Source organism: Apaloderma vittatum, unplaced genomic scaffold, assembly GCF_000703405.1.
Source record: "Apaloderma vittatum isolate BGI_N311 unplaced genomic scaffold, ASM70340v1 scaffold3640, whole genome shotgun sequence".
NCBI lineage: Eukaryota > Metazoa > Chordata > Aves > Trogoniformes > Trogonidae > Apaloderma > Apaloderma vittatum.
Genome location: NW_009693816.1, coordinates 1 through 52435, shown reverse-complemented (window position 1 = coordinate 52435; position 52435 = coordinate 1). Strand labels below are relative to the sequence as shown.

The following is a 52435-nucleotide window of genomic DNA, read 5'->3' as shown; positions in this document are numbered from 1 at the left end:
ACGGAAACAACCATGCGGGCATCCTCTGGGGTTGCCTTTCACAGCGCTTCCGTCCTTTACCCTCGAAACATTCCCGGTGTTCTCTGCACGTAAAGCACCCACAAAACTTGCAGTTCTCCCGCACAAGGAGTGCTGCGCCTGCAGCCGTTTGTCAGCGAGCACTGCTGGCCTGCTGGCCCTTGGCTCGAGTTGAGGGTCTGCAAATGTCTGCTCTGCTGCCGGCTCAGCAAGAAACGCCTCTGACTGGAGAAACCACTCCCTGTAACCATAGAACTGTCAGGGCTGGAAGAGACTTAAAGCCCATCTAGTTCCAACCTCCTGCCATGGGCAGGGACATCCCCCACTAGATCAGGCTTCTCAGAGCCCCATCCAGCCTGGCCTTAAAAACTCCCAGGGATGGGGCTGCCACCCCCTCTCTGGGCAACCTGTGCCAGGGTCTCACCGCCCACCGGGTAAAGAACTTCCTAACATCCAATCTGAACCAATCCATCTCCAGCTTCAATCCATTCCCTCTAGTCCTACCATTCCCGACACCCTAAAAAACCCCTCATCAGCTTTCTTGTAGCCCCCTTGAGATACTGGAAGGCCACAGTAAGGTCTCCTCGGAGCCTTCTTTTCTCCAGACTGATCAGCCCCATCTCTCTCAGTCTGTCTTCACAGGAGAGGTGCTCCAGCCCTCTGATCATCCTCACTGCCCTTCTCTGGACACGTTCCAGCACGTCCGTATCTTTCTTGAAGTAGGAAGTAGTAATGGGAGCATACAGCAGTGACATTACCCTGTAATAAGACTTGGTTGTCAAACGTCACTGACACGACTTCGCTAATGTCTGTAGGTGAGTTTTTCAACTCACTCTAGCTTATGCTTGGAAGTACTGAAGTTAGTGTTTTATATGTCGGTATCATCTTTACAGCTCTAGAAATTAACCTAACTGAAGGACCTATATTACCTGGGACGCTTACTGAAGGCCTGTGCATTGGGAACTGCACAGGTGGGGTTTTGTCTGTGCTGAAAAGCAAGGCTGCAGTGAAGCTGTGAAATACAGGACCCTTCGGCCACTTTTCCAAGCTAGCGAACAGGAGAAACGTAGCCCAAAGCTGACTACCACGAAATACCCAACAACCGTAGTATCACAAAGGGTCAGTGGAATTACTGTTTCATTCATACCCTGAAGGGAGCTTACAGGCTCAAAGAAGTGCAAAGGATTTAAGAAGCTGAACAGGGAGTAAGCAGCCCCTACAAAAGCAACTCAGAGCTGCAGTGAGCAGCTAACTGAACAGGGAGAGAAGAAATGGAGGAAGAGCTCCTCCTAGTGTACTTGGCCTTTAAAAGTTGGCTTGAAAAATATGTCACAACTGAGGAAAGCTGCCTAACAGAGGGCACAGGGTGTCTGTTGTCGTGGTTTAGTTTCACTGGAAACAGGAGAGCCTGATCATAGGTTAACTGTCATGGACTGTTATTAACTGCTTGGTACCGGGGTCACAGGAGCGACCAGAGATGCAGGAAAAAGTAACGTTGCCTTGGTGACCTTTTTCCCCTCCCACAAACACAGCAGAGCTTCCCCTTCATCTCCAGGCCAACATGCTTTCTTCCCATCCACTACAAAAACAGAATACCTGTATTAAATGGGAGAAGTGCTTGGGGATGTTGAGTGAGGCAAGCAAACTTTACCAGTTGGTAATTTTAGAAGATTTGTAAGCAAAACCAGTATAACCCAATGCCTCTCCTATAAGGTCTTTGCATCTCATTTCTCAGTGGAGTTGTGGCTGTCGCACTCTCTACTTCTCTGATATGCAGATGCACCTTTAAACCTACAGGCAAGTAGTCATGCATCATCTTCTCTGTATAAGCTAAGAAAGCTGATACTATATATCCAGAGGATAATCAGAGAAGTGTTCCCATACGCCCAGTTACCATCAGCGTTCTCAAGCAGCGACACGGCAGGCAGCTCCACAGCTTCCTTATGTTTAACCAAGACTGTAGTCACTCAGGAGTCTGAGCACTCTGCAAACAGCTCTGCTCTGTGACCTCGGTCAAGCCCTTAATTACAGGGTGTCCACTTTCCATCTCAGTTTCGGTTTTACCTGTTCAGACTGCAAACAGAGTAAGAAGTGGAAGCCTAACAGACTTATGTGTTGGACATGATACTGCAGAGAGCTGGTCTAGTCTAAGCATTTAGCTGCCCCTGGAACTCATAATAAGAAGGGATTAATAAAGCTAAGAGATTATTATAAGAAGAGAGCTTGACTACATTAATGTAAGAAGGTCCTTTAAACTGGTAGCACTTGAGCAAGACTTACAGAAAGGCAACGCATAACAGCAACAACAAAGGAAGTCTCGTGGAAGCAGTGTGCTCTAACATCAAATACACCAATTAAAATAAAAAAGCGAATGGTGATTAGCTTGCTATGAAGCAAATCAAAAGGGACGGAGTCTGATTTGAAGGGCACAGGATGAAATACTTATCAGTTCTTAGCCAAATAAAAACTCAGCAGTTAAGAAATTCAGCAAGCCTCTAGAATTATAAAGTTAATGGCAATTTTTTTCCTTTCTGGAACAGAATCAACAGAAAAATTTCTTCTTCAAACCCAAGACAGCCTTTTGTGAGCATCTTCAGATAATAGTTTAACATTCTGAAACATTTCAAATTATTCACTTAATTACTAACATAGCATCAGCTCACTGATACTGACTGCAGTCCCCAGGTTTCTTACTATTTTCCAACCATCAATTCTTTCCTTAAAATTAGCAGTGTTCTCCTACCCTTGCAAAACGAAAGCGTCTCCCCAGAAGAGTTCTTCACTCTGTGAGAACAACTCTTGACTCACAAGGGTAATCCAGATATTCAGAGCACCTTATGCTTGCTGACTACTGTCTCATTAGTCCAATATATTCTTATTCCTTGGGGTTATTTACTTGATATCTACCACATTTTTAAAACAAACAAACAAAACAAAACAAAACAAAAAAATTCCCAACAACACTCATGTGCTCCTGAGAATGGAAAGTGCTTATAGACCAGCCCATGTTTTCCTGGAATGAAGGTCCCAAGTTAGTCAGTAACACAAAGGATCTTCCAGTAAGGTATTATTTCCACTGCTATGTGCCCAGGGGAGATGGAGATTTACTTCCAACCCCTTGAGATTCTCCCATCTCAAAAAAAAAAAAATAAAATTCAAAGGATTTCACAAGGAGAAATTTAACCTTGGTTAAAAATGCTTTCTTTTCCAGGCCGTCCATACCAGCACAGCTTTAACAAAGCCACTTGAGCCTTTCCCAGCTGCATCTGCTCCAGGAGTGGCGTAGAGGGAAAGCAAACCATTTTTCTGTTGTTTCTACAGGCTGCTCAGCACAACCTCACTGTTATCATTGGCTACAGTAAACAGATTGAGAACAACAGACCTGTGAAAAATTATCCCATCTTCTCATTCTGACTGACTGTGCCCCTCCCCCAGTCCTCTGAACAGTCTGTGGACAGAATAAATGCTTCTCCCCCAGCAATTAGCCTTTTTTCCTCCTGCTCAGGAAGGATTAAACCCAATTATAATCCTTCTCAGGTATTAGCAAGGACCTGTCTGACCACACACATTTACACCCAGGAAGAAGCTTTTTTCTCAGGACAGACAGAAGGCATTTCTATGATTTCTACCTCTTCATGCACGCCACTGTGGATTCAGAACTATCCATCACCCCCCAAACCACTTCAGAAATACTCAGCAGCAATGTAGAGTTTTTGAAAAAGAGCATCTGTACCTCCTACTGTTTTTCCAGAAAAGCTGACAGAAGGACAGACCCACCTGCACATTACAGCTTTGAAAAATTGATCTGCATTTTCTTTCTGCCCAAACTACAGCAAACAAAATTAGAGACTTCAGGGATTATTCCACTTTTAGCCTGTACTCATCTAAGCAGATTGCCCTCCAAGATCAGCTTCCTACTTCATTTAGGGGTTTTTTTTCTGGTTAAAGGGACAGCAGGAGTCATTTGAGTCTTTGGGCTTTTTATATTTCCTTGTTAAGTTTCTGTTAGATGAGAAGGCCATGAACTGGTAGAGCAGCAGCGTAGTAACCAATGTGGAGTTGTTTTTACCAGAGCAGATCTTTACCTGAACATGCTAAACCAAATTTAGTCTACATAAACCAAATCTGACCTCCTACTGCCTTTCAAGTCTGCCCTTTTTTACCACCTGGACTTGAGTTTCTGTTTACTGAGGTGCTGGGGTTGTGCAGGCAGCGATGTCCGCGATCACCAGGCCTTGCCACTCTTGCCACAAAATTTCCTGCAGCTTTCCCTGGGATGCTGAGGTAGACCAAGAAATGACAAATACCAGACCAGCAGGTCTTTAGGAGCATTGCACAGAGCAGATAATATCTGACTGAGGTAATCCTTAGGTCCCCGCTGCAGCTTTTTTTGTTGCTAAAGCATGGAAAAACTGCAACATACCCTGTTACCCAGAAACTTGAGCTACGTTTAGGCTTTTGTCCTATGAAACACATCTGTTTCACCGTGACAAGCTATGGAAGCAAACACAGCAGTTCAGTGGTTCCCCTTTGATCACACCAGTTCTCTGTGCACGTGCACATCTAGTGTGTCACCCTGTGATCCTTCACAGCAGCCAACCTCTTCTGAAAAGCCGCAATTGCACTAGAAAAATCCAAGCACCTTGCAGTGACCATTAGAGGAGGCACACTGTGTACCCCTTGTCAGCACACACAAAGTCAGACCCCATGAAATTAGTACTGATAATATCCAGTTCTAGCAGTTACATGAGGACATCTGTTGCTCTGAGGCACAGCCCTCACTCCATCTGCATTCTTCAGTGGAGAAAAAAGCAATGGGTGCCAGTGCACTTCACCAAGAGATGAGCTTTTTTTGCTTGGACAACACCAACAGAGAAGAGTAGCGCCTAGACACTCATGTCTCTGCAGTTGCCAGAAGTAGGGGTGCCCCTGAAAAGAAGACAGACTCATTCATGTACAATGTCCCAAAAAAACCACACCAGCTCTGATGTGACCATTTCTGATCAGCTCACCACCTGACGAGCATGTTCCAAATCAGCAATGGCAGTGAAAGAGCTTTGGTTTTTGGAAAAGAAGTCTTCACTTTGTGATGTTACAGATTAATCACTCTGATCACCCAGCAGCTGAACTGAGCCCAATAGCTCTTATTTCAAACAACAAACACCAACCAATAAGCAAACAAAGCCTGGAACATTTAATTCTATTAATCTTTTCAGTCTGAGGCCTTTGGCTCTTGCATGTTTTTCATTCTGCTCCTTTTTAAAGCAATGAATGAGATCCTTAAGGCTGGGACTACAAAGGAAACTGCTCCAGACATCCTCACCATCCTCCCCATCCTCCTCAGATGTTGCTGAACTGTTTCCAAAAGTGGCCGAGTGGCATGGAAGAGAAAAGAAAATACCGAACCTGAGCAGAGGAAGGGCTGCACTCCCAGTGTTTGTGCCTTAAGGTTTTCAGCCGGGCCCTGAAAGAATGAGACATTTTCATGACCTGCAATTGAATGTTACTCACTCTCACACACCACTCTCAAAGAACTCAGCGGTCTCCAACAAGATCAAACCAGAGACCCAGTGTCCTGTGTCTTACCAGTGTTAGCAAACAGATGCAAGAGATCTTGTAGTGGGTAATTATAGGAGAATTTATCCACAGAGGAAAGAAGTCATTAAATGAATCCTGTGGTAATTATTTTTACCTTGAAGGATGGTGCTTCTCATTTATTTTACTGGGATAAGCACACAGCAGTAATATATTCAAATATCACCCCAGGACTCCACTGCTGCAAACCTCTGTTACTATAGAAAGCATCGAGGCAGGCGTGTTTGCCATTCACTGTTTGGGCCTGATGCTGCAGCTGTGATCACATTATCCTCACCCTGCACTGACTACCCATGACAAAATGATTTTACAGAGTCATAGCTATTTTTTTAAATCACCACAGCAAATTATATTAAATGAATTATGCAGCAAATGAAGCCTATACTTAATTGAAGTAAAATAGGACATTTGTACAGCAAGAAGCTGAATGCATGATTAGCTGTTATGCTGAACCAGGGCCCTATTAATATCCCATAACTAAACTTTTGATTCAGTGGTCTTTAGGCTTATAAATCTGCAGAAAGCATCACAGTCCATCCAATCCAGTCACTGAAGGCACATTTTCCCAAACCTCAGCAGTTTTCACATCTGAGAAGGAAAGGCCATGAAACGAGAACACTCGCAGCCTTACAAAATGAAGCGCACCCTGAGGAAAGGTGCCTCTGAGCTGACAGAAGGTAGAGCCACCTTGCATTCATCACTGACCTTCATCATAGCTGTGCTGTCTTGGCATCAGGCGGGACAGGTATATCCTGGGCCGTGTGACTCAACAGCCTTACGCTACCCAAGGTTTCATTCAACTGCTTCTCACTCAGCTTCCTCTGGGAGCTGCATGCTTCCATCACCTCTCTGCAGGGACTCACCAATTTACATACAAAGGCCAAATGATTTTTAGAAGTCTCTGATGTGAGCTGGCTTGATTTTAGGGCTTCCAGCTTGAAATACTTACAGCCCCAGTAGTGCACAGCTGCCATGCTTTTAACTGGAGTCACCTGAAGAAAATCAGGATTGAGATATCCCAAACTGGTAAAACTTAGGTCACTCTAAATCTGTGGTCACTTTTCAAATATCTGCACTGGAATGATAAGACCAGGAATGTAGACAAGTCATCAGGGCTGGGAAATGGGTGGATGTGCATGAGACTTGTTTGTCTTAACTCTCAATGCTATGTTTAAAACAAATACTGTTCAGATATTTCACCCAACTCCTTTCTTACATTGGTGAGATCCAGAATAAGGTCAGTGAAATTAATAAAGTTACACAAAGCAAGACTAAGAACAGAATCAAGTTTGGGAGTATTAAAAATATTGACCATAACCACACAGTTTTGGCTGTTTCTTTCTCTCTTTTTCTCTTAAATCTGACAGGGAAAAAAGAGGCTGGAAAGATGAATGAATATCAGATGTGAAGAAAATCTTTGGGCTTTCAATTTCCTATTATAAACCAGGACTAGAATAGTAAAAGAGCAGCAGAGGTCAGGAATGAGATACAGTGAGGGGAAAAAAAAAAAAAAAGCAGTGTGCACACTCTTATTCCAGGGATAATGGTCTCAATCTGCTGTGTATGAAAAGAGACACTGGGAGAGAAGGGCCAGAAATAGCAGAAGGGCAAGGGAGGGACACTGTTATTTGTACTAGATCGGCGTATGGTCCAGTCTGAGGTTTTGTAGCTGTAATTCTGAGAGCCCAGCATCTGCCACCCCACGCTGCAGTCCCTTACCTAAACCACAGAGCGAGTGCACACACCCTGCTTTGCCGTCTGGGAGGAGTCAGAAAACGAAGAACAATTCTGGAGTGATCTCAGAAGCCAAGACCTCTGTCTCCATCTCAGAGTGCCCGAGAAGGGCAGATGTTTGGTTTCTGTTGGATTAAGCTTTTGGCAGGAGATTAAGCTTTGTTGTGGGTTAGCTGCTGATCTTAACTGGATAGCTTTCCTTCCTATCTGCCAAAAATGCCTAGGGTGACACATTGGCTCTTTTCACACAGACTGTCAACGACTGAAGTCAACACATAACATCAAAACTACGTATTTTAAAAGAAATGGAAAAAATAGGTTGGGACGGTCATGAATTCCCTCAGTCTCTCCTCACCACTGCTATCTTCCCCTGCTTCAGTGCCTCTGTTCTTCCTTCTGCCTGTTCAAAACACAGGGGAAAAAAGAAATTGCTACCACCACTTCAGCCACAACACTGTGGATATTGAGGAGATCCAAGAAGAGCAAGACACTGTTCATATACATCAGGGTGGGAGGACTGATGACTTGAGTAAAATGAAATCAGGGCTATTTGTGACATCTGTTTAAGGACTCTTTTGTATTGTGATCACTGCTTTAGCTAGCCGTAGTTTCTACGTCCCACCACACAAACGCTTCCTGACATGTACCGTTTCTGACGTTAAACTCTGGCGAGGCAGGTCGTAGCTGAAAGCCAGCCTCATGGCAAAGCCAAACCAGTGCCCCTTATTGAAGGGCAACTGCTAAAACCAGCTCCTTTCTCTCATGCAGGTTTCAGCACTGAGAGCAAATCCTGGTTTCCTTAGTTAACATTTGCTCCTTCCTTAGGACAAGACTCATGGAAATTTGAAGCAGCTTTGTCCAAGGTAGGATTTAGTAATGTGAGGTCTGTGTTCCCCTTGGTTCTCATCCAGTGCTGTTACTTATTTCAGCATCCCACGGGAATAAAACATTCCCATTGTGATGCAGTAGCATTTTACACAGAGCCTGTGAGCTATAAGTGACTGCGTGAGACACAAAACAACAAAGAAATGAGTCCAAACCAAGGACACTGCCCATTTCCTTTCTTTCAAGAACTGGTGTCTGTGCTGGTGTATGTTTTTGCTGTGGAAGTAGCTGGGCTGCACAGGTACTCCCGGTTGGGATAGTCCAGCCTCACCCCTCGCCGGAGCCTGGGGGAGCACCAGCTGCCAGCACTGGGCTAGGCTGGTGGCAGAGGGGGCTCTGATGGCTTCTGAGCACCAAGGCTGTGAGCTGGCACCCTGGAGTGCCTCTATCTGTACTTGAATTTTAGGCACTGATATTCTCAGGACTGCATTTTGGAGGGGCTGGTTTCTTAAGTTTTGTGAAATTGGAAATTCCCATTCTAGCAGGGCTTGCTCGGTCTTTATCCTTCAACATATAAAGCAGATAAATTAATGGTCATGCAGGACTGGGAGGAGGAGGAGGCAGCTTCTTTGTAAAACCTCATTAAAACTTAGATCATTCTAGGCTTGTCAGTATGTACAGTGGGGATCCCCTGAGGGCTTTTATTGCATCTTTGGACATAATTCTCTCCCTTGCAAGGTCTTTTGTGCTGGCCAGCTGACGATTGCCTTGGCCAAGATATCTGCATTTCAAAAACGCCATAGTGTTACAAAGTGCCCATTTCTGCCCGCTTTTACTGAGGCAGTTTTCCCCCAGGTGAATAAACTTTTTACAGTCCAACAAGTAAGTGCTGCTTCCCTGCTCCGGCTCAGCCCTGATACTCAGCCCGCAAGGTGTTGAGGCACTGGGGGCTATTTGATCAACTGCTATTATTATAATAAAAGCTATCCCTGACAGAGCCATAAGTAAAATCTCTCTTGGGAGAAGCATTTCCTGCTAACTCCATACAGAAGGTTTGGCAGAATGCCCTGTGCTTTACAGATATTTTTTTGCTGGAAACAGAAAAATCCTCCTACGAGGCCGTAGAGCCAGCCCCCTAAAGCCCTTGACCCTGAGTGTATAATCTCCCTGGAGACCCAATGTACATGAAGAAATATAATCTTCTTGAAGCATCTGCTGTCTGCGTTGTGTTAAAATATGACTGGGATGCAACTGTCAAATCTCCAGCTCGTTGCAGAATCCTTTACAGGGCAATAAAAAACCCCGACCCGGTCTGAAAGGAGCTCTTGCACGCAAAAAGCTCTCTCTCTCTCTCTTGCTTTAAGGGGGTTATTTTACCAGCCTGAGAGCTTTCCGTGACATCCAACAGACACTTCATCTGCTTTTGTGTCCTGGGAAAGTAATAGCGCACAACAGATGGGAAACGGAGCCGCATTTCGGGAGGTCGCTCTAACAGCATCACATGCAAATCTTTTGCCCACTGGGATGTGCCCAGCACGAGAGCTGTGCTGGGGAAGCCAGGAAGAGCTTTCCTGCTTGCGTGGGGGCAGGAGCTCGGACGGAGCGTTCAGCGAGGAGGAGGCCTGGGAGGACTGGCTTCCAAACGGATCGGTCTGACAGATCAGCTTTCCCACTGGAGTGAAAAGGAAGGAGAGGTGTCTGTTATCACAGAAGACACAGAGAAAAGGCGTTGTCTGCTGATGTTTTAATTTCTTTTTATATTTTTTTGAGCCAGCTGGAGGACTTGCTCTCTGGTCTGAAGACATAGGTGTGGGGAGCAAGAAAAAGTGAGAGCTTACATGCAGAACTAGCAAGGAAAGAGCATAGCTGAGGCTTGTCAGTGATACTCTGATCTGCTGTTGATTTCCACGCTGTAAACTCTCCTCCTTGACATCTGCCCTGTCGTTCCTCTGCCCCGCTTCTTCCTTTAATGCCCGTGTCCTCATTTCCCCTCTTGTACATATGACCCTTTCACTATGCAGGGATTAGTATCTCCCTCATAAATATGTGAAATAGATACGGAGATGATTTAATTCACTGCGGTTTCTCAGGCTGCCGAGACAGACTGGCATGGAGAGAAGGGTATGTTCTAGCAGGTCAGCTGAAGGAAGTATCTTGTGTACGGGATGAGTAACGGAAAACAGGCAACCGGAACACTAGCACCAGCCCAGCCTCGGGGGATGGGGACAAGGTGGTCAGACATAAAGGCCAGGCAAATAAGGAGGAGGAGAAAGGAAGGTCAAAGGTGTACCTGCCTCCCCCATTTGTGATGTGTTTGTCACAGAGAAAGGAGGAGAGTGAGGCATGTAAGAAGCAAAAGGGAAGCAGAAGTCCACTCTCTCTACAGGCGGTTTGAGTTGCTGGTAACTCCTTCAGGAATAGATGCCAGGGGAGCCAAGAAAAACATGAGTGGGGAGGGATGGTGACAAGGCTAGGAGGGAGACAGAGGTCTGGGACATGAAGACGAGATGGTGGTAAAAGATGTGTAACTGGATGGGAGCACTCAGCAGGGAATCCCAAGGAGAAGGAGAGACAACAGAGAGGCTGCGAGAAGGTGACAATGACAAGCTGGAGGTGACAGTGCTGTGGAGCCCCTGACAAGGAAAAGTTGTCAAGTTCTCAAGTGGCAAGGATTGTCACCAGATCCAAACCAGGAAGTTGAGTTGAACACTAGAACCCTGACATGCAACAACACCTTGCCAGGAGGCGGTTGGTGAGGCAAAGAAGGAGGACAGGACCGAGGTGATGGAAGGTAAAGCAGGGAAATAGTGTTTGATGGACCATACACGGCTGTTGCCAAGGCCAGGCTTCCACCTCGCTGTGCGGGAAGCCGTAAGGTCACAGGCAGCCTTGCTGGGATGCAGTGTAGTGGCAACATCACTTTCATCTCCAGCATCATGCTGGGTGCGTGCCTGGCTCTTGTCCTGAGACCAGTGGCCAGGACAACCGTAGCCTCTGCTGCCGTTTGGAGACATTCACGCTGCTTTCAGCCGTCAGGCAGCACCAAGCCCCGCTATGAGGAGGCTGCTGGGAGCTGCACTGCCTCTACTGCGAGATCAAAGGGCAGCTGTGCTTTGTCAGCACAATCGTCAACCAAAATATAATTACCATGGCAACTCCAATCAGCCTCTGCTGAAGAGCCAGACGACTCTCCAATAACTTTAAAAATCTGTTTTGCTAGAGCATGCCAGCCTCCAGCTAATGGGGATGCCTGTGCATCACCTGCAGGGGAGTCCCAGGGAGGAGGTTCCTGGTGTGCCACCAGCTGTGCTCCCTTCCACCAGTGCAGCTGGTGTGCTCGGGCCAGGATTTGGCAGGGATTTGCCTTCCTGTGTGATGCTGGGATGCAAAGTTGTGTGGAAAGAGGCAACAGAGATGACTTGTGGACATTTTGGCCAAGCTGGGATGCTTACCTTTATCCTTAAAGACTCCAAGAGACTTGTGATAATGCTTACTATGGTATCATTGCACTTAGAGATCCTGTTGGCAATCACACCAATGTTACAACTAAAAGAGAAGTCCTTGCCTGGAGAATTTTCAATGTGACTTGAGATCCGAGATGGCAGACAGGCACGAGTGGCCAACAGATGGAGCAGCAGAAGAAGAGAAGAGCACCTAGGATGGGCATGGCAGCCTGGGTGGGAGGGAGCACTTTCCGTGGATGCCTCAGCTGAGGAAAAGGAGTGGCTGAGTCTGACTCAGGCTGGGTACACACTGCTCTGTTAGCAATCAGCTAGTGTGCACACAGGGGAAGACAAACCCTAGCAAAGGCATCAGAAGGTCTCTAAAGTGCTAACTCCTCTTCTTTTTAGAGGGAGGAGGATAGCATGGCATGCTTGCCTTACACAGTAATCTGATTTTAAAACCTTATGTAAAACATATTTGAAGACCAGGGGCCCAACTCCCGTCTCTGAGCTGAGCGCTCATCGGCAAGAGGCGTTAACCAACCCCCTACCAGATCTAAGTGAGGCCTTGCCATGTACCAAAGCAGCAGGCACGCAGCTGGCAAGTCAAGAGCAGCCAGCTCAGATCTTAACCCGCTTTGTGTGGATGTGGAGCTTCGTTTTGGATCTTCTCTGGATCTCGTGAGCTCAGGAAAGTGGCAGTGAGTGGGCCCAGCTGCTCTCGGCAGCTAAGCAGGCAATGGCTCTTTGCCAGGAGAAGTTACAGCCAGCAGAAGTGCAGCCAGCGGTGCAGCATGGAGGCCACCAGCTACATTTCTGCATCTGAACACAGGCACTCACTATGTGTATACGCACTTTTATGAAGGATCAGCTGAAATTATGTATTATTCCACACACGCTGAAACTCAGAGAGATTGACCTGAGAAGCTTTTTGCTGAATTTAGTCCTAAAAGCCTATTATGTACCATTGTGTGGATGTTACAGCAAAGGCACTGAACAATAATTGCAAACTCGCTACTCTACTTGTGCCTGAAGGCAAGTGTGTAAAATGTTTTCTGCCTTCCAAAGCACTGACAACTGCAGCTGTTGTGGACTTTAATGGAAGCTACAGCTCGTCAGCAAACAGCCCATTGGTGTTAATTTGCCAAAGCTGGGGCTCAGGCAGGCGGCTCAGGGTAACTGTGACCGAAGCATGGGCTTGCAGTGGAGCTAAAGCACAGAACGGCTTACCAAAGGAGCTGCTGGAGAAACAGGAGCAATAGGAAGAACTGTGCTATCAGATGAGTGGTCTGACAACAGAAACCACAACACAGATAAGGTCTGCAGTAACTGCAGCAACACGAGCTGACAGAGCAGATGGTCACCTCAGTTTGGCCTCTGACAGGGCTTGTTGCCCCTAGCAATATTTACCCAAAAGTACTCTACTGATGGAGATGGGATTATGTAGCAAACAGAGGGTTATCAGTCCTGTTTTGTACAAGACAGAATCATGCTGCCTATCAGCTCTGACAGTCCCTTCATGTGCCAGCTTTGACTCGGGCAGATGGAGTGATGTGATGATGTACAAACAATTTCTGGGTTGGCTTCAGACAGTGGAAACCGGGTAGCATTTCACCAGTTCCCCAACTTCCTTGGAACTTTAACTTACTCCTCAGATATGGAAAACTGGGAAGCAGGTAAAATGTTAAACTTCCCATGTCTGAAATGACCTTCTGGGAGCTGTCAGGACATTTTCATCAGCTCCTCACCAGTGCTATTTGGGGTTAATCCTGACCAAATTCAAGGCCTGAAGTGAGAATTATTTCACTAGCTTGTGAAAAGCACTTAGAGAACATTCAGTGAAAAACAAAGACAAAACTATTCTCATTCCCAAAATAGTAGGTAAATAACCATAATGAAGTAGCAATATAGATACGTTGCAAAGGAGATTAACCACAAAGGAGGGAGAAATTCTGCATGGGGAAGTGTTCCATATTTGAAAGGCCAGCACTATACATATCTCAGCTCACATATTTAATAAATATTCTCTCAACTGCATATATTTACTTATTTTTATTAAAGAGCAAATTGCTTGTGTTTCCTTCTCTTCCTTCTCCATTATAACATCAAAGCAGGACAGCATGCCACACAACAGTACAAACAAACAGCACCACCAGATACTTAAGGGTCTTAAGCTCCTAAATTGACTAAAGCATAAATACAAACTGACGTCAAGCATTTGGGATTACTATTTTAAAATCGCTATTTTCTGAGTCACTAATGAAGGCCATTCACATCACAAGATCCAGTGGCTACAAAAGCAGGAGTAATCTGCCCAGACTCCAGAGTAAGGAGTCAAGGAAATGGTCTCCTTCTTAGAATAAAACAAAACCTGCTAGTTTGCTTTAGACCTGTGAGAAGTCCCAAATACAGAGAACATGGAAGAGCTGCTTCCAACCTGCCCAGCTCTTGAAAATTTGGGAATGTAGATGTCACCACCAGCCCTCGCTCTGACACCGTTACCAGCAGTGCTCGTATCACCCCCTCTGCTCATCACAGTCCTTGCAGTGTGGGAGCTCGTCCTGGCTGCACACTGGAGCTGCACATCACGTGTGTGATGCCTGCTCCGAGGCTGTGACGTGTCACCTTCCACATCTGGTTACTCTGGGGTCTCAGTTAAGTAGCTGAAACTTTAAACAAGATGCTCTTGAGTCAGATCATAAGCAGTGATGAAGCTTATGTTGGATCTCAGCCCTTTCTCCCTCTTAAGCATGACCGACATTTCCACTGGAACCCACGGAATTACGAGTACATTTTATAAGGCAAAACGCATTCCTGAGTAGGCGCTTGTACTAATTCAGGTGCTGAAGTGGCAGAGCTACATGACAGCGTGCTTTGTGGGCCAAGGTGTGCTGCTTCTCAGCATGATTAACTTAAGAGGAGGGAGCACAGCACTCTATGGCTTTTGGTACCTATACTGGCTTAACGAGCACTAGATTGCATATCTCTAGGTGATGTACACTTCCACAAAGATGTAAGTCAGGTATACCCTAGAGAAAAAGAGGGCTAGAGATTTTAAACGTACCTTCTACTTCAGAGTAAGTTCAGGCAGTCATAGACTTCGGGGCAAGTGGACGGCTTTTCTGTTGCTGCAGGTAGTAGAGATCTCAGTGGGAAAGCACAGCCTCATATTTGAAGAAGCGGCGCCTTTCGACACATCTACCCAAGCGCATCCCCACCCCTCCCCAGGACTTCTGTCAAGACAAGGCTTTTTCTTTCTGTGTCTGTGCCAGCTGCCCAGGGGCCAAAAGCAGAGCAGGTACTGGGGGCACCACCTGCTTCTGTAACTTTCCTCTTGTCCACAGAGCAGTGAACCAAGCGGCCAAACCCTCCATGGAGCAAACCTTTGCCATCCTAGAAGAAACGAGCCATTCCATGTGGTACCAATTCACTGTCATGCCTGTGGATGACTTGCTAGGAATGAGCCTGAAGCCCAGAGCCGCCCAGCTGTTAAAGTTCCCCCACCCAAGTGGAGATTGACCTCTGTCAGCTTAAAATCTCAAGTGGCTGCTCTATTCCCTGGGGCAGGAGATGGCACAAAGGGAAGCTTCCATCGCCAGGGGCTGGCTCAGGACACTCCAAGGGGAGTAAGGGAAGTCAGGTGCAAGTGGAGGTCGTTTGCCAAGCAAGGACAACCCTCCCAAGGTCTCACCAGCTCTGTGACCCTATCTGGTCATTAGGTGCCAAAGCAGCTGGGTGACAGAATGCACAGTGGGAACAGCTTCTGGCTCAGCAAGGGCTGCACCAGAGGAGAGGTTTCCTTCTACAACAGAGGATGGATCGCAGACGGACGTGGTAGCTGCTGATGTGCAGGAAGGAAGGGGAAGAGACTACTCTCTTCCTCATGCAGCTTGCAGGCACAACTGAAGCAAAGAACTCATGTCTGCAAGCCTCCTCTTGAATACCAGGCATACAGCATGTATTCAGAGCCCAGGATAAACTAAAATAGAAAAACATTTGGTTTCACTTCACATCTTAGTGGTGTCTCATGTTACATTCGTAGTAAAGGACAGAAGTTCCTGTGAAGAAAGAAAACCCCTTTCTTTCCATGCAGGTTTCAAAAAACGAGTCGGCAGCAGAGCAATGCTGTTGCACTCGGGAGGACTTCAGTCACATGCTTCTTAATTCTCAGACCAGTTAAAGCCCTGCAGATTTTTTTTTGGGGGGCGTTACCTTTTATAGTCACAGGACTAGTCAAGCAAAACCTTGATTGAATTATTCTGCTTTAATTACAAAACGCACTCAGACCAAAGGCACAGTAGTACCTGGTATGTATGCACACAGTTCTCTCAGTTACAACACCAACGACTGAAACGCAGTGTGGTCCTGCTGTAAATCAACCATCTCCCTCTGGCAAGATCTTTGGAGTATGAACAGATGTCTGTATTTCATCGTGTACTTTGAGATCCCTTAGGGTGGACCGTACAAGAGACAAGCAAGAGAAGGGAAGCAAAACTGCAGCCTCGAGGTAAGTGGAGTCCATATCCCAACACCCACCACCCCCTGGAAAAGAAAAGCAGCAATGGGCTCTCCCTCCCTGCTGCAGTTAGGACAAAGTAGATAAATCACAAGTTGTTTTTTTTTATTGCTGGTGAACTCAAAACAGGCAACTTTAATCTACTAAGGAAGATACACGTACAAACAAATGTTAGGCCTTGTGCGTTTTTTTTCTTCTTAATGCAAATGTCTCTGCAACTTCAGTCCAGCTCCCGAGTTCTCGCTGAGCTGCCACCGAGATCCCAGTAATGTGCTCTGGGCACTTCTGTAAGACGTTCGAAGAAGCATCACATGTATTAAAAAGGGAGATTTTGCAGAAAAGACAAAGCTCTGACTGCAGCCATGTTGCTCAGAAAAGGAGAAGTCTGGCTAATCCTGCTGCATTAGGTACACAGTATTATGTATAATTATTTTAATTTATTTAAGAATTTTCCGGGTCCCTTCCTGTTTCTGGTGTGCGAGCTGCAAGTAAAGTGCACTTCTGGGAGTAAATTACCACTCTTTGAGGATGCAGTAGCTGGGAGGTACATGTCAGACATCAATGGAAAGCAAATTACAATAGCTGTTACATCGGCACAGGCAATAAGGATAATGGAGTAAGATACTAGATGCTGCAGGGAAACCCCTTCATAGTTTGAGCATCTAAATATTACAGCACTGAGTAAAACCTGTGTCATGGAGCAGGGACCTTCTAAAGTCAAGACACACGACTGCTACTGTGCACCAGGTTAGCTCTGTGGACAGCCACTCCTCTTCCTCCTCCCCCAGTCCCAGCTGCAGCTGGAGGTCACCAAACCATGTGGCTACCTCCTTTTAACCTTTTTTTAAAGAGTTTTATAACAGCTAAGTGGAGAGCAGGAATCCTAAGGATGTTTCTGTGAAGCTGAGGGTTTCAGGTGATGCAGGGGTGGTGCAGGAGGCAGCACGACACCACGCCTAAACTGCACTGTGAGAGGACAACCCAGCTTTAGACACTGCATTTAGTGACCCTGACAGAACCAGGGCCAGAATGAGGAGAACCCAACTCTCACTTGCACCTTGCAATTCTTGTTCTGGTCCAGTAGAGCTCATCTACGTTATCCCACGTAAAAATCTCATCTCTTTTCTTCCCTTGTATACACTGTCAGGTGACTATTTTGCCTGGGTCTACATGCCCAAGACTAACAAAGTTGATAACTCCATACTGTTCCTCTGGTTTCATAACACTGGCATCACAGCATGGAAAAAAAATAATCTGTTCAATGTTTGTTCTCTTTTAATTTAATGAACTATAAAAATGTAACTCTAAATACCCACCTAAGTATTCTGGGTGCTACAGGAGACACCACATACCCCAGGCCTGATCTGATTAAGTCCTTGCCACCAGCGTTTCCGTGTGTTCATTGCCAGCAACGGATGCCATGTGAGAAGGGGGAAGGGAGGAATAAAATGATTGCACCCTGTGTGATACAAAAAAGGATTAACACTGCCTTCGTAAGAGCAGAACCAAAAAACGATTCCTAATAGCAGGTTCACAGCTGACCAGTCCCTACCAGAGACAGGGGACCCACTCCGAAGCAGCCTGGCCTTCTCCAACACAAGAGTGGAATCCTACAACAGGTTTGCATTTCATGGTGCAGCTCTGCTGACTATGGTGGAAGAACACATAAAATTAATTTGGCTTTACCAGGCCACTACAGCAAACCTTCTCCATAACTCAGTCAGGAGCATGATACACCTGACAGCTGGAAGTTCCATGTCTGTTGCTAACTCACACCATCAAGCACTTGCCCTGCACTGCAACTCTCTCTGTGCACCTCAAACGTCCCCAAGAGGTTACATTTCTAACTGCCCCCGGTGTGAGTAGTTCTATGACGGAGCCACAGCGCTTCCTCCCGCTCCACTTCGCAACTGCAACTCTTGCACCCTAACTCGAAGCCTCACTCAAGCAGAGTGTGAAGAAGTGCTCTTCAGAAAGGGATTTTTTTTTCCTTTTTTCCTTTTTTTTTTTTAATAACATATCAGGCAGCATGGCATGTCTTCTGCTGCCTCCGATTATCATCATGACAATATGGTTGTGGTTATTTAAAGCAGAATTTGGGAAGAAAAAAGCAAATCCTCTGGACACACTGAGGAGAACACTGGACAGAACCGAGCCAAGACCTGCCAGTGCTGAAGGAAGGTGAGAGTCAGTGTCAGAGGCCCAAATCCCAGATGCCACATTAGCCACATGAAGGTTTTGTTCTTCAAATACAATGGGCTGCAGCCAGACTAAGTCCTCGACATCACCAGGAACAGAAGAATCCCTGGCAAGGAAGGCAGAAAATTTTTGTGGCCTGTACAGACTCAACAAGGTGTGCATGGCTGAGATGGGAGCTGGAATCTGCAGCAGACCCTCAGGCAAGGTCTGCTTTAGGGGGACACAGGAGATGGGAAGACTTATGCTATTTCTTGAGCCTTTTGCCAAGATTCAGATTGCACAGGTTATGGTAAAATTCACTTGGCAAAAAAGGCCTTTATTAAGCAAGAAACAAAAAGAAAAAGAAAAAAAGAAAGAAGAAAAAAGAAAAAAATTTCTAATGAGTATCAGGACTCAGATTTCAAAAAGTACAAGATCTGTATAAATTCAGCAAGATGTCCAGCACCAGATTATTCTGTGGTGCAAAAGAGAACCTGGGGAGAGGCCAATGGGACCTCGCGAGGGGAACACCATCTACCTCCCCAGCAGACTGCCAGTCTTAGGTTCTTCAACAGCAGATGGATTTTCCTTGTTCCTGCAGCATCTCAGGTCCCACAGGAGGTATTGGTTGCAAGCAAGCACCTGAATATTGCCTAATGGAGTAAGCCAATCACTAACTTATAGCTGGCGTATCCATGCCCATCCACTAATTAGGACTTTTTCTTTTTGGATGCATTTCCACCACTCTTATTCTTCTTTCTCCACAAAGAAGTGTAAGCAAAAGGACTGCTTTTATCCGTAATAAGTTAAAATCAGAAATGACCTAACTAACAGGTAACTGATATTGGTCCATGGAGCCCAAAGAGTAAAATCCATAGAAAAATCTATTGGTTCAATTTTTTTTTTTCTGGTATATCCCATGCACACCCCCATTAGAAAAATGGGGTTTATGAATCTTATCATACAGCAAGGAGCACTACCTCAGAGCCAGAGCTGACAGTCTGCAGTAGAGGTCTGGGCTCTCTCGGATTGCTAAGGGTGGTTCTCAGTCACTGTTCAATCAGTCTTCACGTGGCCGTTGGCCAAGGCAACAGGGACAGTGGGGGCCCCCGGCTCAGCAGTCTCATCAAATCGTAAGCGCAGCGTGTTTCTGATCACCAGCTGCTCCATGATGAAAGAAGCACAAAACCACGGGATGGCATACTCCAGGGTGATCAGGCCCATGAAGTCAAAATCAAACTGGGAATAGTCCCACGGGCAGGCATTGAACTGGCGTAGGATGAGGCCAGTGGTGAATTCCCAGAGGTATGTCCAAAGTGTGTAAATGAAGCAGCGCACTAAAATGTTACACTTGTCTTTGAGATACAGATACATCTTCTCCACAATGAGGATGGAGGTGCCATAGATGAAGAGCGCCCACACACTGGTAACACCCGGGAACTTCCAGTTAAAGTTGACCACAAACTCCCAGGCAGCCGTGAACATCACCTCACAGAAATAGCCGTGAATGGCGTAGAGGTACCATCGGGAGAAAGCAGTCAGAGGTTCTGCCGCAGCCATTCTTCTGCACACACCCCAGCAGGCACTCTGAAACGGAGAGACAGAGACAGAAAGAGAGGAGTCAACGAGGATGTCACATCTCACAGAACCACAGAATGATCTGAGTTGGAAGGAACCTTAAAGATCATCTAGTTCCAATCCCCTGCCACGGGAAGGGACACCTCCCGCTAGACCAGGTTGCTCAAAGTCCCATCCAAGCTGGCCTTGAACACTGCCAGGGAGCAGGCTTCTGCAGCTTCTCTGGGCAACTTGTTCTAGCGTCTCACCATCCTCATAGTAAAGAACTTCTTCCTAATGTGTAATTCAAAATCTACCCTGCTCTAGTTTAAAACCATTGCCCCTCATCCTTGTAAACCCTTGTAAACAGCCCCTCCCCAGCTTTCCTGTAGCCCCCTTTAAGGACTGGAAGGCCACTATAAGGTCTCCCTGGAGCCTTCTCTTCTCCAGGCTGAACAACTCCAACTCTCTGAGCCTGTCCTTGTATGAGAGGTGCTCCAGCCTCCTGATCATCTTTGTGGCCCCCTCTGCATCCACATCCTTCCTGTGTTGGAGGCTCCAGAGCTGGACACAGCACTGCAGGTGGCATCTCACGAGAGCAGAGGGGCAGAATAAACCTCCCTTGACCAGCCGGCCACGCTTATCCCCCAGACAGCAACACACACAAACAAACTTGTAAAATCCACAAAGGACAAATCTGAGAAAGAAGCCAATTTGACATCGTTTCATTTTTACCACAGCAAATTTTAAGCCTAGTGCCAAGTCTCAGAATGGGCCTGGACAAAATAGACTGCTCTGCCTGAGAAGTGGGATGCAGCGAGTATTGTACCAGTGATAGGTACAAGGGCTTTGCCAGGGGTAAGGCTGCCAGAGAACTTCTTACAGGTAAGCAGAAAAATAACAGTCATCTCACACGGAGAGCACATCCCCTTTTGCTCTTTTCAAGAAACAGCACTGTCCCCTACTTTTCTGACTCTCACGTGGAATAGATTCAGTGAAGACAGCATCAAAAACCTGGGCTCTTCCAGTTGTCACCTACAGTCTCTATACTCAAAAGTAGCAAAAAAATGAGCTTTCATGGGAGCTACAGAAAGACAACTGGATGAGAATATTTCAGAGGTGTTACACTTTCAGTCACCACACCTTGCCCCCATTATTCAGCTGAACTGTTGTTTCTTCTGTTAACGAACTCATGCATTGTATGTTTAGGATTTGGAAAATAATTTACTTATGTTGTCAGATTGCCTGATACCAAGTCAAAAAGCACAAGAGAGCCATTGAAATCCATTCAGATTTGGCTTCAGGACAGAAAAACACAAAGGAGGAGAATAAAAGGAACAGCTGAGCACAGTGAGTGGTGGTTAGTCATGATAAATAGGAAATGAGAACAAGCTCAATTGTCTCTACAGGAACAAACCTGGTGAAGAGGTTTTCAACGGGCACAATTTGCTTATCACTGAACTGTTTCAGCACAGTCAGTTTTTACACTTTTTGTAGAGATCTACAAGATCCACAACATTGCTCTGCCATGCTAGTCACTGCCCGAACCTGATTTTAAGCATGATTTTACTGAAGCCTTACAGATTTACATCACAGGGTGAATTTGACCTCTTTCATTCTTAAGAACTTGCTATTTCAAGCTGGGTTTCTCTTGACTCTTCATCAGGCACTGTTTAACCTCTTTGTTCTGCACTTGCCCATTCTGTGGCACAAGGTGCTCGGAAAGGACTTTACGTGCAGTCATGCTGATGCCATCTGGAAAGAGACTGTTCCTGCCTTGCCCTGCAGACATGGTGCCACTCTGAACAAAGTATTAACATGCAGGATGACTGAAATTCTGATCGGAGATGAGAGAAGCATTTATAAGGAAAAACAAACTGTAATAATGAATGTAAAAAAATATATGCAGAATATTCACAGGGGAATATTGAAAGTGGAAAGTACAGAGCTGCATCCAGGACATGTTCACTCCTCTCTTAAATGGACACCAAAACAACCAATGTCTTGACAGTTCATGTGATCTGGGTGCTTGAACAAACACATTTCTTAATGGCACAATCCATTTTACACTGAACTATCATCAGATGCTACAGATCTGAGTCAACAGCACATTGTGAGCTTGTGGGTAAAAGACCAAAGAGTCGCTAGGAATTCCCTCGTGTGCCCTAACCGTTCAGTCCTAACAGACTCCACCAGACAGCAGTGGAGGTGGCACATGAAAAATACACAGAGGGTGTACCTCCATGCAATCCACAGGAAGCTGACGTGTAAGGGCACTGCAAACATTCTCTCTGAGGAGGATGAGTTTGTCAAAGTGACATTATTTACTTAGTTTGCCAGCACAGTTGATAAGCTTAGGAGTTTGAATCCTCATATCATTGCTCTGTTTTCACATAATTTCAATAACAAATCAACAGTCAGAGGTACAGGAGGAAGGGAAAGGCATAAGAGGGAAATAGACTGCAGGTATCTGTTGTCAGAATGGGGATGTATGGCTGCACCACAAGGGAGAAGTTTTTTGTATCTGAGGAGACAGACATCCAAAGATGCAGAAGTCTTAGAACTCAGACCTATTGCACTGCGGAAATACAGAATCATTCTCCAGGGATGAAAATTATTGTAAAGTTTTTACTAAGCTGCCAAGGAATTGTATGGTTTTCCTCTTGTTCTAATAACCCTTTCTAAGCTTTTCTACTTGTGGTCCTTAGTCCTTGCACTTCCCTCTACAGCTTTACATGAAATGTACTTGAACTGTTCACTGGGAGGATCCATAGCGTGCAGTACTATGTGTAAGCTTTTCCTTGTAATTTTGAAAATCTCTTCATAAGTTGGATCAAATGCACAAAAGGTCCTTGTCTCTCAGTCCCTCCCTTCTTACTCCAAGGATCCTCTCACCAGTCATTTCCCTTGCCTTACACCAGCCAAGGACACACAAAAACATACCAAGCAAGCCACATCCCCTGTTCTACCCCACACTATTTCCTCCATGCAATGAAGATTTCTCTTTCCTGGCTCTACACTAGGTACTTAATAATTATCTGTTTGTTCTCTATTTCTTTTTCACACTTTGCAAAATACCCAGTTGCTACACTAAAAGTTTAAAAAATGAATCTAGACCAGGTCTAAGACAAGGTCTACAACACAAGTTAGTCCAGTGCAAAGCACACTGCTGCCTGCTTTTAAATCCTGAGCCTTTCACCCCGACCAGAAGGAAACAATTTGGCAAACAATGGGGTAACGGAATCAAGCTGGAACACAAGAGGTTCCACTTAAATTTGAGAAGAAACTTCTTCTTAGTGAGGGTGACAGAGCACTGGCACAGGCTGCCCAGGGAGGTGGTGGGGGCTCCTTCTCCGGAGACATTCACAACCCACCTGGACGCCTTCCTGTGTAACATCATCTAGGTGTTCCTGCTCTGGCAGGGGGATTGGACTAGGTGATCTTCTGAGGTCCCTTCCAATCCCTAGCATTCTGTGATACTGTGAAACAGGCATGAATGCACTGACACTGAGTCAATATTTGCCTTTTACTGTCACATGCCCAGCCAGCCTGACCTCGACAGGAACCTCCTTCTTACAATATGCAGGAAAGAGTTCTCACAGGTTGCCTCCTGATTAAGAGCATCCCAAGACAGGGCAGGTGCCAAACTGTGGTAGCCCAAAGATAAACTGGTTCCACTGTGCTAGGCACAAGGCAAATTTGTAAGTCGCAACCTCCTCCTGTCAAATATTTCATTCAAAATAAAACAAGTATACAGTAAGACACAGAAGGGAACAGAAGATACCTAAGGAGACTACAGCAAGCTACAGCACATCACTGCACAAGCTGGAGACTGTACAATGTAATGGTTACGAGTCACTTGAGCATTTATGAAACAATTAAAACTGCAGCTGTTCCCAAGCATCTTATTTCCCAGCCGTACCAAACCGGCTGGTGCCTGGAGGTCACGCAGCACAAGGAGGTCTCAAGGGGGAAATGAAGGAGAAAAGTGTTTTCTTGGGCAGCAATTCACAATAAAAGGATCAAGCTGGAAAACAGTTGCAGGACATTAGTGGGAGAAGTATCCAAACAGAAGACCAAGATTGGGTTCAGTAAGAGGTGCAGATTTGTGAAAAGCCTCAAGTGGATAATTGAACTTGGTGATGCAAGACTTTTAGTGGAGTGACAGTAATACAGACCAAAAAGCTCTAAATTATGATAGCTATTAAGTCTCCTGAGGAAAACAAATGACATTCATCACTGAGGTAGTTACAGTGGGATGGGCAGCGGCTTCCTGAGAACAAGAAACACAGCTGCCACCTACGTAATTGTCTCAGGAGAGAGCAAACAAGTCACGGAGACTGCACAACGATGGCCACGCTGGTACTGAGGCCGTTCGCATTGTGTTGCTTTGTGGAGAACAGGGAGCTTCTAAACTCAAAGCTACGAAAATGCTTCCCATCATTAGTAAGTTATATTTCAAGCAGCTAAAGCAGAAATAGCTTCTCCAATAGCATGTTATTAGGAAGCTTGAGCTAAGCCAGCACAGAAATTTTCCCTCTTTCTCCAGTAGGACCTTCTTTTCCAGCTTGTTGATAGGAGGAAAAAAACGTAAGTCTGAGGAAACCACACATGGGCCTCAGAGGAATACGTGAAAACGTAAGCCTTTCCCCAGCTGCCTTGCCCATGCAGATAACACTGCTGGCAACACAGAGGCCGAGAGCCTCTCCACCTACAGCAAACAAGCACAAACCTCACAGGGGGAAGCGTGTGAAGGACTATATTCCTCTCTAGAAATGGAGTTTAGAGGATCAGGGCAGGACTCTCGCTTAGGGCTGCAAGAAAATACATTGTAACAAAACAAAGATTATACTTAGACATTTTAGAATATCAACTGTGAAATGGGTATTCATCATCCCATAGGTTGAGGTAAAATACAGATAGACCCAATGCCAAGTAAAGAGAAAGGACATAAATCCTAGACTTCCCATGCACGACCCTTCTGTGCAAGAGGAGCGCTTCCACGCTCACATTCAGTTTTACAGATGAGGCAGCCCGGGCAGGCAAGAGGCAAGTGATCGGAAAATGGGCTGATGGTAGACCAAGACATAATGGCAGATTTGTCACACACAGGCACTGCAGGGGAGACATCAGTGCATGTCATATTCATGCCTGATTAAGTTCTTGAGAACTGCCTGTTTCATTTTTTTCAAAGCTCTCCTTTGCAGTGGCATTCTGCCTACTTCCCCAAGCCAAACCGTGCTTCAAAAAGTCTCTCACAGATTGTCTCTATTCCCTCTAATCCAGCAGAATTACTTAGACTCACAGCCTCTGGGTGTGTATAATGAGACATCAAGATACTCTGAATTAACTCCAAAGTGCTAATAAAAGAAAAACACGGACAAAAAAAACCTCCATGAGACAACTCCCCTGCTTAGTGACGGCCTGAGGCTATAAATCCTGTCAGCTACTTGATTCACCGCAGGTGAACTTGAACTGCTGCAGCAAGTTCCTTACTCCATAGCGCCCAGTTGTTTCTGCCAGTTAAAAAATTAAGGCACGGTGTTATTCTACAAATTCTTATTTGAAGTCTTTACTAATAATTAGTTTTATAACCTGCACAGTCCTATTTCTAAGAAACGCCTTAGATACCCCTATAACCCTATGTTACATGCCATAGTTACTTTTTAATTTGAAAGAGTAACTGCAGACAGAGGAGGCACGCATGTAGTAGGATACTTCAGTCCCTCCCAACTGCGAGCAGCAGACAACTCTGAAGTAGAGGGCACTTACCACACTCCCTGACCGCAAGCCCTACTGGCTAATGGTATTCTCCTTCCTCAGACCCTTCTTACCCAAACACTACTTATGTAAAAGTAACCATTTTTCATGACTTTTTAAATTACTTTCATTGGCACATCAGTGTAGCTCCTGTGTCTTCCTTAGTACTGAGAGAATCAGAGGTGTATCTGCTTCTCCGCTTTAACAAGGATGCGTCGATGAAAACTGACATGCATTTTTGGGCAATACCTTTTCAAGTGTAGTTCTTCCTGTCCTATTTTGCATTTTCCCTGTGAGTAAGCACCAAACTGAGCAGGGCTGTGCAACCATGGGCAACACAGAAGGAATGTTCTGCTACTTTAGCTTCAACATCTTCATATAAATCTCACGCAAACCATTAGGAGTAAAGATTTACAGTACGCTGGTGCTGGATTTGGCCCCAAGACATTAGTTCATCAGTGTTTAAAGATTTATGCAGTAAAGTCTTAGCGGTACTTATGTAATGAAGTCATAACTCTTGAGGAGATATTCATCCTTCAGGTAACAGAGAGCCTCAATTAACTGTGGCTCAGAAAATAGAATTTTGACTGTACTGAAGTGTGGAATAGTTCCAGCAGATCAATTAATCAAGCCCTGCAAGGAAGCTAAAAGCACGCCACAGACAGATGTCTCCAAACACAGACTTCATGTCCATTCCTTACTCTTAGCGCGGTCAGGGTGGATCTCGAGCCCTGGGATTTTGGTCAGTTCTGAATGTATTAATCATCTCGTTTTGCTGCATCTCTCTCTGGACTCCACCTCAGGATGCACATTGTCTTCTTTCTTCTGAGTTCTACCCACACCACCACATATTGCAAGTAAGAAAGCACAGCTCGTTTCTAATCTGCATTTTCCCCTCATTTTCGGCCCTATCTCCTTTCCCTGAGAAGCCACATCATCTCCCAGCCACTCCTCGTTCCCTCGCCTGGTTCACTCTGTACCTGCTGGAAGCCTCTGATCCCTGCCTATCTTTCAAATCTGTTCCAAAGAGAATTGGGATACAGTAAAAAAGAATGACGACAAAAGGAGCTTAAAAGAATCCAATTACCAGACTAAGCCAAAGGGATGGGGAAGTGTAGTTCTAACTGGTAATGCCTGTGTGTGGGCTGCCCAGAAGGCACCATTTCACAAAGGAAGGAGAAAAGTGGGGGTTTCTTGGGGAGGAGTGTAAAGGGGGGTGTGTATCAGAGAACAAAGAGAAAACCCAAAGACATTGTTAGCTTAAAGAATAGTTTTCTGGTTAATGTGATCTCCTGAAAAGCAGCAGAAGTGCAGAAAGCTGCGACTTCCCATGCAGTGCCTCACACCTAGCATCATGTTACTCAAACACACCTTAGCACCAGTGACCACTCCAACCTGAGAACAAATGAAGGCAGCAGTTTTTTTACTCACAGTGACCAAAAGGGATGTTTCCTACATTCCTGACAGAAGTTAAGACCCCTCAAGAGCCAAGCAAGCAGCAGACTTGCAAGACAAATTTGTGAAAAATGACTGGGTCCAAGCTCAGCATCTAGAAGTACTATCCCTGAACTTCCCCAGCTCCTCTTCCAGGTGAGGCCATGTCCTTCTCCAAGCCTGTTGCCAGAAGTTTCCTGTGCCTTACCTGCTGCCCTTCTCTGTTTGGAAAAGCTGCCCTGAGTCCTCAACATACACTGATGCTACAGCTCTAAGTTCTGAGTGCTCAATTGCTGGATTCACCATTATCTTAACCTGGACAGTAAGTCCAGGTTGACTTCATTCTCTGCAGTGAGGACAGGATTGAGTTCCTAAAATCCATTTTTCAAGCACTGCCACAAGTTTACAGCCCAGGACTCCAGGCACAGGTCTGAGCACTCCCTGGTGGGCAACTGCCTGACTCGTAAGCTCCTGGGAGCCGCGCCCCTTCATTTCAAACCATGACTTCAAGTACAGTGGCAATCCAAATTCATGGCTGTTTTTGAAAGCTTGAGCTTAACATGTTTTATTACCTGAGTGAAGCAAATCTAACATTCAAAGAACATAATGCACATCATCGCTTACCAAGAAAAGGCAACCCAAAACAGCATGATGAATGGACAGGGATAATTTATCTTGAAAACACGCGGAGAGTTTACAAGATTTTTGCCATAGCCAATATCCTTTCCATTGTCACTAGAGAGACAACAGATGTAAAGAACAGACAACATTAAGGTCAAGATATTATGTGTCACCCATCCTACATGGTTTCTTAAAGCTGCTTGGAAATTCAGACAGTTCTTTTTTGAAAAGGTTTGTGGTTTGTTTTTTTTCGTCTTAGCAAATGCTCCCATCTTCTTTCCAAAACAAAATGAAAAGCAAATACACCAGTCCATTCCAATATTACAATAACAAATTGATTTAGACAACTCATAGAGGTCAGTATCAGTAACAAATAAATATGCTTAGTGAAGCTCTTTTGAACAATCTGCAGAAACAAGCCAGAATCAGAATGCAATGGAGGAAAGCCAGGTTTGGCAAAAAAAAAAAAAAAAATTAAACACATTTCACAATGTAAATGAAGCTTCACAGAGAAAAAAATGATGATCAAGGCAGTAAAATAAGAGTATCTAAAATCCCAGCCTGCTAATATCCTGACACAATCCAGGGCACTTAAGTCTGTGCAGAACATCACTGTGTGTGTAAAGACAAAAAAAAAAATAACTTCAGAACTGCCAACAAATCCAAGACAGTCTCTCCTAGTTTGTTGCAGGTAAAGCTCAAAGCAGCATGTCATAAAGTTCAAGACTTCTTTTACTGGAAACTTGCCACATACACACAACTGCAAAGAACTACCTCCTTGTATCGCTCTTTACCAGTGCAGAAGCCTGTACAAACTCCCAGTGTTGAAGGGACAGCAGGTAACTGGACAGTGTGAGCACCTGCAGCCAGCAACTGCAGTCACTCTTCATCTTGGAGGAACATAACTGCTGCAGACCATACAGAAACCTCGCTTCTTGGTCTGAGTTAGGCTTAAACCTTGCAAGCAGAAGGCACTGCATAAAGGCAGATGAAACAGGAGGGAGCACACTTTTAAGCACCTTCAGAAACACAGCCCGAGACTGTCATAAAAAGTTTTCTTCTCTGTTTCCCCTTTTGGAAGTCTCTTGATTGCCATTCTACAGAAAGTAATTTTTCCCCCTCAATACGTATATTTTCCTTCCCAACTTTAAACTACTGCTGAGGGAACCAGGTCTTACAAGTGCTATCTATTTGCCAGGCTGTTACCTCTCAAGTTTCCTCCTAACATCCCTGGTGGAGAAAACTTGAGCAGTCTCAGATCGCTAAATTATTCTTTTTCACCAAAGGAATGCTTATGGAGCCTCCATACCTCATCTTCTTAATTTCAAGTTCACACATGTCCTCAGAAACATCCTGGAAAAGAAGGGTAGCTTAGGATAAATCTCGGAATCCTACTGACAGGGATGTCTGACAAGATCCTCAAGTAAGCAACCATGCCCACAGCTGAGAAAGGCAGCTCCCCCGAGCAGGTTCCCCGAGTTTCTCCCACTAGCACCCACCAAATAGGACACCAGAGGGATTAATCACGTCATTGCTGCCTTGCAAAGTACATAACCAGCGGCAGAAATATATTGCACAGGCAAATAAATCAGTGCCGAGTTTTGTACTCTGTTGTTCAGGTTTACTGCAATTCAGAGTAGCCTGTAAGCACATCACTCAGGTAAATCTGTCTTCATAGATCCATCAAATTTCTCTGTCCTGAACAACAAGTGAACAAAACCTGCACTTTTAGGGCCTAGTTTCTGCACAGCAGACACGTGCCCTCCACTGTGTTGGGTCCTTCATTGCTATTTACATCTTTGCAAAAGGTGGCTTGAGTTTCCCGAGGTGTTATTTCCTCCAGGTATCAGGAAATTCACATTTGCGTTATAGCTACAAATGCATCACCTTGATGGTTTATGAACAGCTGCTATTTTTCTCTTTTGTAAACCTGCAAGCATCAGATCCACTGTAAACCTCTAGCAGCCAATGGTCGATGACACCCCTTCAAGTCAGACTCATTCATCTGATTATGTGCTGTGTGTCCCAAAAAGGCAGCACTAGAGCTTCCCTACAGGACTGAAACTCTCAGCCTTCTGAAAGGCAATAATCTGAACACTCAGGAGCTCTTTTAAACAAAGCAATAACTCAGCGTTTGTGCCCCAAGCACAATTGGTATTTGCCAGGCTATTTTGGCGGGCCATTCAGGGAAACCTCTCATCTCTTCAGACATCAATTTCTTAACTCAGCATCAGTCCATAAGTTTTTACTGCTGCATCCTACAGCTCTCCCCTTTTCCTGTCAGTCAGCTTATGAAAGTACAGTCCCAGGGCTCTTCTTCCAGCTGAAACCTGTGCTCCCAGCTGCAGCCTCACACACTCTAGCTCATGGGCCAGGGAGCTGGGTCACAAGGACTCGTGTCTCCTCTGAGTGCAGCTGATGTTCACCTTTGTTCTTTTCCAACTCTTTCGGAATTTCTCACTGCCTCTCTCCCAAATCACAGAACCAGACTGTTCTGTCACACTCTATTTTGGACCGGACCACAGACATCTGCTTTAACAAAGACAAATCACCTTGCTATGCCTATGCCATTTTTAATTCTATCTACAGCTTTATAGATACATAAAGTTAGATTGACATGTTTACACATTGTCCTTATTGACTTGCTTATTTGTCCTCTCTTCCTCTCTACTTCAAGGGGATAAATTATTTTTTTCCTGCAACTGCTTCTTCTGACTGTGTTCATTTTTATGCTGAGATGACCTTTTACAGACACTACTACTGGATGCGAGATTCCTACCTCCAGCTTGCTAATCATTTTATCACCACTCCACAGGGCATGCTCAGTTCCAGCCTTTACACAGCCTCTCCAAAAGTACATCCATATACCCTTCTTCGACACTTCCTTCTGCCATGCTCTGTTGAACAGCCTCCCCAATAAAACCATCAAACCAAATCATTGTTCCAATACTGGAAAGCATTTTCAAACCTTGCCTGTATTAATTAGTTAACATAGGTGTAAGATTTTGGGTTCCTTAGGACTGGAAAGTCTGTATGTGTGTGCACAGGGATGCTTCAGATGCTTCTGAGCGGCTGGAGTCCAGGAATCCATCTCTCATAGTACAGGGTAGCCCAGATCATGAAATAAAGCAATACTATAGCGTCAGACTGCCTTGCACATCTAGCAGTTTCTGGCTGTGGTACGTGCTGAGGTACTACTCACATTCATCTATTTTCCCAGATCCAATCTACACATTCAGCCTTCTGAAAAATTCTAAACCGTTTCTTGTGAATAGCAATTAACATGCATCTGCTTCAGGACTTGTGGAATTTAACTGTATCATGTTAATACCACTTACTTGCTAAACACTTGAAAAAGGAATTAAGCCTTACCTTAGAAAAGAAAATCCTTAAGAAGTGCTAACTCTAATCCTAAACTCAGCAAGGAGGTAAAAATACTACTCACCTCTTCACTCCTACCAGCTGTCAATCTGCACAGAAGACATTTTCCACTCTCAGCTGCAGAGAGATGGCACAGTCACAAAAGGTCAAAGCAGGGTGGTAAAAGGAGACTTGAATTTCAGCTGCTGCAGAAAGCAGAGCAATTTTCTTGATTGATTCCTAAAACTACTACCATATATGTGTTGGCTTCTGTAGGACTCAATGAGCCAAAGCCCAGAAAGAGAGGAAAAGCTGTTAAGAATTAATTTGGGGAAGGCCTTGCAAGAACTTTGCTTTCAGAAAAGAAGATGAATCTAAAAGGAGCAGGATGGAAAGAGCCTGGAGTATTTGTAGAATAGAGGGAAACAAGGCAGAATGCACAAGTAAAATTGTAAGTGGCTTACTAGGCACAGCCTTGCAGAGGGCAGATGGCAGGGCAGTAAACTCCTCACTGCTTCCTAATCATTAACTTCACCTAAGGAGATAACTTGGCAACAAGGCCAAGTGCAAGGTCCTGCAGCTGGGTCGAGGCAATCCCAAGCACAAATACAGGCTGGGCAGTGAGTGGATTGAGAGGAGCCCTGCAGAGAAGGACTTGATAGATGAAAAACTGAATACGAGCCAGCAGTGTGTGCTCGCAGCCCAGAACGCCAATCGCATCCTGGCCTGCATCAAAAGTGGTGTGGCCAGCAGCTCGAGGGAAGTGATCCTGCCCCACAGCTCCGCGCTGGTGAGACCCCACCTGCACTGCTGTGTCCAGCTCTGGAGTCCTTAGGACACAAAAGACACAGATCTGCTGGAGCAAGACCAGAGGAGGCCACAAAGATGATCAAAGGGCTGGAGCACCTCCCCGATGAAGAGAGGCTGAGAGAGTTGGGGTGGTTTAGCCTGGAGAAAAGAAGGCTCCAGGGAAACTTTACAGTGGCCTTCCACCACTTGAATAGGGCCTACAGGAAAGATGGGGAAGGACTCTTTATCAGGGAGTATCGTGATAGGACAAGGGGTAACAGTTTCAAACTGAGAGTAGAGTTAGATTAGATATAATGAAGAAATTCTTTACTGTGAGGGTGGCATCTACAACTGCCCAGAGTAGCTGTGGAAGCCCCTCCCTGGCAGTGTTCAAGGCCAGGTTGGACGGGGCACCAAGCAACCTGGTCTAGTGGGAGGTGACCCTGCCCATGGCAGGGGGGTGGAATGAGCTGATTTTGAGGTCCCTTCCACGCCAAACCACTCTATGATTCTATAATAATGAAGTTCCATATATTTCCCAGCTACTATGATGACAAGATAAAATTTGGATACATGTTCCATCCTTCTGGCTACTAACCCCAAGTTAACAGAATATTTCCAACCAGCGTGGATGGGAACCTCCATGGGACTGGAAAACGGCCTAGAAAAGTGGAAGTTATTTTCCTCTCACTGCTGAGCTGCCCAGCAATCACTGAGAAGATGCAGCACTCCGGTATGGACAAGACATCTAAAGTCAGAAGAGACAGGGAACGTACATAAAAAGTCTCTCTGTGGCCAAACAGGACAATAGACAAATGACTTAGGAGAGTTTCATCAAAGCAGTTTAGCAATATCACCTTCCCACACCAGCAATTGTAGAATCAGCGCAGCTGGAACAAAGAATCGAAAGTTTGCTCAGTGGCAAAGTTAAGCTGGCAGAACAGATCCATGCTTGGTTTGGGAGAGACATGCTCTTTGTGAGTTTTGCTTGGAAGCTGACTTGTTAGAATACAGAAGAATGGGTGAGAGGAAGAGGAAGATGGAGGGATATGGTCCAAAAGGCTGCTCTGGGATGAAATTTAGTCTTGGCAACACTGGGAAAAAAATTAAGATTATGACCCTTGACTGCATATGCTGACAAAACATCAACAACAAAAGGTGCCAAGGTAAGTCAAGACTGCTTCTCTACCATTCTCTGGTCGCAGGTGACTCTGCTTAGAAGCCTACATTTGTAACAGCTTCTCTTCATACAAGGCACAATTTCAGTTTTACTAAAAGTAAACTCTGCTCTGCAGGCAGGAGTTCACCATGTTTCTCTAGTTCAGCACTTCCTTTTGTCTGAGGCCACGCAGCTGCTGCATGCAGAAAGAAGAGAAAATGAATACAGCCATACTACATTGACCTGTTTTGCCCTTAGAGAAAAGGAAAGACTATTTTAAAACCTCCCTCTGCTAACCTGGCACTGCAGTGGGGCACGGCTGTCATTTGACTAGTATCCTGACAGAATGATCAGCAGCGGGAAGAGGCTCTTGCATATCGTCTCCAGCAATCTTAGCCCTGGGCTAGCAGCACATATCACTGGCTGAAGGCTCCAAATGTGTCGCTCTGTCCCACATGGTAAATGAAATTAAACACCTTACCTTTCCAAAGCAGAAGTTTAAGGCAACCGAATTCCTTGCACCTTCAGTTGTGTCAGAATACTTCACAGTAAGACACTGCCAGAAGGAGTGGCCAGGTGCAGTAAATCAAAGTACCATAGGTTTGTACAGACACACATGGAAAACCAGTCTGTGCCTCAAAGAACGTGTCATACCATGTCATGTCATTTGCTAGCGCTGCAGAAGTAAGATCTAGAAACCAGAATCCGATTCATTCTGGCTTTCAGGCTTCAGAAAGAAAATGCTCCAAAACACACATAGGTCTTGTTTTTTCTCATACATATTTAAGTCCCAATGATTGACGTAACATACGCATCATTCAAACACAGGCACTAATAGACCCAGATCCTTGGCATCTCAGATGAGAGAACAGACACCAGTTGACTCTGAATTCTTTTTACTTGCCTCTGTAAGCTGCTCATTCCAGAACAGATAACGCATGTTGATGCACAGCACAGAAAGTTCATGTTCTCACTGTCAGAGCTTCTCTTTCATCTACAAAAGCGCAGATGTCCCTCTGAACAGTCCAGATAGTACCTTTCATCAGCTCTGAATTCCCCTTACAAAAGCATTTGTGATGGTCATACAGGGGCCTCAGGAACACGTGGGGACACGAGTGCAAAGAGGGAGGAGCTGGTGGCCCAGTGGCTCTGTCCAGCCGGGGCTGTGAAATGCACAACCTTTCCCCTCTGCTGGGCTCCACATGCTCATGCCAGGGAGAATTAGCTACTGCAGACCCAGACTATGTTCTCAGTAACATTAATCTTACTACGGTCATATTGGAGACAGAAACCTGATACTGAACTTCATATAGCTTCCAGCCCAAAGATGGCCTGAGCTCCTGAAACTTATTGCCCCTCTCCATCCCTCCACAGTACCAGCTGACCCAGCAACACGTATTACCTCTCCTTAGAAAACCACTGACTTGATCAATATATTGAATATTGGACTTGATCTTTGGAGAGAAGGGAATACTGAGCTGAACATACTTCACCTGGTTCCCAGAAGAGGCTTGTTTTGAAATCTCATGGCAGCCTAGTGGCCAAATCCTATGAAATGAAGGATGCCCTCGGCTGAAACACTGGAAGAGATGCTCTCCACCAGGCTATGGGCTACAGAGCCATTTACCCCAGACACAAATGTGTAAGAGGAAGTGGTAAGACCATGACTTCACATCTATGAAGTTAGTTCGTTCTTAACACCTCCTGTAATTAGTTTCTCTTTCTGCTAAGTACCAAGCCTCCGTTAACTTCTGTGAACTTGTGAGAGGAAGCTTATTGCACTCCGCTGAGTCGGAAGGACTCGGTTTCCCCATGGGGGCTGGCTAGCACAGCCAGAAAAGAAAACAACCACAGCTGCACCATCCTCTGCAGCACAGAGGCAAGCCTGCAGCCCGGCGTCTCGTGCAGCAGTAGAGGCCTTTTAATGGAAGGACAATTCAACTGGCTTCTGCCCATTGAACTGTAACTTAAGGCTTTACCCAGCTACCATGTAATTTTCCTTTTGTATTTAGACAGAACGGCCTTGGCCAGGGCTGTCAAGACTGCCCTGCCCTAACAATCAGCCACAGAGTTCCCAAACAGGGCAAGGCTTTCCCAGAGTCACACTATTTTCTGCCAGAGACTTTCTGCCCCAGCTCTTCATTCACAGTGCCCTTAACTCCCAACTTATGTTTTCAGCTTTTATTTCGCCATCTCCCAAAGATAAAAATTTAAAATATGTAATCTAAACAACTGCTTGCTATTTTAGGAGGCAGAGTTGTTAGTTAAGCAGCGAGGCGCTGATCCCTCCTTTGTGCAGGCTCTGAGCTTTCATTGACAGAAACACACCTCTGACAGCGACTTGCTCTTTGAGATTCAGCCTCCAGGAATCTGCCTTAACACTATTACTGCAACGTGATACCATTGTAACTAATTATTTGCACAACGCAGTTTTACAAGCTTTTGAATTTCATATAAACATCTCCAGCATGCACGCACAGGCTCAAACTCATTCATGAATTTCAGGCGCTTAACAAAGGTACCTTCCTTACAAGCTTTGTCCCCTCCGGCTCCCTCTTGTAGTTACTAGAACCTCTGAATGGAGCTAGAGACGGACACATCCTGGAGACAAGAGTGGAGTTGGAGCATTCCTGATGCTACCATTCCTGCACCTTTCCCGTACCTACCTAGAGGAGCTCAAAGCATGTACAACACTGTTTTATCCACCTCAGTGAAATACCTGAAGTTAAATAAGGTAGTTTCAGGTCTAGTATAAAATAAGAATTTTTTTTTATCTTCTTGTCCTTCTGGGCCATAAGAGGTACCTCGTGCCTCTTGGGTAAAGAGCCAGCTTAACAAAGATGCTGCTTTTCATCTGTGTGTTGGGAACTGTCTCATGATAAGGCTAGAAATTAATTTCTCAGTTTTAAAGTAAAACAGCTTGAAACTGCTCACACTGGCCACCAAAAAAACCCTCACAACCCTCTCCAAAAACCCCAAACCCTGAATTCACTTTAAACCATCTTTAAAATCTGCTGAACAAATAGAGCATCAGGTGACCCATAGCAAATGGAACCAGAGAGGCACCATATGTTCTCTTGTCCCTGCTTACGTAAAATGTTTAAGAGTTGTCATTTTCGTGCCTGAATCATGCATCTACTATTGACAGGCCTGGAGGCACACATTCTGGCCAGCCTGTCCATTCCTTTCTAGAGGTACCCAAACCTGCAGCATCTAAAGACTTTTATGGCAATCACTCGGTATTAAGCAATACACTGTTGGTAGGATGAGTCAGAACTTAAGTTTTTGTTTCCCACCATGAGTAAAAGAACCTAAATATGCTTCCATTATATAACTAGTTTTGATACATGCAACAACAAACCCGTCACATTACACATATGCTAACCAGCACTATTTCCACTGCTTTGCACAACAGTTCCTAGAAATGCCAAGGTGTTCAAAACAGATACCTTGACATTTCTCAAGTGTGCTCTTTCTGCACAGGCTTGTACTAACTCAGAACTTATATGCACACTGCAGCTAACCAACTTGCTCCGATATAACTTCCTTATCCCTCAGAGTTCCCACAGCTGTAAAGATACGTGAAGTTAACTTAAAGCTACATATGTAAAATTAACTTTTAAATGAGCGTGCCTCAGTCAAGGCAGTCATGCATGTGTGGAGCACAGGTATAAGTTGCTCTAGCAGCACACATCTGTTCCTTAAAATATCTGGAGGGTTACTTTTGCTGTCTCATGCTGATAATAGTTTTCTTGGCTATTTCTTATGCCTAAGTCACTCTTTAGGGTCACCTGCACTTAAATACTTCACCAGTACAGTACAACATATGAAGTTTTGCACCACATCCACAACACTGACAGATCTCTCTTCCTTCCTTCTCCAACTGGGTCTACAATGATCAGCATGTAAGCATAGGGAGCATCATCTGATGCCTGGAAGTGGCCCCCTCTCAGCAGCCTTCCCTCACCATCTTCCCTGGTAGAGCTACAGCGTGTAAAAAATTCCAAGAGTCTGGCTACGAGCAGACTTAGGAATTGGACTGGACATCAGAGGATGCGGCCAAAAGCTCTCTTGCAGAGCTGCATGAAGGCTCAGACTCAAAACACAGGGGATGCTGGATATGCACCCCAACACGTCTCACCCTGAGATCCTAAAACTAAAATATCATCTAGAATACAGTAGTGCTCTCACAGCAATTCCACAATGCACTGAGATTTCTACAACAAAAAGTAAAGAAAGGAGAGAAGCAAGAAGCAGCCATGACTCGGACAGAGAAGCAAAAGGACCTTCCTAAGTCACTGCCAAGGTGGGTACATGGATGGGGTTGTTGAGCAGCTGTGCCGCCTCACAGAGCAATATGCAAGGCGATGCAAGTCTTGTAGTGAGCTATGCGGGCCCTAAGAGAGGCACAAATACTGCAGCGCACTAACCCAGGACTGATAAAACCTCTGCTTTATTACCAGGTTTGCCGTGCTCTGCGACGTGACCCTGGATGAGTCACTCCACCTCCTTGCGCCTCCGGCTGCCATCTGGCTAATTAGACTATTTGATGCAAGAGCTGCACCTAACTACAGCCTGGTGTGGCAGGTAGCACAACTGGTTATCGATACTGCCAAAAACCATCAAGCAAAACCAGAATATAGAGTGCAACTGAGGCCAGCCACTTCCAGAAGCATCGAATTCACAAGGAGTCAAACAGGCTGCACAATCAGGTGTCTCTCAGCACCAGCCTCGTTTGCTCAGTCATCTGTGTCATGTGGATTCCCAAGTTTACCAAAGCATTTCTTTCAGGGAACCTCAAGGTGCATCTCCAAGTCAGACACAAGCATTAAAGCCAGACACAAGCATTTGTATTTAACAGCATATTCAATAAGCTGCTCTGTACGGCACTTAAGAGTGAGTAAAGGAAACATCGCTGCAGTAGAGCTTCTCATTAGCAACCTAATTCGCCTTCTGAAAATAATTAACACTCCTTTCTATAAAGGGAACAGATGATCCATTACATTAATCAGACAAGCAAAACAAATGCTGAAGGTAAAGGAGATTTGTGCAGGGAGACAGCAAGAGAAGCACCCAGCAGCAGCACGAGAAAAAAGGAGGAAGATGAGGCACAAATGCCCGTGACTCACGAGGACTGGACTATGCAAAGGGGTGTGCAGGACCAGTACGTGCCCAGCTGTCTGATGTGTGCATCCAGCGGTCACACGGAGCATTTTCCTTCCTCTACCTCTATGACCCATTGATAATCCATCAGCTGAGATGCTGAAAAATTCCACACTGCAACTTATTGAGAAAGCCAGATTTAAAGGCTCTCAAATTCAGCCACTCACGGTTACAAACACCTCTCTCTATATGCAGAGATTCCCCAAAGCCCCTATGTTTTGATTATTAAAACACTTGCAAAATGTCCATTGCAATAATCCATGATTTAACGTAACACGAAGCCCATTTCTGTGGCCCACAGTAACAAGCGAGGTGATGGCTACAAACAATGTGAAGTACACCTCGCCGAGTTCCCCAGGGCAGCGCTCTGATCAGCCTTGAAAGAGTCAGGTACGCGTTTCTTGGTCAGTGCATGTCTGAAGTCAGTGTGGGTAAGCAGAGAGTCACCAGCATCAGCATCGTGGGATGGGTGTGTACGTGCAGATGATAAAAAGCAAAGGATACAGGTCAACATATCACTGCCTGGTGCAGCAAGAACGGTGGTATTGTGACAGCTGGATGCGCTCTTTCAGGGCAGGACAACACATAAAGGAGAGATAAGCCACGACAGAGCTGAGCTTCCCAACATCCACGTACTAAGGTTAACCCAGCAAACATAACAAATCACAACCATGCAGTTGCATTTTCAGCCATTTCTGTGTTTGATGGATATTTCCATTTCCCTGGCAGGAAAGCTGAACACTCATAGCTTTCAAGTGTGATTGCAGTGAGGGCGAAGCTCAGCTGTACAAGAGCTTCCCACAGCTACATCGCTATGGAAACCACAAATCTACTACCTGCTCTGTTTGTCTATTCTTTTTACTGATAAAGTATTATTCCAGTTTATCATCTCATTTCTGTCAAGACCAGAGGACAAACACACTTTACCTACTTCAGGACCAACCCTTTTTCCCTTGAGAGCCCTCTTTGTGAAACACACTCCACCAGCCGGGCAACCTTTCCCACCAGGATGCTTCCACTACTTCTGAAAGTGAGGACCCTTCAAACACAGCCTGGGATTTTATCTTAGCCTCTACGGCTTCCCTCAGCTTCTGGACTAGGACAACTCCAAAAATGGCTCACACTAGGCCAAATCCAGCTCGCTGGTATAATGAGAAGCTGAAAATTGTTCTGGACACAAGTTACAGTGTCTTGACAGAAGTATCATTCTCTTCCTTTCCTGAAAGTTCTTTAAGAACATTCACAGGGCTCTCAAAATGGGGTAGGGCACATTACAAGACAGCTGTAAATGCAAGGGTTAAGCTTTCGCTTTAAGCCCATCATTTCTACAGCACTTGCTAGTTACAGGTAGCATTTCCCACATCAAAAATCTGAATATCTCTAAGCCAAAAGCAACTCTGGAAGATGCAGAAGGAAAATGGGGGGAAATGCTCAAAAGTCTGCAATACGGTATGCATGGTGCAGCCTGAGTATGTGAAATGGCTGAAGGAATCTTCCTAACAACCAGCAGAAGAGAAAAAGGACCAAAAAAAAAGTAAAAAACCCTCTGCAGCCTCTGAACAAATCTTAAGCAATGTCTGCTCTCACACTGGAGACCTCTTACCTGAGCTCAGAGCAGTTCATGGAAGAATCAGAGGAGAATTCTCTGCAGCTCTCTTAAGCCCTCAGTGCCTCTCAACTTCAGCTGGCAATTGACAACCATGACACAGAAAAATGCCCACTAGTAAACAAGTTGAGAAAAAGCTACATATTTCATAGATGTTCCCTAACAGCCATTGAAATACCCTCCTCTCTACTAAAGTGCTCTGCATGAGAAAAAAATCCTGCCTGTGCTCAGGGAACTTTTAGCAGATGGCACTTTGGCTTCTCAGCAAGACTGAGCTAAGAACAAACTGATGTAGTCTAAGTTCTCTTACAAAACCAAAGCAATACTACACAAAAGATGCAGGCTCCCACCTCCCTTTTGCAAAATGGGCCAGAGCAGTCGGTGCTTCCATCTCGGCCGTAACTCATTGCCCTCACCTCACAGCCAACTCCAGGCTGGCACTACCAGACACATCTCAGTTTCGTCAGTGTTACAAGAGGTCCTACCAACAGCCCACAAGATGATCAAAGGTTACTTCTGCGTCCTCAGGGATATCACAACAATGCACAAGCCAGTTTCATGGAGGACAAACTGAGTGGAGTGGTGATCACAGTCTGCAGGGTCATGTCCCTGTGGCTTTGGAACCAGATCTGTCTGTATCCCCAGCACACAGCACGCTGAACAGCCTGGGTGGATGGAACATACAGGAGGCATTGGAGGAATGAATAATTCATAGTCTTGCTCTGCTGCCAATGGATCTATGTTGTCTTGTGCCCATACGGCACTCGGTTTTTGTTTTAACAGTAATAGGAGACGTCTGCGCTTCCTTTGATGGTTCTTGAGGGCAGGCAATAAGCAGCATTTGCTCTACTCCCAGCAACAGCACCGTACACCAGAGCACTTGCCAGACACAGCTTTCTTCAGAAGTACTCATGGCTGCATCACTGACGGAACGGCTGGACTCTTTCCAGGCTCAGTCCATCACCAGCAGCCCTCCCCCAGGAGGTGCTGACACTTGCTTTGTCATAACCTTGCAGCACTGGTGTGGACTCTACTGCTCAGTAGAAGGCATTTTTCGAGCAACTGAAGCCCTGTATTCAGCTACACAACAGGCAGCAAGATCACAGGCAGAGCTCAAGGCAGCAGCAGCCCCTGCCGATCCACACTGTTGGCATTGCCACAATCAAGTTCGCTGCCTTCCATGAGCAGCTGCCTGGGTCAGCTCCCCAGTCTCAGGGAGAGACAGGGGTCTGCCAGAGCAAGAATACCTACAAGAGTGGGACAACAGAATATCCTAGCGCGGGATCTCTTGGGCACTACCACTAAGAGAGGGTAATGAGAAACTGAGATAGAATAGGCTGAGGGAGGAAAAGTGCTACGTGAGTCTGAATTTTACATATGTAGCACCTACATATTCAAAGTAAAGTCCTAGATAGAGATGAAGCACCGTGCACGACCTACCCATGAAACCCTATCCACAACAGGGAAAGCGATACTGTAGCCTGAACTGCTGCAAGCTGTTCAGAGCAACTGGGCTTGACCTCCTGTTAGGGTACCTCGCCACGTACTGCAGACACACAGAATGCTCTGAAAACGCTGCCAGGTCTGGAAATTGTCTTTCTGGTCCCACAACGTCCAGCCCATCTGCCAGGATCGATAGACAGTTTTGCTCTGGGATATAAATTACCCTTCTAATTTGATAGTGTTCTACATCCACTCTGTGCAAGTGTAACAGGCTGCCATAAACAGAGGAGAGTGGCAAGATGAGCCTAAAAAGATTAGCAGAGTAACACACTGGTGAATCAGGTGCAGAGACTTCGCTGCTTGTCAGGGCCAGGAATAGATTCCTCATCATCTGACTCACACCTGTGCCTTTACCACCGGAGAGAGCAATCCTCTGCTCTTTACCTACTGCTCTGGTTTAGCTCAGAGATACTGCTCCACTGTCCTGATTGTTTTAACTGCCTAAGGCTGTCTAAGTGTGAGGTTTTAGAGAGACAATAAGGCTGGAATAAGGTTGGCAATATAAATTATGAGCAATCAGAATGATGTGACTCAAAGCAGACAGAAATCAAGGGCGATGTCTGCCAACAGCAATCTTATGCCTCCAGCAAGCAACTTGCAGTTTGAACTGATGGAAATAATAACTTCATATCTTGACCATCCTTTATGCTCTCTACATACTTAAATTTCAAAGGTCCTATCTACAACGAAGTCAGCTCTGTACTCAGAGAAGCGCTCTGGTTTTCTGGTCTACAAATGCACTCCCACCAGTTTTACCCTCCAGCCCTTACCTTTTCCGGGGAGGAATCTTGGAGCTCTCCCACTTGTTGGTCAGCTCCTCGTTCACAGCATCCGTGGGTCGACCAGGTTGCCTCCAGCAAGTCCAAGGGGTTTCAGATGCCAGTTGCTTTCGGACCAGGTGCGTGTGACCGACAGCTAATACACCAACCAAGCAGCCTTCCTAAACCAAAGAAGGACAGTTTAATCTTAATGAAGCACAGCACAAGGGAGGTTTTAAATACTGAAAGAGCTATGTGTATGGGTAGCTTAGCTTCGGTACCTCAGGCACTAGAAGACCTGACCTCCTCAGAGCCCCAGGGGGGCACCTGTAGCCTGGAGCAGCTCCCTGGGACCTGCCTCTCCTCTGGTGAGACCAAGCCTTCTGACTCTGCACTATCCTTTTGGATCCCAGCCACACCAAACACAGAGAGCAACTTCACTGGAGACAGTAACCAAAGGTTCCTCATTGCTACCATCTCAGCCAAGCTCTCAGTTAACTCTTGAAGTGTCTACCAGAAAGCACTTTATTTTCCTGGCTGATCCCCCAATCTTTCAAAGAAGCCTCATCGCTGACTCCTTTTCATCCCCATCCTCCCTCTTCTAATGCTGCCTCCCTACCTCTCCCACCTCCTCTCCTCCTCACATCTCCAATCACCACACTTTTCTTCTTCTCTTTTCCCTGCTCCAGGACAGAGTGGCCTTCACATAAGCCCCTGCCACCCACTCACCACCCCAGACTGTTCCTGGGGGCACGGGTGCTGCTTCTTTCCCCTGCCCCAGCTCTGGTGACCCCTCTGCCTTCTACCTCCGTGCTGGGCTCGGGCAGCACAGCTGCCTGACCCAAGGGAGTGGAGCCTGTGAGCTGGGGCTGCCTCTCTCTTCTTCGAGCGCTGGCATTTAGGATGCCACGCTCCTGATTTTCACAGAAGTCAACACCAAGAGGTGTCAGCTCCAGCACACAAGCACCTAACGCTGCACTCGCGTCAGCCTCGCAGATCTGACACTCTAAAGGCTAGCCCATATATGGCATTTTTTCTGGATTAATTGCACATGAAGAAGTTAGAGCAAGGATGTTCATGTGTCAGGCTGTGTAACAAACGGGATCTTCACATTATCCAAATGAATCGCAGAGTTTTTGAGCACCAAAGTTCAACAGGAATTCAAGAGAAACATTTTCCCTAAAATAAAACAACCACACCTACGCTGTTTTTATTTAGATAATACTGAGCTACAAAAATACTCCAATTAAAAATGCAGATTAAATAACTAATCCTCCCCCAGCAAAACGTTCCCACCAAGATTAGTGGAGCAATGAATAGCATAAAACCACTAATTAAATCAATGTAGCATGGGTATTATAGAGATACATTTAGCATCTTCTGCCTATGCTCTGAGGGTTGCATCTATTTTGGAGTCTCTCTTATCTTGAGAAATAGTTGTTATTCTAACAGGTATTTGTACATCAAATTGGGAAAAGAATGTGGTTGTTAGCTAGCTCTAGTATAAATTGTTCTAAAGCTGATGTTCCTAAAAATTATTTGCATGAATTCTATTTTCATTATATGCATTTTGTCACAGTTAGATATAGGTTTCTACTGAACTATTTATCAGACACATGCAAACAAAATTTTTAAATGTGTTTCCCTAGAATCACAAGAACACTGAGAATGGTTTTTTACATAGTCAGATCTATTTGTCTGTAATTTGTTTTGGAAAAGAGCAAGGTACAAAACCATACAAAACCAAGCAACCGCAGCACAAGCCCAACTCCTTCAATGCAGAAATACAAACGTGACAAAAGGCTTCAAGCCAACCTAACTTCAGGACAATGCAGTCTCTGGCACCAGCACTCAGGCCACCCCATGGGGCTTCACCAGGAGCCAGACCACCATCAGCCATTCGAACGCTCCCCCGCGCTCCCTTATTGCCCGCTAGCCCTCAGCTCTCTCACCTCTCAGATCTGGCTCGCAGGCCAACACCCTGGAGGAAGACATTCCCTTTTCACAAAAAAACTTCCTTTCCTAAACTTGCAGCGCTGGAGAAACCATAGGTTCAGTTACACGTGTATCTACGCGTGAAAGAAAACGAACTTTTCCCTAGCAAAGGCCATGTCGCAATGCACCTGAGCAGAGGCACAGCTGAAGATAAAGGTTTGACCTTAAAACTCACGTGATTAATGCAATGCTTGAGCTGTTCAGAAAAAGTTATTTTTTTGTTTCTTTTGTATATAAATGAACAGTGTTGAAATACTAATGATTACAAACATGTAATGTTTGCAGCAGGGAAAAAAAAATGGCAAAAACCCAGCAACAGTAGTGTGACCATTCAATTGCATATACAGAAATAGTTAAAATCTAAAATCCACTACTAGGCCAGACTCAGGCCTCCTAAAACAGGATTCCTCCATGCTCTGGCTGTTCCTCTGACACAGACACCAACATTCCTGGTGTCAGCAGGTTGGGGAATGCACGTGAGCATACTTTAGCTGTAGTGCTCATCAAATGAGAATACAAAGAACAAGCAAATAAAAAGGAAAGCAAATTCCTGACTGTGGGGAAGTGGTTACTCGTGCATTCCTTCAACTGTCTATTTTAGTATTTACACTTCCTCATTATTCCTAAAGCACTCCAAAAAAGAAAACTCAGGTCCATGTAAACACCCAGTGATAAAGTGTCCAACAGGGAAACCGAGTCAGACCAGTGCTCCATGACTTATCTGGGATTCTCCTGGGAAGAAAGTGCCAAATCTGGAAACAGAAAGAGAGCATCTGTCTTCTCAGAAACTTGCCATGCTCTGGTAGGACTTACATGGGGGTGATGCAGATTTCACTTTCAACTGAAGTCCCAAAACGCCTTTTCACAAGGCCTTTTGAACCTCCACACAGATGAGCTGGCATCTGAGTATCTCTGAACATAGACTAGTAGACAGACCACAAAACGTGGTAGTTTTGGCTGAATTTCATTCCAAAAAGGACTGAATTACCTCACAGAGATACCTAGGGCATGCACTGCTACACGGTACCCACCTCCTGAAAAGGAAATGCCTCTCTTCTGGAACAACAACAATAATAAATCAATTAGAAAAACAACTCTGTAAAGAAACAACTTGCAGTTAACCAAGTAAAACACATGATTACGAAGGTTAGGTGCATCCCAGACACCTCCAGCTGGGTACCCTATCACTACTGAAAATTTCTGGCAAAGCCTCCAGAAGCACATTAGACCTCCAGAACTCTGAGTTTCTTTTAAAAGTCATGTCACCACACCGGAGATGAAGAGGCCTGGGCAGATGCCTGCACCCCCACCCCCCAATTACTGCATCTGCAAATGCTTCTGTGGCTATTTATTGACAAAAGCAGAAATGCATTTAGAATAACTGCCAAGGGTCTTTAATTTTTGTTGTTCTTGTCTTGCAACCTGTCTTAAAAAAAAAAGAAATTAAACTAAACTCAGGTTCCAAAAAAATAAACAAACAAATACCCTCACGCTGCTAGTTCTGTCTTACATTATTAGACTCTCACTTTCCCCTCCATGTACACTCACCTCCGCTTATGCTCCTTCCATTCTGTTCCTGCTAAGGCACTGAAAATGAACCAGTTGGGTTTACATTCAGGTTTTCATGCATTACAGCAGCTCTCAACATTTTGGGGCCAATGGGCTACTGTGACCGCTTTATGACTTCTCACAGCTTGCCACATATCCCTGCTGTCTACCTTTTAACATGAATCTCTCACCCATTTTCTTATTTGTCACGGTCCCAAGGGTGAGCTACAGGCTACTTCCCGTAAGCTGTCGAACCATCAAAGACCCACAGGAGGGAATTGTTATTTACTTAAATACGCTTACATTCACTTCCTTATCTTTAAGAGCTCATCTAACATTTGATTTCAGGTTCTGTGAATTCTTTTCTCTAAAACTGGGGTCAAATCTGACCTCGCAATATGGCAGGTTAAGCAGAAGGTGAGATAAAAAGGAGCAACTCTTAGGGAACTCCACCTACACTTGCTTTATGAAGAAGTACAGAACACATGTTACATCATGAAAGCAAACTCAGTGGCTTTTTGGTAATTGAAGGCAGGGTACTGTTGCCTAGCAACTTATCTGATTATCATTTTTTCAAGTATCACATGCACACTTAGATATGTTGCATAATAATGTCTCACTTTTGTGCTTCTTAACCCAATGGGGGGGGAATTTTTTTTTTTTAAATTGAAAAAAAGTGAAAAAAAAAGCTACCAAAATTAATTATTTCAGTCTCTTTTCTAGCAAAAGAGAAAGTATAAGATAGTAGCTCAAAAACAGGCTGAAACATTAGTATTCCTGAATTTAATTCCTGCCTTTTTCTGGCTTGCTGAATATGCTTATATAAGCATTTTATTTTATCTACTTGTCTGCAAAATGATACTAATAATACCAGCCTCACAGAGACACACTGAAAATTCATTAAGAATAGAGAGATTCTCAGATGAAAGATGCAGTGAAAGTGCTGGTGTTAGCACTTACAGCTTTTTAGTACTCCAAACGTTGCTAAGCCCCGGTCTAAAGCGCAGCAAATTTTAATCATTGTCATGACATTGTCCAGTCCTTGTTTCTCAAACAAGGATCTCGGATGAAGAAAACTACATTTCTTCCATCAGAATGTGACATTTTCCTGTCTTCTGTGTCTGATATGTAGCTGGGAGAAGAAGAAAGAAAACAAAAATACCACTCCCACTGCCCCCCACACAAGGTAACATACCCCCCAACGGGGAGGACTGAGCAGTAATGCAGCTCTTGGAGCTTGTACCATGAAAACCAGAGGTGAATCACAACACATGTGCACATGACATTTTTAGAAATCAACATGCTCTACTTATTGATCTGATCTTTGGAAAACTAATTACACTCTAGCTAATCTATGAACAATTTAAGCGCTTAGTTGCCTCTGTGGTGGTGAGCAGTAATATCTCATAACACAAACACCAAACTGAGGCACTTTTTCCAAAAGGACATAAGCACCTAACAGGAAGACTTGGATACTAGAAGTTGGACTTTCTGCACACCCACAAGTTACGTACCAGTAAAATATAACATAGTAAACTGCCTGCTTCATATAGGCACCCAAGTCTTCCACTGCACAGAATGGCTTGGCTGCCCAGGGTGCTCCTGATTCCTCACCAGCCTCGGTCAGATCAACCAACTGAAGATGATGTTCTGGAAACTCAGTATCTCATCTCCATAGTAAAGGATTAAGCAGCAAAAGAAAATCAAAAAGCAACAACAGCAAAGCTCTATATTGCTAAGGAATCGTTACGTTACCTTTGCAGCAGCTCCTCTCTTCCTAGTAGACATTCAAGCATTTTTATAAACTGTGCCCTACATCTTGCGGCTCTTGTGCACGTCCACTTCCAATTAAAAGCTTAATTGCAAGATCTGCCTTGGAAAGCACTGCTGGATCAAAATAAACCAAATCACATGGTACCTATCATGCCACTAGGGGAAATTATATACACTTCTTGAAAACACCAGAAATCACAAAAAGAAGTAACTCTTCCTCTAGAATTTACTGGAATCATCCTTGCCATAATTCTTCAAAGACACAAAATACAAAGAAAATACAGGTGCCTAAGTGTCCTGTGGGTTAAGCAAGCCCAGCTTTGCTAGGCTGGTTACCAGGAGAGGAAACAGCCAAATACACCACTGTCACCAGGCACTCTCTACCACAAGCAGCGAGGAACCACTCTACCTAGAGCCCTGCATAGATGCAGCCCCCGCCAAGATTTCTCAGCCCAGATTAGGCTGGCAGAGCCAAAGGAGTTGGACCATCTTCTGTGCATGTACTCTGGGTGAAAAAACGAAGCAAAATAGACTACCCATCCCCAGAAGGCAGTACTCAGCAGTACACACAGCACTATGCCACAGCTACCCACGCGAAAGCAAGAGCTTTCCACTTTCAGAGATACTTCGTTGTCTCCTTCACGATCCCGACAGAGTCAAGTCAAATGGGGAAGAAAAGTGCTCCACAGAAGTTCTTCATGCAGGCTACCGTCAGCTTACGGCACACCTGAGCGCAAAGATCCAGCAAGGAAGGAGTCAAGCAGCCGCTTCACCACGCTATGCTATCAACATCTAATGACTACTAATGCTTGGATCTTATGCAATGAAAGCAAGACAGCATGCATTCGCAGTAGGGAAGATTCCCTCAGTCGTTTAATCCAGCTTTGACAGAAGCCTGTGAGGGCGGGGGAGTTTTGAAATAAGGTTGGGGTGAACTCTTGTGCACTGACACTAATAAAAATCCAGGACAAAAGAAAGGGTAACACAAAACACTTCTCTCTGTCATGCAGTGATTAGACACTTCTGAACTAGCAACTGATAGGTATTCTCATTCAGATATGCCTACAAACAAATCTCTACAGCAGCCTACCTTTCATTTAGCCTCTAAGGACATGTTAAAGAGCAGCATGCGCCTGCAAATCCGTGTCTTTTACACTTGTTTTAGATGGACTGCGAGGTGTGAGGTGCATGGGCTCTGGCTCTCACTAGACAGGATTGGGTGTATCATTTACAGTGAGGAATGCCGCACTCTGACTAACCAGAAAGAGCACGTTGTTCCCAGTTGGCACAGATGTTGGTAATCTGTTCCTGTAGAGCCAAAGCCTTTGCCCAGGCTGGCTTTCTGTCAGGACTCTTTCTGGTTGCCTGCACAACCACCTTACCTAGGAGCTCAGAAACCATCTGGATACTCCTGCCTCACGTACCACCACAGAAATGTGAAAAGCAGACCAGTTTATTTCTGACGAGCACGGCAAAGCAGCCCTCCGCTCCCTCACCCTGTCTATACTGAGCTTGCAGAGCAAGAAAGTCACCAGAGAATGCTAAAATACATACAGGAAACAGATCTGAGAAGTAAAAGGAGATCATCTGCAAACCCACACCAAGGAAGCCACAAGCAGCTAATACCTTTCATGTCAGAAAACATTAGCTACGTAGATGATCAATCTTCTTTTAGAAGCAAAGAAAAATAACCATCCTTCACCTTTCGCAAAATGCAGATCTAACTCTGAAAAGAGAACTCCCACCTGTATTGTTCAGGTGTTTCACTCCAGATCCAACTCAGGAACACCTTTGTCAGACACTGCTTCATCTGCAGCTACGCAGGAACACAGAGAACAGAAGGGACCATAGCTATGTTCTCTCAGCTGCCTTTTCCCCACCTGCAGGACACGGCACTGGCATCTGAAAGCTCACCAAGGTCCTGCAGCTGCCTATGGAGGTGGGCAGTGCTTCCCACAAAAGGAAGGTGAAGAGCAGTAAGAGAGGTTTTACCAGCCTCCTGCTAGCAAACAATTTCTCTAAGTAATTGACCCATTTTCTACACAATAATTAGCCTTTGGGAATGAAGCACTGCTGCCCTTTAATTAGTCATGTTGTGACTTCTCCTGTCTTGCCATGTAATAGCAGGCTGCCTGAGACTGAAAAAAAGAAACAAAACAAAACACCACAACAACTTAATTTCATTTTCTTAAACACAGCATTTATTAAACTCAATCCAGAAACAAAGAATCCTAAGGTACAACTGGCCACAATGAAAGCTCCCATTACTTCTATGATTTCATCATCAGAACAAGTAGCTCTCCTTCATGCCACGACCCTTTAAGTCCTCTCAGTACATTAGGCTTCTCTTTTTCAGGAGCTTTTTCAGGATACTTTTCCTCCATCTTGCATGAGGGAAAACTTCCATGGGCTGTCAGAAGGTTTAGGAGCAGAAAGGACTCTGCCAAAAATCTAGTCAAACCTCCCACATATCACAATGTATTAAAACTTCATGCAGTTTCTTGCAACAGTAACTTGGCTAAGGACAGAAGTCCTTCAGTCCAAGCAGATCAGATTTGCACACTACGAACAAAGAGCCCAAAATCAGGGCCACAGCCAGTGTGGCTACTCCAAAACTAGCAAAGAACGAGTCTCATGGAGATGACCTTACTGACCAATCCCATGCCACAGAGGAAAGAGAAAAACTACAGAATCTCGCCCCAGACTCTATGGTAAATACAATTGTGAGGACACAAACTAAACTTGCCATCAAAGCGTCATGACAGCAAAAAGAAGAGGTTTTTGTCCCCAGGAAGAATACAGACTCTCCTGTCTCTCTCCAGCACTGCCCCCAGACCTCCTCCTTCCTGGCATGCTCAGTCTCCCATTGTGGCTCATTTCTGCTTCAGAGGAAAGAAAAAAATAAATTCATCCGACTAATTACGCCATGAGAGGAAATACCCTTCCTGGACACAATGAGTGACTGCCGGCAGCCCTGAAGCGCTCGAGCTGAGTACAGTCATTGTCTTAACCAAAAGGACAGGTATAACAAGTACATTTAGGACAGTACAAAACAACTCCTCTCCAAGAATAATAGCAATAGATCCACAAATTATAAGGCCAAAGGGATCCCTACTTCTTCACTCCTTTGGATTTCTCCAAGATGCTGAATTATAGACTGTAAAAAGATATCTCAATTTAAAGACTCCAAACGCTGCCAAGTCCATCATCTTACCCAGAAAACTCTTGCTGTCTTGGATCCAAAGTCAGGAACCTGCCTCTCCCTTCAAGCTTAAATTTGCCTTTCGCTGCTCAGCACGACATCATGTTATGACATCGTCAGCAAAAACGCAGAGTCCCGGCTACCAGGTATCATTTCCATAGGTATGCAGAGATCTAGGTTGCCCTCAGCCCACGCATCAGTAAGCTACCCACAACTCTTTGTTTTAGCCTCACCTCGGCCATTTCCATAAAGAGCTGTGAGTTGACACAAAAGACGATAAGGTTTGAACTCTCCTGATGAAGTACCTCATTTTTGGCCTCCACCATCACCCCCCAGTAGAATGGGAACAGCAGTACAGACCGAGGCTGCCAGAGCCTCAGCAAGGAGATGTCATGGAGTCACCAGCAGCACTACCTCAGCTCCTGCTTGCCCTTCCATTTCTTTTCCTCCAGACTATGTGGCTTCCTTCTTTAATACCCCTGTGGATCTCAAAACATTTCACAGATGTTGAATGCCCTGCAGGAAGCTGGTATAGCTACTAGTTAAACCAAACGATCTGGAGTTAAATCTTGTGTTTCAAATTCGCATGAACCTGTGAAATGTCGCATTTCTGGACCTCAGTGTCCCCTCCTACAAACAGGGGGAGACCCGTGTTCTTCAGTGGGAGCCTCAACACAGAGCTACAAAATTTGCAGACATAGGCACAATGTTATTCAATACCTACTGTCAAATGAAGTGATCAATCTTAATTTATCCACAGTAGCAAGCTGTTGTCACCACACACAGAAAAAAATCACATCCCTGCATGGAAGAGGTCATACCTTCTCACTGGGACGAGGTGCTGTGCTTCAGAAAGGACCATCAGGATGTGTGCCATGGCCATCACAGTTTATAGACTTCCTATGGGGTTTTCCTCAGTGCTGACCAAAAGTGGCTACAGGCATTAGTGATTTCATGTCAGTAAGTGCTCCTTTTCTGTCTCCTAATAATTTTACGGTATTTTTTCTTTGTAGGACTTCCTATTTACCACCAAACAGTAGCTAGCCCCATCTCTAACTGATGCCATAAATACATTAATGCATTTGCATTCACTGAAACCACAGAACAGAGCTCTCTGGGCAATCTGTTTTTCTCACAAATCCCCAACGCACACAGCTTTGGCAGTCACGGAGTTGTTATCACCTCGCCTGTGAAAAAAATCAGCTCCTGCAGGGACTGCTTCTTCCTCAGAATGAAGAGGGAAATAAGACAAGCCTGTTAAATACATGATGTCAGAGAATAATAAGGAATATTGCACCTGACAAGATTTTTACTGCTTCTGCCATGTAATCAGGAGTCTTGATGAGTTTGTACTACCATGGTAGCTTCGGACCAGCCAATACCAAATGTTCTTTAGAAAGTCCCAGCATAACGTTCTGACTTGAGAGGGCTGGCCGGGCCAGACTCCCAGCATCCCTGCTCCAGAGCATCCTAGAGACAGTTTTCAAAACCCTAGCGCAAAGAATAGGGGACAGAAGGAATCAGATTATCCATTTTGCCAAAATTCAACTATTCTGAATACATTTCCATACCAAAAATGGAACGTGAGACTAATTAAAAAAAAGAACAACAAAACACCTCTCATTTTCAGCTGGTTGTAATATCTGGGTGTCTGACCTCTGGGCTTTACGCACAGGAGTAATTCACAAGGTTAAGGAAATGTCACTGAAAGGACCACAGCCAGCCCTCACCTCCCAGCTCCGTGCTGCAAACGCCGGGCGTGCTTCAGACCCGTTTCTCTTTTCCCGGAATAAAGTTTTACTGAAATCAATACCAAATTAATAAATATATATATATAAAGAGGTTTCGAAACGCTTCATTTTGGTCAAAAACAAACAAGCAAAAAGGATTCCCTCCCG

The 52435-nt window shown here is 45.1% G+C and overlaps 1 protein-coding gene across 1 annotated transcript; it reads right to left on the bottom strand.

Annotated features, from left to right (window-relative positions):
• Positions 1 to 18668: 18668 nt before the first annotated feature.
• On the bottom strand, positions 18669 to 42201 carry TMEM229B (transmembrane protein 229B). Its single transcript, XM_009864939.1, has 2 exons — positions 42032 to 42201; positions 18669 to 19896 (listed from the first exon to the last, which is right to left on the bottom strand). Exon 2 carries the CDS (start codon positions 19867 to 19869, stop codon positions 19366 to 19368), a length of 504 nt encoding a protein of 167 aa, XP_009863241.1. The 5' UTR covers positions 19870 to 19896; positions 42032 to 42201; the 3' UTR covers positions 18669 to 19365.
• Between the last annotated feature and the right edge of the window lie 10234 nt (positions 42202 to 52435).

Bases quoted from the DNA above. Each gene is read 5' to 3' on its own strand.
- TMEM229B (XM_009864939.1), bottom strand. From the start codon at position 19,869: ATGGCTGCGGCAGAACCTCTGACTGCTTTCTCCCGATGGTACCTCTAC.